General features: G+C 49.2%; 1 long non-coding RNA gene across 1 annotated transcript; it reads left to right on the top strand.

Annotated features, from left to right (window-relative positions):
• The first annotated feature begins 6,135 nt into the window (after positions 1 to 6,135).
• Positions 6,136 to 54,882, top strand: LOC139248513 (uncharacterized). Its single transcript, XR_011591058.1, has 3 exons — positions 6,136 to 6,202; positions 6,337 to 6,605; positions 51,736 to 54,882. It is a non-coding gene; the product is annotated as an uncharacterized lncRNA (long non-coding RNA).
• Positions 54,883 to 72,089: the final 17,207 nt, after the last annotated feature.

Here is a 72,089-nt window from a genome sequence, read left to right on the forward strand (position 1 = left end):
CAGAGGGTGAAGATCGGGAAGCCTTTATGGAGCGGCTTGACCAATATTTCATAGCAAACGACCTGGTAGGCGATGATCCGGCCACGCTGGCAGATAAGCGCAGAACTATCCTGTTCACCAGTTGTGGGCCCTCGGTCTACGGCCTCATCAGGGACTTTCTTGCACCAGAGAAAACAACGACCAAGTTATACGAGGAGCTGAAAGTGCTAATTCGGGACCAACTCAAACCGAAGGAGAGCATTCTCACAGTCAGGCATCGATTTTATACACACCGTCGTCCCGAGGGCCAGGAAATCGCGAAGTACACTGCCAATCTCAGGTGGCTGGCAGGACCGTGTGAATTTGGCGCATCCCTCGCCGATACATTGCGGGACGTCTTCGTAATTGGCACGGTCATAAGGCTCTTCTTCACAGGCTACTGTCTGCCAAAACCACTCTGCAGAAGGCCATCAGCATTAGCCAGGCGTTCATGACCTCAAGCTGCAGCTCCAAGCATATGATGACTCAAACCCGGCAAGTACCGTAAATAGAATGGCGCCTTTCACGGGCAGAACTGATGAACGTGAATCTGCCCAGGGCAGAATGTACAGGCCCCCGAGTCCTTTAACTCAGAGTCCACCGAGGGGTGCAAACGTAAGTCGAGTAGCACCATGCTGGCGTTGCGGAGGTAATCACAGGGCTCATCAGTGTTGGTTCAGAGACTATGTGTGCAAAGGCTGCAGCACAAAGGGTCACCTCCAGCGAATGTGCAAAAGAGCTGTGACTCACCACATGGAAGAGGAGTCAGCAGATGGCTGTGAATCCAGCGGGGATCACGAGGAGATGGCTAGAGAAGCAGCTCAGTCCCAGGACAATGTGTATGGAGTATATACCTGCACCACAGATTGTCCTCCAGTGATAATGGAAGTCGAGATAAATAGCGTTCCAGTCTTCATGGAAGTGGACACAGGGGCGAGTCATCAGTAATGAGCCAGGAAGCCTTTGAGAGGCTATGGAACGATCAAGCTGAATGACCCAAGCTGGTCCCAGTTCAGGCAAAGCTGCGCACCTACACCAAGGAACTGATATCAGTTGTTGGTAGTGCGGTGCACAATTTACCATTGTGGATTTTTTCAGGTGATGGACCAACACTACTTGGAAGAAGATGGATGGGAAAGAGTCATTGGAACTGGGAAGACTTCATCCCTCCAGCGATCGACGTCCCCCGTGCTCAGAGGCAGAGCAATCCTACCTTCGGTTGGGCCAGGCACCGGAGAGCAGATCTGCGCAGCCCCCGAGGCACAGACCGCTCATCACGACTGTGTGTCGATGATCCGGCCGAGACGACCCGAACAGACCTTCCTGGGTTCAGTGGCAGAACTCCTGGGGAGGAAGATTGGATCCGAGGGCGCCTTCCCAGCTTCAGTGGCAGAATCCCTGGGAAAGAAGATCGCGGCAGTCGACATCATGGACAAGGAAAAGATGGCGTCCAAACCATGAGGTGCAGCGCTAATGGAACAATGACATGTGGTTCCACGCAAGGAAGATGATTGGGGTAAAAGTAGTAAGGCCATTTTAATGAAGACCAGCAACCCGCCATTTTTGAATGAACTGCTTGAAATTGGTAACGAATGTAAAAGTCCAGCTGTAACGAGCAATATGTTGTTGAACGATATCGGGTGCAAATTGCAATCAGCCAATGTAGCGGGCGAACACCTATCGGTCATATACAGGTCCAGCGGGCTACCCAGTGCTGTAGCTTGCATCCCCGGGACTAGAACGATGCATCATAAAGTGTCCCCACAGCTGACAGAAGTAGACAAGCCGCAGAGTAAACGATCCCTGAAGAGCAGAGGCACCGGTAGCAATACCTTGCCTCAGATCGGTTTAACATCGCAGGCACCCGATGCCATGAACCGCAATGGGCCAGAAACGGTAAACTGCGCCTATGCTCGCAGTCGGCTACCGTCGCCTACTACCCGGGTGGAAAAGGCGCAGCCCACAAACCCACTCGCCACCACTGCAATGCCCAACGGCTTCTCCGAACGGGACCTGGACCAGCCAGGATCCCAAACTAGAGAGTGCTCACAACGGTGTCCTCAAGGAAAGCGAGTCAGCAGTCCCCTGAAAACTGCTAGACAAGACGAGGCAGCCCCCCCGTCGCTTAGACGAAATGCTCACTCGCTCAGACCGCTTCCCAGGGAGCAGTAGTGACACTGTGCAAACGAAAAGGACAGGGAAGTCACAGACACATCAGCTGTCTTTGGGCCTGCCCGACACCAGGAGTAACGGCAAGAGCCCTGAGCTCCGGCAACTCAAGCAAAATGAGCTCACCTCGCCCACAGACTCACTAGCATGGGACGCTGCGCTGCCACCAGACAACCCGGATCTCATCCGGCCTTGCTGGAACTAGACTGTCCTTGTGTACCTGTACTGATATACCTGTACTGATCATGTAAATGTACCACACAAAAAGAAACGCAACTGTAATCCACCGAACAAATGTACCAAGATGTAAATGTAAAACCCATGTGATGAACTTGAATGCAACTTACATGTAACGGGCCATTACCATGATCTCTGTATGCGGGGGGTGGGGGAGAATGGAGTAGTCATGGACTCACAACCAGAAACCATGGGGACCTCCACTGGCAACAAATCTCAATATCAACCCACCTAGGCAAGAAACGACCCTCCAATGGTCAACCAGCAAGAGCAAAGCCCAGGTCACCGTCAATGTACGAGTCAATTTGCATTAAAGACTTGGGGGAAAGTGATGTCATGTATGTAGGCCATGTATACTAATTGTATAGTCACATAAGGTGTGCCACCAGAGGGCATCTGCATACGTGTGCAGGGCCCAGTATAAAAGTCTGCCCACCATGCTTGTGCCTCACTCTGGAGTTACAATAAATGGGACTAAGGTCACAACAGTTCAAGTACAATACTAGACCTCGTGGAGTCATTCATAAGAGTATTGTGGCTAAGTGGGCAATATATGGGTGTTACACCTCATTTCAGCGTTAAAATGGATGTTACGTGGGTCGTATGCATGCAAAAATAACGGAAAGTCTAGCCCTTGGTGTTTCCTGTTTGAGTGACCGAGCGTCTCTTCACAGGTGCTGATTATGGAGGCTTTGCGGGCAGACCAGGCGCTGTGGGCACTCTGCGTCTCTAGGTGTTCGAGGGTTGCCAGGTTGGCAGTGATACACTGGCTGAATAGGGCTTTCTTAACAGGGTCTTTGAGTGCCTCTGCGTTGATTTTCCTGCGGCATTATTTTTGTTGCCATTATTTTTGGGGCTACATTGATGTTAATGACGGAGCGGTCACCAGCAGTCATCGAATCCTGTCATGGCGCGGGCAATGCACACGCCATTGTGGTCCCTCGCAGATGCCAGTGGTTAGAGCAAGGGTGCTGCCATGATGCCTTGCACTTGTCTCTCTGATGGAACAAGGTTTTGGTTATGACAAAGCCATGTTGTAGGCATTTCATCAGGAGTTTTTATACCACCTCTCTGCCGATCACACCTCCCCAGAGGTCTATTTACTTTCCAACTCTGGCATTGAAATTGCCAAGGTGGATCAACTTGTTGCCCTTTGGGACTCGGGACGGGGATTGTTCAAGGCTGGAGTAGAATTCCTCTTTGGTCTCATCTGTAGTATCCAATGTTGGGGCATATGCACCGATGACTGTAGCGCACTGGTTCCGGACTAGAGTGAGTCGAAGAGTCATGAGACGTTCGTTTATCCCACAAGGGGAGCCTCTGAGATGGCCCACCAGCTCATTCTTGATGGAGAAGCCCACTCCATGGAGGCGGCATTCTTCTGGTTTGCCTTTCCAGAAGAAGATGTAACCACCACCTTGCTCTTTGAGCTGACCTTCCCCTGCCCGCCGGGTCTCTCTTAGAGCAGTGATGTCAACGTCGAAGCATCTGAGTTCCTGGGCAATGATAACGGTGCGGCGTTCTGGTCTGTTGATGTTGGGGTTGTCCATGAGGGTCCTGACGTTCTAGGTCCCGAATTTCATTTTGAAGAGTGGAAGATGCCTGTGCATGAGTTCTTTTAACGTGGGGTGGCCGTTGCACACCGGCTACCACATGGGCTTAGCAGAGTCTTGGCCCAGTGCAAGGGGGTCCAAGATGACTGGAAGCCAAGCTCTACCGTATGAGCCTAATTGCCTACGGTGGGATGTGAGCTGACGCACGGCTCACATCCACCGTCGGCAATTCCGATGTGAAAGCTTGTGCAATCCCAGGTGCTTCATCAGCTCATTGTGGGCTACTGTTTTGTTAAAGTATTCGGTTTCAGATCGTGATTGTGAGACTCGAGAGTTAGACGTCCATTGTGGGTGCTGCCATTGCTGCAATGTTCTGGACTGAGGAAGAGGAGGACCAGCAGCAAGAGTGAGCTGAGGAGGGAGCTGCAGGTGATCACCATAGGGCCTGTGCTCACACAAGGCCACACCCACCCAACAGGATGTAAAAGGCAGAGGCTTAGTGTCCTTGATCGCTTGGAGGAGCAGTGCTTCCGGGGACTCTGAATGGCACGGCAGGTGGTAGCCAACCTCTAGCCTCCTAGAGGAAGACCTTCTGTCTGCTGGTGGACCTGGCGGCCATGCTATGTCAGTGGCAAATAAACTAACCATCACCCTCAATTTCTTTGTTGTCGGCTCCTGCCAGGCTGCGACACAAGACATAGCGAGGCTGTGGCAGTCTGAAGCTCACAAATGCATCAGGTTGATGATGAATGCATTATTTTCCAGGGTCAACAGATATGTAACATTTGCTTTTGATGAAGACAGTCAGACAGAACGAGCATTCGAGCATTGGGTTTCGCATCTCTGGCGGGCTGATCAGGTTACATCACAGGTGCAGGGTGCCATATATCGCGGGAATGGATGAGATGTGCTGAGAAACATCTGCACTTGCCTTGCCCGTTCCGCCATCCTCCCTCCCCTGGGGCAGTCCTACCTGTCTGCGGGAGAGCAGAGTGGAGGAGATCAGTGATGCCTTGGAAGCCCTGATCTAGTCTCTCTGCGATCTTGTCAAGACTTATGTGTGCAGCCGGCTACAATTTCCATAGCGCTTGCCACACGCTTCACGATGGATTGCAGAGTTGAAAAGTCCTGTGACATCACCCCACATCGGTTCGAGTTCAACTCCTCCATCCTCTAGGCCACTGTGGACAGTGTGCCTGGCAGGACTGCTATACCTCAGTGAGTTGCTGCTGTGCCTCCAGCACTCCCCTTTTCAGTGCCGGCCCCAGGGACTCAGTACACATGTCCTGATCAATAGTGCTTGGAGAGGACAGTGCCCTCCAGCAAGTAATCTCATCAGCTGTCCCTGCCACCATTCTCTGCTCTTGCTCACTTGTGCCATGAGAGTAAATAAGTGCTGTTCTATCTATCTGTCCAAACGAGGTGCTGGAATCTGCATTGGTGCCTGCAACATTTGTGTCATCTTCTTCAGCAGCTGTCAGCTCCTCTGAAGAGTCTTCTTCCTTTTCCATCATGGGCTCTTGATCTTCATGTGATGGCACTGGAGGAGAGAAGAAAGAGATATTGGCCCTGAAATTCCAGCCTCCCCGCGTCCGCAAGAAGTTCCTACGGACCTGGGAAGCATCGGAAATGCAAGTTCCCAGCGTACGCATTTGCGATCTGTCAAGTTTCTAGATTGACAGATCGTAGCTAGATCGGGAGCGAGGACACTTGTACTTGGAAATTTCATGTATTTACGAATACAAATGTCCTCAAAAATCTTGCGCCTGAAAAAGCAGGCGCATAGCCAACTTTTACAGGCACAAGTGTTTTAAAAAACACAAAAACATCTAAAAAATAAAGTTATTAAAACATATAGTATCATTAAAAACCCTCCCCACAACGGTAAGTTTATTTTTTTTAACTTATTAAAAAATCGGGTAATTATTTTTTTTAAGACATTAATAACTTTAATTTAAGTGAATGAAGTGTAATTATTTTCTATTTTTTATTGGTGTTTTGGATGTTTGGGGCTGTCTTTTGGGTGTTTGGGGCTCTATCACAATCAAGTAATAGGAGTTTAGGACCCTACGGAACTCCTATTACTATGATACCTTACCTGATTGGCTGCTCAAAGCCATGTGAGTCCAGCTCGAGGCCTGTGCACGCGTCGATGTGCACGCGCTGCGACAGGCAGTCGATGGAGGCCACAGCATCGGAAGGTCCAACGTGGGCACCAGCTTAAGGTAGGTGCGTATTTTTTCTCTAAAACGCCCGTGGGAAGGCCAAACCGGAATTTCAGGGCCAATATTAAGTGATGACATTTTGACAATGTTGATCTGAATGTGAAACACTTCATTGGAGTTGTCAATGTTCTCAGGTCCACTGAAGGTGAAGTTGTATTGTGGGCGATGCGGGTAGGAAACATTAATATCGCCCTGCTCTGCCAGCCAGCCTCACCATCAAGAATCCTGAGGGAGCTTGTTATCCTGCTGATCTCTGATGCCTCCTCCTCCACTGAGGAAACTTCTACAATGTCTTGCGGTCCTCGCTGGCCTTTGGCGCTCTCTTCTCCAAGGGTTGCACGCCATACCTATGAGTGGCCCTGAGGAATGTGTACCACCGATGGATGCAGTGCAAACAGTGAAGGTGAGAATTAGGCACGTGTATAAGGAGTGTGAGTGGCATGCCTCTGAGCATTGTGGTAATCCTGCCATTTCAGAATGTGTGATAAAATGGTTGGCGGTGACTGAGCTCGTACAAGATGAGATGAGGATTGCGGTCAGTGGCACTGGTGGAGTGAGGGAATGGGAGCTGAGCATATGAAGGGAGTGAGGGTGAGTGGAGGTGGAGTGATTCGATACGATTGGTCATGATAGTCATGTGGGGCTGAGGAGTGGTGGAAATGGAGTAGGACTGACAAGATAAAGTGAGAGGGGGTGCAGTGTAGGATCTGGATGAATATAACCTTATGCTCACTTTTCCTGTCCTGCTGAAGTCATTCAACTGCTTGGGGCATCGAATGCATGATCTCTGGGTCACACTCCTGCTACTGACTGTAGGGGGTGGTGTGTGGGGTCAGGTTCACCTCTGACCTTCTGAGCGGTTCGAATCGCTCCCACGCCCTGGGTTCCAGACTCTGGATTTATTTGGGAGATGCGATAAAGTGCAAGAGACAACTGGTTTGGTGCAAAAGAACTTCGATTTTATTAAAGGCAAGAAAATACAATGTCAAACTTATAATCACTCAAATAAAGAATAGTACATCACACATTCAAAGGGGTTACAGTGAATAATACACCTCCCACCTCCCAGTGCCTAACACTGACTAAGTTAAACTCCAGGGCAAACAGGGATTATGCTCATCGATCCTTTACTGGTAGTTGGCGGTGGTTCGCGATTTCGGGGTTCGCTGGATTCTGTAGGTTCTGCTTGCCGTACCCTGAACATCGGAGAAGACTTCTTACTGTGCAATCTTCAGATGGGTGGTGTCCGCTGATGCGGTAGGGCACGTTTTGGACTTATGGGGTAAGTACCCGTTTTCTTTCGTTAGAAATAGGTTCAAAGTCTCTTTAGATAATGTTTTCACCTGTTGGTAGTCAGGCCTAGGTTGTAGAGTGGAAACTTTCGATTCTTCGGTTTCTTCCTTGCAGAGTTTTGTTTCGAAGTTGGGCGATCGCGGTGGTTTTGGTGATACCACGTTGGCTGTGGTCGGTTGCTGCCGCGATGGTGATGTTCTTCCTTCCTTTTCTGATTGCAGGACGTCAAAGCTGGAGAAGTTAGTTAAAACTGATGCAGTGACCTTTCTCCCTTCTTGATCTGATGCATAGCATAGCATAGCATAGCATTGCCTAGCATAAGCATGTCCTTTGTTAAAGCAGGGTCCAGTTATACCTTTGGAGCTGTTCTAATCTTTGCCCAGATTCTTTGTTTAATTTTGGTGGTCTTGATATTTCTTTGTCATATTTTGGCGGGCCCATTAAATGTTAACCTGTCTCGGATGTGTCGATTTTTTAAATCTGTTTTCTTGATGGGAATATTTGCTTTGGTATTTGCAGTGTCTGTCTGTGCTTGGGTTTTTCATGCGGGCTGGATGTGCCATTGTTATTATGTATGTGCTGGAATGGTTTTCCAGGTCAGGATGATGGTTAGCTATCTCTGGGTTAATTGTTGCTATGTTAATGTCTCCTGGGGAGAAGGGTTTTCGAGTATCCACAATTCTCCAGACAATTTGCTTTAGCTTCAATACCCCAGACAGCTTCAATACTCAAACTGGCTTCTTTGAAGGATAGTTCCTTTAGTTCTTAGCCCTGCCAACACAGACTCAACCTTCTTTTTAAAATCCCAAATTCGATTAAAGTTTGTAGTTTCTTCCATGTGCACTTTAGGATCTCAAACTTTCTGGTCGATAGTTCCAAATTAAATTTCCTTTCCAATGAGTCCAAACACTGGGGTGGGGGGGCGTGGTTCTCCCATGAATTTTGCAACACTTCTGTCCCCCTGTGACACTCTACCCATTTGAATGTCATGCTAGGTGAGCAAAATTCCTGATCTCCCGAGAGTCAACCTTCCCTGTATTTACCTATCTAGAACTTGAACGTGCATCCCCCTTTGAAATTCAATGCAGTTTATAGGCAAATACAGTCACTCCAATTCTGTTACAGCATAGAGGAGTTGCATCACCCCTCCATCACTCCGTTTTTACAGTGAAGATAAAGGTATATAGTCAAACACATTTTTAAGTAACATTCTGACAACACTCGATTTCTGCGTTTTTACAGCAGGTAAAGGTAAAACATGGTAGTATGGTGTTACCCCTCCCTGCGTGATTCCCAAGTCACCCTTTGGTGACTGACCTGACGGCCTCTGCATTTCACTCGGCAAGTGAGACACCATAAGTAAGGAATAATTGCGAGTTGACAGACAACCAAAATGTGGGAAGCTATTCTGATCCTGGCTGGAACTTCTATATTTCTGAAAATGTCCCACCAGGGTGGAATTGTGATCTCTAGAATCTTTCTTCCTATCTCAATTGTTTTCTGTTCTAGAGTGTGGAAATGTTTTTGTGAGATTACTACAGCTGCTAGCAGAGCGGTAAGATGTTCGGGTAGAGGGGGAATTGCATAGCCAAAATGTACAACATAATCCTGCAGGTTTGTGATGTTTTCTCTCACAGTGAGGTAAACAGTGGAGGGTTCAGGAATGGGGACAATCCGTTCCTGGGCCATTTGAACTGATACCTCAGGTTTAAAGCAAAAACTGCTGTCACTCACCGGACACCAGAAGTGTTGTCCATATTGGTAGTGGGGCGCACTGGTGGTGACACAATGTGTCCCACCCCCTATGTATGGTACCTGTGGAGGGACATGGTCCTGTGCCATTACCTCCATGGTATAGTTGATAGTCTGTGCGCCAGCAGCTTTAAACCCGCACTGTGGTTTAGAATAGGCGTTCAAGTGCTGGGGACACAGTATTATGTGTGCACCCCAGCTCCGACACCCGAAGAGGTCAGTACCTGTCATAGTGTGCTCCCACTTTATGACATACAGTGGGACAGCTGTGAAATGAACGTGTGCACCTCCTTCAGTGACTCCAATGTTCTCCACCCTGTATACCGGTGCGGGTCGGGCTGTCCCATCCATGACCGGCATCCTTAGTACTATCCCCATGATGGTGTGATTAGAACGCTCGCAATCTACTGGGACAGGGTAGGCTTCAGAAGCTAGGCGGAGCTGGTGAATTACTGTACAGGTGGAGGGCTGGGAAGTGCTTGTTACTGATCCTGGAGGGGCATTAAACCTTGTTTTAAATCCTCCAGGTTGTTGCGGCCCTCGCCCAACAACCGTGCCCCATACAGCACGCACACCTTGTTCTGTGCAGCCTGGTCCGAAGCATTCCTATCCTCCCGTATGAGTGCATTCACTGTCTGTGCATGTTTTTCCAGCTCAGCCACTATTTCTTTTAAATGGACCGTCATAGCCTGGTCCTCGTGTAGCTCTGAGCGACAACTGTGTTTTCCTCTTTTAGGATCTTTCTCAGTTGGTTCTTTAGACCATTTATCTGCTTTTGCAGTTCTATATCATCCAGGCTATTTATCACAGAGGATCCTGTATTATATGCAGTAAAAATGTCATTCAAGGTTCCCCTCCTGGATCTCCCCATGCCCATGGTGTCCCGAGCGTATAGGGTGTATCGATCTGCTTTGTCTACATTCCAAAAGTCTAACTTGTAAAATTTCTTGAACATTTCTCTGAGTAGGGCCTGGTATAGCTGCCCCGTTTCCTTCGGTCACCATGCAGGTAAGTGCACCTCAGTAAGGTTTAAGATAACTGAAGCTACTGCATAGTGTAGCCCCTGGTATAACACCTTTTCGGTCGGTACCAATAGTAATCCATTCCCTGGTCCCTTGGTGGTGGTTGGATACCTTTCTATTATTGTTTGTATTGGCGGGGTCGTGGGCAGGGTTTCTTAACACGTGCTCTTAGTTCTGTGGCGTTAATTGGGAGTGGGGAGTGTGGGACCGCACACCCGTGTAGGCTGGATACCCACCCCATCCCCTCCCCCTCATCTTGCCGCTGCCTGGCGAAGGCGATCGATATGCCTGTGGCACAGATCTCCTCTGACCCCCACATGCAGACGTAAATTCCCTGTTCCGACTCCCACCACTTGTTCCAACACACCTTCACTCCTCCCTGTGTCCCCGTGATGGTACGGTACGGATCATTACCGAGTCTTTCCCAGTCAGATTCCTGGTCCCCCGCGTCCTTGCTCAGCTTCCTGAGTCACCACCATCTACCTAGGGGAATCTGTCCTTTACAAGCCAAACACACACGTTTTCCCTCCGTAACACTGACCCACGCAACAACGACCCGTATCCTGGGACATGGAATGGAAGCCTCCCCATAGGTAAAACCTTCCTGGTTGGAGTAGCGGGTGGAATTAGACCCCAGCCACCCTGGCCACCTCCCTTCGTGGGCATAAACGGCGAGCTCTTCCACGCCCGGTGTGCTATCCATTGCAGTGACGATCGGTGCTCTCTCTCTCCTGAGCACCCATAGATGAGGGATTCTTCCACATCTCCTCGGCTTATCAGGGCGAGCAGGAACAGAACCCTTCTCATGTTGTTCTCCTTCCTGTAGGGGCACATAAAACAGATTGACCAGCCCTGAGAAAAGCTCTCTGGCTTGACAAAAGGTGATTGAGTTCCAATTTGGGCTCATTTCTTCTCGGAGAACTCAATTAAGTCTTTAATTGACTGGCTGTCTTTTTCAGTTCCCGTAGGAACTGATGTCTGTTATCAACTTTTGTCTTATCCTACTCTTGCAGTGCTTCTTTTACTGCCTACACGGTGGGGTCTTTTCCTTTCCCCAATAACTAGTTCATATGTCACTATTTAGTCACCGGCTGTCGGCTGAAACTCTTACATTCTATATTCATCTAAACATTCTTATCCTATTCTACTCGTTTCACTCCTTCCATACTTGTGGTTTATTTTCAGTCGTAGTGACCTGAAATCATTACACACATAATCTACATGACACTAGATTCTTACTAAACATACTTTAACTCATGTCGTGCTATTTCTGTATATCTGCCACCCTTCTCCGGGTGGCCAGGTTAATTCCTGTCCTTCCCCTTTCTTCTATGGCCTCTGGGTTTCCAGCGGGGCTGATGGTGAGTCGGCCTGTACCGCAGGACCCGGAGTGTCCTGGCCGGAGGTGGGTCTGAGTTCCACACTATTGGGGGAATGTCCCCTCTGGTGCTACAGCACACCGCTCCTTTCAGGGTGGCTGCCCGGTTCATTTTGTCCCCTGGGGGTTCTGCCTGGTCGAGGGCTGCGGGCTGGGGACTCCCAATTGGTGACTGGTCCACCACTATCTCTTCCAGGGGACCCTCGTCGCCCAAGACTACCAGCTGGGGATCCCTGATCGCAGGCTGGTCCCTGATCTTAGGTACCCCTTTGCGTCTGGTCCAACCTCCCGGGGCTGAACCACTTGAATTGGGGCACTGGTGACCACGGTGTCGTTGGCCATGGCGTGCGGAGAGTCCTTCTCAAGGCTCTGACTACTGGGGGTGTGTCCGAGTCCCAAATGATTGGGGGGATAGCCCCTCCAGTGACACAGTCCACTGCCCCTCTAGGTGCAGTATGTGGGTCTGCCACGTTCCCTGTGGGATTTCCACAGTCGGGGGTTGCTGGCTGAGGATCCCTGTCTTTAGCCTGGTTCCCTGTTCCTGGCTGTCCCTTACGTTTATCTGCTATCCCGGGGTTGAAAAGTTTGCACTGATCTATGTGGAACCACTTTGTACAGCGGGGCATTTTCATGGAATAGACCATGGGGCTTGCCTTGTCGACAATGTGGTACGGTCCCAGGTACAGTGCTTCAAAAACCCCTACTCGAGCATAGTTCCTTACCATGGCCTGGTCCCTTATCTCCCATTCGTGGTGCTTGCGGGGTTCTAGCAGCAGTCGGTTGCTCCGATGCTGTTTTCCCATGTTGTTAGCAGCCTGCCAGTGAATCTGTTTAAGGTGTTCAAACAGATTCCTGACAAAGCTGTCCCGGTTCGCTTCCCTGAGCTGACCTTCCGTGAGTACCGGGGCTAATACATGGGTAGGGGTTCGCATGGCTCTGCCGGTCATGAGCTCGTACGGGGCGTACCCCGTGCTCTTTGACTGGCTGGCCCGGATCCCCATGAGGACCAGTGGTAGGACCTCTACCCACCTCTTGGGTGAGTCCCCTGTCTCTTTACGCAACCTTTCTTTTATAGTGCGGTTTAAACGCTCCACAGACCTGGATGACTGTGGGTTGTGGGCGACATGCCATTTCCCTTTGATGCCGAGCACCTTACGGGTCTCCTGCATCACCTGCCCGGTGAAGTGACTCCCCTGGTCAGACTCCATGTACTGAGGTAGTCTCCATCGGGAGAACACCTCCCTGACCAGGATCCTAGCTGTTCCCAGAGCAGTAGCTATTCGGCATGGGAAGGCTTCCACCCATTTGGTGAATATATCCACTAATACTAGGCAGTACTTGTAGTCTCCCTGGGCAGTGGGTAGGGGCCCGCTATAATCGACCTGGATTGACTGTCAGGATCCCTCTACCCTCCTGATATATCCCATAGATACCTTTCTTTTCTGGGGGTCAGGGTTATTGGCTGTGCACACCAGACAACTGGCGCCGAACTCGCGGACGTCTAATCTGAGTCCCAGCCACCACCCTGCCTGTTCCACCCGTTGCCAGGTGGTCTCAGGTCCGGGGTGTCCTGCTCCTGGACCCTCGAGGGCCAGCTGGAGGAACTCTCTCCGATGTTGTTGCGGCACTACCCATTGCTCCCCCCTGAACAGCATGCCTTCTTTCCTGGCAATTGCTGCGGTGCCGTACGGGCCGTCTACCTTCTCCCCTTTAGTTAGCGTGTTCAGGACAGTTTTGAGGATGGGGTCTTGGGTCTGGACCGTTTTCAGATTTGGGATCAATGCTACCCCTGCCCTCCTTGTTGTCCCAATCCTGCCCCTGACTGCTGCGATGGGGCCTGGGTTGTACGGGTCGCAGAGCTTGCCCGTGCGGGCACCTTGCTTGGCCAACATGTCAGCCTGCTGGTTTCCCTCGCTAAGGGGTTCAGTGGTGGAATGTGCCTTCAATTTATGTATATAGATCTTCTCTTCCTCCCCCATGGCTGTCATGATCTTTTCCAGTAAAGGCTTAATTGCCAGGAGTCTCCCGTCTGCAGATGTGTATCCGCGACGGGACCAGGTAGCCAGGTACTCAGTACACGAATTGCATGTGAACATACTGTCCGAGCAAATCGTGTATGGGGTGGGGAATTCTTCGGGGTGTGTGACCATGTACACCACCGCTGACAGTTCAGCATGCTGGGCACTCATAGTACTGGGGAGTTTAATCGTCAGGGCAATGCCTGCCTCTGGGTCATACACTCCGCAGCCTGTGAGTCATTCACCCGCAGATACCGTGCTTGAACCGTCCACATAGATCTCTCGGCCTGTGGGGTGTAACCCGGCCCGAAAGCCTATATTAATTTCCCATACCCCTTCTACGGAGCACCGGTGGGCTGTCCCTGGATAAATCATGTTGGCTGCGAGGCTTGGCTCGTAGAGACCCTTTACCCTTAGGTCCATCTGAGAAAGGAGTAGGGTCCAGCGAGCAATGCGGGCACTGCTCACCGTCCCGTCCTTGATTCTCCCATCCAGGAGCATTTGGGTGGAAGTATGATGGGTAGGAGATGCTGCTCACAGTTGGAGTATCCCTTCTCCACGTCCGTGAGTATCCTGGAGGAGTAGACCACTGGTCTCAGCCGGCTGTGCCGCTCTTGGAGCAGTACTGTGCTCAGGCTGTCCCCGCTGGCTGCTAACTCCAGGAAGAACTCCTTACCCCCATCAATAGCCCCTAGAGCTGGCGCAGTCTGCAGGTCTTTCTTGAGTTGGATAAATGCTGCCTCGCAACCTTCGTCTCAATCCCACACCACTCTCTTGTGTAGGAGTCGGAGCAGAGGGGCTGCTGTGGCTGCATAATCCTCAATGAAATCTCTGCAGTACCCGGTTAGCCCTAGAAAAGATCTTACTCCTGTCACTGTGTTGGGGGCGGGTAACTTCTGCACTGCTTCCCTTCTAGCTTTGTCAATGGCCCTTTCCCCAGAGCGCACAGCCTGTCCCAGGAATTTTACTTCCTTCAGGCCGATCTGTGCCTTCTTGGGATTCACTTTAAATCCTTCTTCTTTCAGCAGCTCCAGCAGCTCAGCCAGCAGTGGGCCAAGCTCCTCCCCCTCATCAGTGAACAGGAGCTGGTCATCGACATACTGTACTAATTGCTGGGGTCTGCTGAAACTCTTTAAACAGTTGGTCATACATTGGTGGAAAATGCTAGAGCTGTTGTGGAAGCCCTGAGGGAGACCGTTCCAAGTGTATTGCTGTCCTTAAAAGCAAACTTGTACTGGTCTTCCCTTCTTAAAGGTATGGACCAAAACCCGTTGGAAATATCCAGCACTGTGAAGGTGGTCGCGGAGGCTGGGATACTTCCAATGAGGTCGGCGACAGCAGCAACTGTGGGTGCACAGGTGGGGATGTTACGGTTGAGTACTCGATAGTCCACCGTAGCTCTCCAGGAGTTGTCCGGTTTCTTAACCGGCCACAATGGAGAGTTCACATGGGTAGCTATTGGTCTCAATACCTCCTGTTTAACCAGCGAACCCAAGGCTGTTTCCATGTCTGCCTCCGCCTCCCTGGGGAAGTTATACTGTTGCTGTGGTCGGGTCATGGGGTCCCCATCTATGTTAACCTCGACCCCGTTTATCCTCCCACAGTCGTGTTTGTGAGTAGCAAAAGCTGCAAGGTGTGCCCTCACATACTCTTGGTATTCCATCAGAGCGTTACTGACCAGTAATTCAAGGTCGTAACCCTCCTTTGGCTTCATGGTGCACACCGTCCCTTTTCCCCGTTCTTCTGGGATAACCACCACCTCATTCTCCTGTCCCGTACATACTGCCCTCCAAAGACAGTGGTTTCTTAAATCCACTAGGATCCCGTGGCCTAGAATGAAATCAGCCCCCAGGATCCCCCTCCCTTCCTGTTCCCACTTCATCAGGACACAAGTCCACTTGGTGTGGAGTGTTCCCAAACAAATAGAGAGCGGAATATAGAATGAGACAGCCTGCTCAGCGCCTGTGAAACCCACCAAGCTGTAGGGGACCCCACTGGACAGAGGTGAGGTGGCGGGGTTAGCTGCATAGATGCTGGTGCTTGATACACTGGTATCCCTTTCACATTTCCACTTCCATCTGAACGGTCGGTCTCCCCCACGCATCGTACTCGAGGGAACACAGGTGAACAGGCTGTGCCTGTCCTAGTCACTGTTTTGGCTGAGATTGGGCAGATGGGATTTCGGTACTGGTGGCAGTGGCTACCCTCCCAGGGCCATCTAGCATTGTTCGGAGCACAGTCATGAATGTATCAAACGTGTCGGGAGGGACTGGCTTCTCGGTCTCGGTCGTTTGGGCAGGGGCTGGAGAATTCTTCCCTGTGCTACACTTCCATGGGTTTCTACAATCCTTTCCCCAGTGCCCACTCTTTCTGCACCCGAAGCAGGTACGTTTTGTATCGGAGGGGTTGCCCCCCTCGTGGCGTCATTCCTTCTTATGCTGACTAGGTCTGATTTCATGGACCCTTCCCTTGGGTGGGTGCTCTTCCATCCCCCTGCCTTTCTCGGTAGGCTAGGGTCAGTTGCCTGACCACTCCCTGTTCGGTGGCCTGGAGATCTCTCGGGTCGAACCAGGCCTCAGCCTTTGTTCTTATTTGTGGCAAACTTTTTGCCACCAGGCTTCGGAGCCAGTGGGCTCTCTCGTCCAGCTTAGGTGATTCCGGTTGAGGTCCCCGCCACAGGCATTCTGGTACACTGGCCACAGTCTGTCTGTGAAAGCCTGTGGGGTTCCCCTCTGAGCTGCACTGTCTTCTCCATTCTTGAGAAGGGACTCCCATCGTTACAGCCCATGGCTTCTAGAATGTCTTCCTGGACAGCGGCACATGTCCTCTGTCCCCTTTTGCTCTCGGCAGGGAGGGACTGGTACAGCTTGCCGTCCAGTGAGAGGAGGAGCATCTTTGCTATCTCTGCATCATCACACCCGTTAATATTCCCTTCCTGTTCGACTTCCATAAAGTGAACCGAGGTGTCTCCCAGGTGACTTACCATAGCCCGAAGCTGTTGGGTAGTGTGGGGAACCACAAACTGACTTTCCAGGGGCCCCTGACCCCCCAGCACCGGTGAGCGGGCCGAACTTCTGTTGCCGGACCGGGCACATTGGCCCTGGTTCTGGCTCTTGCTCCTCTGGCTTGCCTACCCCTCCTTGCTGCCAAACTGAGCTGAACCTCAGCACCACAGGTGGTGGTCCGTTATCCCTGTCCGCCCTGCAACTCATTTGCCCCTCCTGCTGCCGAACTGGTATAGTCACTGGTGCCACAGCTGGTGATCGAATAGTTTCCTCCTCTTCCAGGTTTACCTGGGCCGTACCCGGGCTTATTAGGCATACCATGCCTTTTGCCTTGGAAAGAGCAAGGGTTAAACTTTTGATTTGTTGCTGGCAGGGACCGTGGTCTCCTGATTCAAACCCATTAGTGCTAGCTACTTTACAAGCTGCCTGTATGTCTCTTAAATTCTTCTCCAGCTCTTTTACTTTAAGGATGAGGCGAGTGTTTTCCTCCCGCAGTATTTTGTCATTATTCCTAACCTCGGTAACCTGACACTGAAAATGGTCCTGACTGTTCTTAAACCTTTCCATTAGCTGTGCCTCTCCATGTTTTAGCTTGTGGAGTTCTCCCCATAACCTTTCTCTTGCCTGTAAGGTTCAAAAATCCACGGCCACATTTTATTGAAAACCCTAAGGTCAAGAAAACTAACATGGGATCATTCTATTCATTTTAAATGAACATTTTTTGGCCACCAAACCCTCAGACCAGACAGACTGGGAAACGTGTGGGTGGATACAGACATTGTGGAGTCTGGCTCACAAGCGAGACAGAGGCACTGGCCAATGGGGGAAAAGTGCATTCTGGCAGGCCAATCAGGGGTCGAGTCAGGCCTGAAGCGGGGAAATCCTCAACTGGGACTACCCGGCCCAGTTTGAAAATATGACTCACCCCTAATGAATGTGGACTATCATCTACCTAATTAATATGGACAGTGGTGGCCTATCAAAGGGGAGGCCCAAACCAATTGACTCCCAGGACTGTAACAAAGGACCAGTAGACTTTTAGGCACCAATGTGCACTGAAACAATACTCCTGTCCTCACACCTATCTGTACCTGTGACATCTTCTGATTAAATATTCAAAAGCTATCTCCCCGCCCAAACTTACACAATGGACCACCAACTGAGTTTGGGCGCGAAAAGGCCAGAACAAAATTGGTTATAGGACCTACAGAACCACCAGGGGGTAGAAGCAGCAGGGTGTGGAAGCAGTTGGAGAGCTTGGAGCTTGGAGCTGGCAGCTTGCAGCTTGTATCCAGAGAAAGCTCTCTCCCTCTCGTTCTCGCTCCACCAGAGGAAGAAGCGGCAGTTCCGCAGACTAAGCCACCGAGACTGAAAACCAGCAGGCAGTGGCAGTGACTTCCCACAGCTGAGCTGAGCAAGGAAACCAACCAGAGATTGGAGGTTGGAGTCAGCTTTTGGGAGTTGAGTCAGCTTTTCACAGGGCCCTCGCTCTGGGGAAGGTGTGCTTAACTCCAGCAGCTTTTTGCTTAGGAGCCAACCGAAAGGCAAAGAGAAGAAACTGGCGCAACATCGAGGAGGAAAACCAAACCGACCAACAACGTAAAACCCACCCCAGAGGGACCCTGAGCTGAAATAAGTGCCCCCAGAACCCCGGAGTTGATGGGATTGTGAGTGTAGCCCAAACCCCCTCACAGACTCAATTTAGGACAGGAATTGGTAAGAAGGGTGGAAGTGGGAGGTGTGGTTGTGTGTGAGTGGAATGTTTTAACCTCTTATTTTTCCCCTTCCCTGTTGCGGGATATTTCGTGTTGTTGAGTGAGATTGTGCCATTACTGCTATTTACAACCTCTTCCTATGCCCTCTATCTTGGTGTTTACTATTCTAAATAAACAACATTAGCCATTTTGTAATCTTACCCACTGTGTCTGGTGCCTCGTTACTCACCCATCCTCATAAATCGCACGTACAGAACCCAAGGGGAGTGTGGATTAGAACCCACACCCCAAGCTCCCCTTACAATGGCGACCACGAAGGGACGTGCGATGAGTGAGGGTGAAGAGACAGTCAGTCTTGGTGGAGAGGAGACATAAAATGGAGGGTAGGATTGCTAGGTATGTAACAGCAAGGATAAACTGCTCAAGGAAGTGGGTGCAGGTGCTGCTGAGGGCTGAACGGCCTGAGGACGCAGCCGCCAGGTGGACCCAGCGTAAAGATCATAAAAGATCAGTGGAAAAGGCAGTGTGGCTGATGTGCTTTCAGAAGCAAATACAGGTCTTGGACAGGCAGGTCGATGTCCTGCAGACAGAGTTAGCTGAGCAGAGAGAGGAGCGAGTAAAGACCAGCAAAGAAAGGGAAAAGCTGGATCAGGATTTAAAGTGGGAGAGGCAGGAACGAGAGAGAGATAGAGAAAGCTATCGCAACCACAGGGAGTACCTTCAGTTCCAGGTAACGGAGAGAAAAGGTTACGTCAGGGGAATGCAGGAGGAACTTGGCCAGGCTCAGAACCAGGGAAGGTTGGGGGAGGGTAAGAGTCTCCAGCTACAGGCTGCGCTTCAGGCGTGCCACAGCAGGGCAGAGGCGGATCATCGTTCCTTTCACGAACAAATTGATCGGCTCACCCTGGCTCTGGCTGAAGCCAAAGCAGCCCTTGTTGTAGCCGGAGCAAAAGCTCTGGAAGTGCCCGAGACTCGAATCCCCACCCGGCCCGACACCAAAGCTCTGACCCTGGCTGAGGCAATAGCCCTTGGCGGGCCGGAAAGCAAGGCACCCAGTAAAGGAGTGGTGTGCCTTATCAGCCCAGCTGAGGTACGGAAGGGGGAGCATAGTGAAACAGGTTGTGGGGAGGAGGATAGGGAGGAAGAATCCTACAGGCCTTCTCCCACAGCCCCATTGGGGATCCCGGAGGAGAGGCAGGGTGAAATGCTGGAATCTAAACCTCCGGGACCAGCCCCAATGTGCCCCATCAGGCAGAGTAGATTCGGACCACCCGCAGTAGGTCAGGCTGAGGGTCCCCTACAGAACCAGTACGTGGATCCCCACAGTGCGACCCAGCTGCGGCAGATGGTGGCCCATGTGAATAAACTTACCCGAAAAGGAGACCCCTCTGTCCACTTTATGGAAGAAGAGCAGGTAGGAGACATAAATGACTGCGATGAGGCCGAACGGAGCAAACTGCTCCTATTCTCACTGGACCCAGCCCTCTGTCAGATTCTCTCTGCTGAGAGCAAGAGGGGTCAGCGAACAGTGGCCGCTCTCCAGGAGGATATCCTGGATGCCATGGGGTTGAACGACGACTGTCCGTCGACCGGGTACATGCCACTGTCCAGAGACCCGGGGAGACCCCCCCAGGCGTTCGCTGATCGACTGTGGCCAGTGTATGAGGAAGCCAGTGGGGGGAATTTGGACCGAACCCAGCTGGATGCACACTGATGTGGTCGCTGGCTGCGTGCATTGGTGGCAAACAGCCGACCTGAGTTGTGTGCCCAGGCCAACCTGTGGTTCGATTTCAGAGACCCCAAGCCACAGAGGAGACGGTGCTGAGACAGCTGACCCTCTCTTTTCACAATGGCAGAATTGGGGGGGAGAAACCCACCAAAGGGAAGGTGTGTGAGATCCGCCCCGGCTCTGATAAGAGAGAGTGGAGGCAAGAAGGGAATTGGTAGGCAGGCAGAGAGGTGGTTTGCTACGGGTGCGGGAAGACAGGGCACATGAGGAGGGAATGCCGGGATCCGAGGCAGGAAAAGAGAGGTCCACAGGTCTCAACCTCAGCCCCAGTCCCCGCGGCCGCAAGCTCTCCCAAACCAGCTGTGCCCAGCCATGACTGGGGGAGAAGTCCCTCAGGCCCAGACCAACATCTCCGCAATGACTAGGCCCCGAGGAACCCGTGTACCTCTGCCCGGTCACCTATGATGCGTGGAACAGACCACGTGTCATGATGGGGGTTGAGGGGGTCCGGGGGGAGTATCTGATGGACACAGGGGTCTCGTGCACCCTGGTTCATGTCGACGACCCGACCACCTCACCCCTATCCAGTGGGATCCCCTCCTGCCTAACCAGCTTCACTGGAGAAGAACGCGAGGGCTTCTTCTCCAAACCACTGCAGATACACATAGGCACCCTCCACACCATGTGAAAGTGTGTCCTTCTGCCGTGGGAGGGAGTGGGTAAAGGCATCCTAGGGGCAGATTTCCTCAGTGGCCAGAAAATTCTGGTCAACCTGAGGAACCACTGTCTGTGGGACACAGCTGACACCGGGGAGGGGGAAGGTACAGCAGTCATCTAGGGGAAGCAGGGGAAGGGTTCCCTCTGCACTGTAAAGCCAAAGGAGGGATATGACCTTGACACTCTGGTAGACGGCACCCCGATGATCTATCAGGCTTTTGTGCGGGCCAGCCTGGTGGCATTTGCCAGGCATAAGCATGACTGTGGACGGGTAAATGAGTCGAGGTCAGAGAGAGATTGGGACCCCATGTCTGAGCCCCAGAAGCAGTATAATTTTCCCAGGGAGGCTGAGGCAGACCTAGAGGTCGCATTGGGATCTCTAGTCAGACAGGGAGTGTTGAGACCAACAGCCACACATGTGAACTCTCCACTTTGGCCGATTAGGAAAACAGACAATTCTTGGAGGGCCACGGTGGACTACCGAGTCCTCAATAAAAATATCCCTGCCTGTGTGCCCACAGTGGCAGCCATAGCCGACTTAGTCACAGCCATCCCTGCGTCTGCAGCCGTCTTCACGGTGCTGGACATCTCGAACGGGTTCTGGTCCATCCCGCTGCGGCATTTTTCATCAGTGTATGGCCAACTGCCTGAAAGAGTTCAGCAGACCCAGACAGCTAGTCCAGTATGTGGACGACCTCCTGCTATTCTCCGATTTGGAGGGAGAGCACGGTCCCCTGCTGGCAGAACTGTTGGGACTGCTGCACGAGGAGAGTTTTAAAGTAAACCCTAAGAAGGCACAGATTGGCCAGACAGAGGTAAAATTCCTGGGGCTGACTGAGGGGAGAGAGCCAATGATGAGGCTAAGAGGAGGGCAGTTCAGGAGTTACTGGCTCCGACTACAGTTACAGGGGTGAGGTCGTTCCTGGGTCTGACTGGTTACTGCAGGGACTTCATTGAGGATTACGCAGCCATTGCAGCCCCCCTACTCCGGCTCCTGCGCAAAGGCGTGGAGTGGGAGTGGGATGAGGACTGTGATGCAGCGTTTACCCACCTCAAGGGAGACCTGCAGAAAGCCCCGGCCCTGGGAGCGGTAGATGAGGGCGAGGAATTTTTCCTGGAGGTAGCAGCCAGCGGGGATAGCTTAAGTGCTGTGCTGATGCAACAGCGGCACGGCCAGCTGAGGCCGGTGGTCTATTCCTCCAGGGTCCTCACTGAGGTTGAGAGGGGTTACTCAAACTGTGAAAGGCATCTGCTGGCCACCCACTGGCTGTGAAGCGGTCGCAGGTGTTTGCAGGAGTGTCCCCAATGACCCTCCTCACTCATCACACCCCCACTCAGATGCTGCTGGATGGGAGAATTAAGGATGGGACAGTGAGCAGTGCACGTATTGCTCGCTGGACCCTCATGCTCTCACAGATGGATTTGAGAGTAAAAGGGATGTGTGAGCCCCGACTGGCAGCCAACATGCTGTACCCCGGCAAAGCCCACCGTTGCTCCGTTGAGGGGGTCTGGGACGTGGACATAGGGCTCCGGGCGGGGATCCATCCCCACGGCCAGGAGATCTATGTTGACGGGTCCAGCAAGGTGATGGCGGGGGAAAGGCTCACAGGGTGCGGGATTTATGATCCCCGGGCAGGCATTGCCAGGGCCATAAAGCTCCCAACCACCATGAGCGCCCAGCATGCTGAACTGTCGGCAGTCATGTATGTAGTCACCCACCCCGACGAATTCCCACGGCCCTATACCATCTGTTCAGATAGTATGTTCACCTGCAATGCCTGCACAGAGTACCTAGCCATCTGGTCCCGTCGCGGGTATACATCTGCAGACGGTAAGCCCCTGGCCATAAAACCCCTACTGCAGCACATCATGCAGGCAGTAGGGACCGGGGCAGACATTTGCATTCACAAAGTAAAGGCCCATAACAAACATGAGCCCAGGGCTGCAGGGAACCAAAAGTCAGATCAACTGGCCAAAGAGGGAGCCTGAATGGGAACCAAGTGGAACCCGCTCGAGGCAGGCTTCATAGCAGCTATCCGGGGCGGACAGGGGACACAAGGGAGCGCAGGGGTGGCTTTGGCCCCGGACCTCCAGCAGGTACAGGCGCGAGATCCCGTCCTCAAGTCCGTCATGGACAAGCTGACTGCGGGAGAAAAGGTCGAAGGACCGTACGGAGGCACAGGCCTCCATGTTAGGGAGAAGATGTTGTTTAAAGGAGAGCAGTGGATAGTGCCCCAGCAGCACCAGAGGGAGTTCCTTCAGACTGGCCCACGCAGGCCCTGGAGCTGGACACCCCGGACCGGAGATCACCTGGCAACGGGTAGAACAGATCGGGTGGTGGCCCCAGTTCGTGAATTTTGCGCGAACTGTCTTGTCTGTGCAACCAATAATCCAGATCCCCAGAAAAGAAAGGTGTCTCTAGGACACGCAATGAGGGTAGAGGGACCATGGCAATCGATACAAATTGATTACATAGGGCCCCTACCTGTGGCTAAGGGAGGGTACCGGTACTGCCTGGTTTTGTTGGACATTTTCACAAAGTGGGTTAAAGCCTTCCCTTGCCGAACAGCCACAGCAGCGGGGACCGCCAGGATATTGGTTAGGGAGGTGTTCTCCAGGTGGAGACTTCCACAGTACGTGGAGTCCCCACCTGCCACCAGTGTGCATTTGGAAAATTACCTCCATTATAGCAGAGGTTGGCACCTACAATTCTGCAGGTGATGGATTCCCAAACTCAGTTGTGCTATGATGGGAGGCATTGTAGTAATGCCTCAGAGACAGATTCCCTGGGCTCTCCCAGGAGATCACATGGCTCCGGTTGGGGTGGGGTGTAGAATGTTTCAGTGCAAGGGGTGTCACAGTTGTGTGGGGCGAACTGGTTGGGCTGGGTGTTCTTTACCTTTCCGCCATTGTTCATTGTTCACAGGCTTATATGTAACCTTCAGGCCTGCTGACCGAGGGCCATGCGGCTCTTCCTTGGCATGGATACGATGGGCCGAAATGGCCTCCTTCTGTGCTGTAAATTTCTATGTTGCTATGTTTCGATGTTACACTCATACATCTACTAATACTAGGGGCTGGCTACTAACCAGTACATGGAGAGACATTCAAGCAGATCAGGGATGGTGCATAATGCGACACGATCTATTGTAGGAAGGAGAGAAAATCAAGTAGCCAACCCACTGTGAAAGACAATTCCATCACAAGTTGTCAGGATGAATTATGGCTTTGTGGAGGTTTGTGTTGTCGGTACATGTCAGTTGCCTTTGATGATGTACACCGAGACTCTGCCTTTGACCTGAGTGTTCTCAACTCCAACCCGCAGCATGCAACTCGCCACCACCTCGGTAAAACCGCAACACTGCACGAGGTAGAAAAAGCAATAAGACAGCTTAAGAACAACAAGGCTTCGGGAGCGGATAGAATCCCTGCTGAGGCACTGAAGTATGGCGGAGAGGCACTACTGGCGCGAATAAATGACCTCATCTCTCTCATCTGGAGGGAGGAGAGCATGCCAAGCGATCTCAGAGATGCAGTGATCGTGACCATCTTTAAAAAAGGGGACAAGTCCGACTGTGGCAACTACAGAGGAATCTCCCTGTTATCAGTCACTGGGAAAGTCATCGCTAGAGTCCTCCTCAACCGTCTTCTCCCTGTGGCTGAGGAGCTCCTCCCAGAGTCGCAGTGCGGATTTCATCCACTACGGGGCACAATGGACATGATTTTTGCAGTGCCACAGCTGCAGGAAAAATGCAGGGAACAGCGCCAGCCCTTATACATGGCCTTCTTCGACCTTACAAAGGCCTTTGACACTGTCAACCGCGAGGGTCTATGGAGCGTCCTCCTCCATTTCGGATGCCCCCAAAAGTTCGTCTACATCCTCCGTCTGCTCCACAACGACATGCAGGCAGTGATCCTTGCCAACGGATCCATTACAGACCCAATCCACGTCCGGACCAGGGTCAAACCGGGCCCCAACTCTCTTCTCAATCTTCCTCGCTGCCATGCTCCACCTCACATTCGACAAACTGCCTGCTGGAGTGGAACTAAACTGCAGACCAGTGGGAACCTGTTCAACCTTCGCCGTCTCCAGGCCAGGTCCAAGGCCACCCCAACCTCTGTCGTTGAGCTACAGTACGCGGACGATGCCTATGTCTGCGCACATACAGAGGCTGAACTCCAGGACATAGTCGATGTATTTACTGAGTGCACGAAAGCATGGGCCTTATGCTAAACATCAGCAGACAAAGGTCCTCCACCAGCCTGTCCTTACCACACAGCACTGTCCCCCAGTCATCAAGATCCACGGCGCGGCCCTGAACAACGTGGACCACTTCCCATACCTCGGGAGCCTCCTATCAACAAGAGCAGGCCTTGACGACGAGATCCAACACCGCCTCCTGTGCGTCAGTGCACCAAGCTCATTCTCTACAGGGCTGTAGTAATACCCGCCCTTCTGTATGGCTCAGAAACATGGACCATGTACAGTAGACACCTCAAGTCGTTGGAGAAATATCACCAACGATGTCTCCGCAAGATCCTACAAATCCCCTGGGAGGACAGATGCACCAACATTAGCGTCCTCGACCAGGCCAACAACCCCAGCATTGAAGCACTGACCACATTTGATCAGCTCCGCTGGGCAGGCCACATTGTTCGCATGCCAGACACGAGACTCCCAAAGCAAGCGCTCTACTCGGAACTTCTTCAAGGCAAACGCGCCAAAGGTGGGCAGCAGAAACTTTACAAGGAGACCCTCAAAGCCTCCCTGACAAAGTGCAACATCCCCACTGACACTTGGGAGACCCTGGCCAAAGACCACCCTAAGTGGAGGAAGTGCATCCAGGAGGGTGCTGATCACCTTGAATCTCGTCGCCGAGAGCATGCAGAAATCAATCGCAGGCAGCGGAAAGAGTGTGCGTCAAACCAGTCCCACCCATCCCTTCCCTCAACGACTATCTGTCCCACCTGTGACAGAGACTGTGGTTCTCGTATTGGACTGTACAGCCACCTAAGAACTCATGTTAAGGGTGGAAGCAAGTCTTCCTCGATTCTGAGGGACTGCCTATGATGATGATATGCAAAATCCAAATTCAAGCTCTCACATTTTTATCGTAGTTGCCATCAATCTTTGTTCCCCCTCTGCAACTCTTATTTTTCTGCCAATTATGCAACCTTCTTTTCTTAACTGCTTGTTACTGCTTCTGGTATTTTTACAATTTAGAATCATAGAATCATTTACAGCACGGAAGGAAACCATTTCGGCCCACCGTGTCCGTGCCAGCTAATCAAGAGCTCTCCAGCCTAATCCCACCTTCCAGCTCTTGGTCCATAGCCCTGTAGGTTACTGCACTTCAAGCGCACATCCAAGTACTTATTAAATGTGGTGAGGGTTTCTGTGTCCACCACCCTTTCAGGCAGTGAGTTCCAGACCCCCAGAACTTTCTGGGCAAAGACATTTACCCTCATATCTCCTATATACTTCTTCCTGATTACTTTAAATCTATGCCTCTTGGTTGATGACCCTTCTGCCAATGGAAACAGGTCTTTCCTATCCACTCTATCCAGGCCCCACACAATTTTATACATCTCAATCAGGTCTTCCCTCAGCCTCCGCTGTTCCAAAGAAAACATCTCCAATCTTTCCTCATAGCCAAAATTCTCCAGTTCAGGCAACATGCTTGTAAATCTCCTCTGCACCCTTTCCAGTGCAATCACATCTTTCCTGTAATGTGGTGACTCAAACTGCATACAGTACTCCAGCTGCAGCCTAACCAGTTTATACAGTTCAAGAATAACGTTCTTGCTCTAGTATTCTATGGCTCGACCCCGCCACAAGTCAAGCCTCCTTGATGTCGGCTCCCTGTTCTGAAGGTGGAGGCGCCTCCAGCACTCACAAATAATCGCACACTGTTGTCTCGCACTCGTTCTCAAAGATGGGGAAAAAGTCGTTGACACAAATGCACCAAAAACCAGCACGCTTTTAAGGAATGCAGGCGGTGTGCACCGACCAAAAAAACCTACTCTTGACACCATCGAGCGGGTTGGAAGATTTGTCGAGCAAAATGTGGCGTCTGGCCTGGGACCTCGGCGGTGACGCACTTAGGAGTGCTGGCCAGCACCGCCGCCGAAGTGGGGGGAAGCACTGCGGCGATGCTCACCACCGGGAAACCGCGCAGGGCAATTGGGCGAGCGGCGGCTGTTTCACGAAAAGTCGACGGGCACTCCACTCCGCAGCATGGCCGCCGACTTACGGTGGTAACAGGCCTTAAGGGAAGGGGCAATTTTGGCCCTTGGTGTCTTCAGGAAAGGAGAGGAGGGAACAAATTTAGGGGAAAATGCCATACGTTGTGAAAGTAAAAGCTTCATCATAACATTTTTTGAAAGAAAACAGTCCTGCTGCAAAACATTGTTTTTTTCTGCAAAAATACTCAAAATGGCAGTAAACATTCAACTGAGAATATCGGAACTTTTGATATCCGCGGTCTCTAATTTCTTCAGTTTGAAACTCGCTTTGTCCCACACTCACTGACACTATTTCTTTCACATACTCATTTGATATCTGCTTCACAGGCACATTCACCTGTTCTCTGTTCATCACACACGTTTATTCACAGTAGTAACGCACACCAGGACTACAATCGTTCAATTGTAACTGGGTCAACACAGAAGCACCACTGTTCTGGGATCTGACAACAACCTGACTCCATTTCAGAAACAGCAACTGGAATGAGACCAAAGTTCTGAATAATAAAACAATCCCAAGAGAGTTTGCATCTTATCAAATGCTTCTATTCTAGCCCCAGTATTAAATTAGCTTTTCTTATTTGCTTTTTTAACAATGCCTACTACAAACACAGAGCTCTTTTTAATACTTTTCATGTCAGGTAAGCTCCCATTCATCTCTCACCAGGGGTGTTTGGCTCACATCTGCAAAGTCCCCTGAAATCCAAAGGCTGGGCATGCTGAGGTACTATTCAGTTCACCAGTGAGGCTCAGAGCTGGCATGAATATTTCATATATCAGTAACATTAGCACAGAAAATTAAAATTATATTTTCAAATTCATCCTCCAGCAATAGTGCTACAGTTCTGTGCATCAGGATGGGAAATGGCAGATTACATAGGAAAGGTACATCTCTTCATAGAATCATAAAATCATAGACAGTTACAGCACGGGAGGAGGCCATTTCAGCCCATCGTGTCCGTGCCAGCCGACAGAGAGCTATCCAGTCTAATCCTACTTTCCAGCTCTTAGTCCGGAGCCCTGTAGGTTATGGCACTTCAAATGTACATCCAAGTAATTTTTAAATGTGGTGAGGGTTTCTGCCTCAGGCAGTGAGTTCCAGACTCCCACCACTCTCTGGGTGAAGAAACTTCCCCTCAAATACCCTCTAAACCTCCTACCAATTACTTTAAATCTATGCCTCTTGCTTCTTGACCCCTCTGCTAAGGGAAATAGGTCCTTCCTATCCACTCTATCTCGTCCCCTCAATTTTATACACCTCAATAAGGTCTCCCCTCAGCCTCTGTTCCAAAGAAAACAAACCCAGCTGATCCAATCTTTCTTCATAGGTAAAATTCTCCAGTCCAGGCAACATCCTCGTAAATCTCCTCTGTACTCTTTCCAGTGCAATCACATCTTTCCTGTAATGTGATGACCAGAACTGCACACAGTACTCCAGCTGTGGCCTAACCAGTGTTTTATACAGTTGAAGCATAACTTCCCTGCTCTTGTATTCTATGCATCGTCTAATAAAGGCAAGTATTCCATATGCCTTCTTAAACACCTTATCCACCTGGTCTGCTACCTTCAGGGATCTGTGGACATGCACTCCAAGGTCCCTTTGAGGTCCCTTTATTCCTCTACACCTCTGTGTCCTACCATTTAATGTGTATGCCCATGCCTTGTTAGCCCTCCCCGACCTGCGAGAAACCACCAGCCGCAGGTCGGGCCATAAAAGGAGCGGAGGTGCGGTGGCCCTGGAGCAGCATGGAGGTATTGCCACTTCAGGGAGCAGTGCGAGCTGGTGTAGGGGGGGCGACGACTTGGAGAAGGGCAACTGGATTGGATGTCACCAAAATCCAGGTCGCTGATTCGAACGTGGGCAGGTACAGCAGGAGAGGCAGCAAGCAGCAGAGGAGCGGCGAGGTCAGGGCAAAGGAGCGGCGAGAGATCGTGGAGCAATGTGATCGGGGCCCAAGAGAGGTATGAGTTTGGGGCCCAGAAGAGGCGAGGGCGCAGGGGCAGCACGGGCCAGCCCACACTGTGATATGTGTGCGCACTAGGTCCATGCAGCAGAGCTGATCTCCAGTCGTCTTGGTTAATTCTTGCCACTGGAACAAGACCTAGCTCTGTCAAGCCTGTGTAGTGGCTGGTGTGCAACGGCCACCACACGTTAAAAAAATCCATGCAAAGGCTTCTTCCACCCTTCAATATGTAGTTCGGTGCCTACAATGTTCGGTCTTTCATTGAATTTTCTCCGATAATTTTCCCACCACCAAGGTTAGGCTGACTGGCCTGTAATTACTCGGTCTACCCCTTTCTCCCTTTTAAAACAAAGGTACCACATTAGCAGTCCTCCAGTCTTCTGGCACCACACCTGTAGCAAGAGAGGATTGGAAAATGATGCTCAGTGTCTCTGCTATTTCCTCTTTAGCTTCTCTTAACAGCCTGGGATACATTTCATCCGGACCTGGGGTTTTAACCACTTTCAAAGCTGCTAATCCCCTTAATACCTCCTCTCTCACTACGTTAATTTCATCGAATATTTCACACTCCCTCTCCCTGATTGCAATGTCTACATCACTCCTCTCTTTTGTGAAAACAGATGCGAGGTGTTCATTAAGAACCATACCCATGTCTTCCACCTCCACACACAGATTTCTTTTATAGTCTCTAGAAGCCCTACTCTTTGTTTAGTTATCCTCTTGCTCTTAATATATTTATAAAACATCTTTGGGTTTTCCTTGATTTTACTTGCCAAAATGTTTTCATGCTCTCTCTTTGTTTTCCTAATCTCCTTTTTAATTTCACCCCTGCACTTTCTATACTCCTCTAGAATTTCTGCTGTATTGAGCCCTCGGTATCTGTCATAAGCTTCCCTTTTTTTCTTTATCCTACTCTGTATTTCCCTAGACATCCAGGAGGCTCGAGATTTGTTCGTCCTACTCTTTTTCTTTAAGGAAATATACTTGCTCTGAACCTTCTGGATCTCCTGTGAATGCCTTCTACTGCTCTGACACTGATTTACTTTCCAGTCCACTATGGCTACATCACCTCTCAGAGTATCCAAATTGGCTTTTTCCGAATTGAGAACTTTTATTCCTGGTCTATCTTTGTCTTTACCTACCTACTCTAAATCTAACTGAATTATGATCCCTAGCACCAAAATGCTCTCCCACTGATACCACTTCCACCTGTCTAGCTTCATTCCCTAAAACTAAGTCTAGAACTGCCCCCTTCCGTGTTGGGCTTGCTACATACTGGCTAACAATGTTCTCCTGAATGCATTTTAGGAATTCCGCACCCTCTATACTTTCACACTAATTTTATCCCAGTTAATATTAGGGAAGTTGAAATCTGTTATTATTACTGCCCTATAGTTTTTGCACTGAGAAATTTGCCTACATATTTGCTCTTCTCTTCCCCTGTGACTGTTTGAGGGTCTATAGTACACTCCTAGCAGTGTGATTGTCCCTTTTTTGTTCTTCAATTCGACCCATATGGCCTCTTTTGATTTATCCATCCCTCCTCACAGCTGTAATTGTTTGTCTGATGAGCTGTCTTTCAGCTCATCTGCCTTATTCCCTAGACTCCTTGCATTGAAGTATATACCAATACCCACTGCCAACCTTCCTTGTTGTCTATTTTCTAGCCCTTGTTTCATCTGTCTGTCAAATTCGCAATCTACTTCTCTGTTTTCCAATTTCAGCTTTGCTTCTCTCCCTTCTGAATCTACTCTCAGGTTCCCTTCCCCCTGCCAAGCTAGTTAACCCTTCCCAACTGTACTAGCAACCCCCAACCCCCCAACCCCCCACCCCACCATGAGGATATTGGTCCCGGACGTGTTGAGGTGCACCTTGTCCGGCTTGTACAGGTCCCACCTCCCCCAGAAACAGTCCCAATACCTCAGGAATATAAAGACCTTCCTCCTGCACCATCCTTCTAGCCACGCATTCATAAGAACATAAGAATATAAGAAATAGGAGTAGAAGTAGGCCATATGGCCCCTCGAGCCTGCTCCGCCATTCAATAAGATCATGGACTCAGCTCCATTTCCCCACCCGTTTCCCATAACCCCTTATCTCCTTATTGTTTAAGAAACTGTCTATTTCTGTCTTAAATTTATTCAATATCTCAGCTTCCATAGCTCTCTGAGGCAACAAATTCCACAGATTTGCAACCCTCTGAGAGAAGAAATTTCTCCTCATCTCTGTTTTAAATGGGCGACCCCTTATTCTAAGATCATGCCCTCCAGTTCTAGTCTCCCCCAGCAGTGGAAACATCCTCTCTGCATCCACCTTGTCAAGCCCCCTCATAATCTTATACATTTTGATAAGATCACCTCTCATTCTTCTGAATTCCAATGAGTAGAGGCCCAACCTACTCAACCTTTCCTCATACGTCAATCCCGTCATCCCTAGAATCAACCTAATGAACCTTCTCTGAACTGCCTCCAAAGCAAGTATATCCTTTCGTAAATATGGAAACCAAAACTGCACGCAGTATTCCAGGTGTGGCCTCACCAATACCCTGTATAGCTATAGCAAGACTTTCCTGCTTTTATACTCTATTCCAGATTCTATTAGCCTCCCTGATCACTTGCTTTACCTGCATATTATCCTTTTGTGTTTCATGCACAAGTACGCCCAAATCCCGTTGTACTTCAGCACTTTGCAATCTTTCTCCATTTAAATAATAACTTGCTCTTTGATTTTTTTTCTGCCAAAATGCATGACCTCACACTTTCCAACATTACACTCCATCTGCCAAATTTTTGCCCACTCACTTAGCCTGTCTATGTCCTTTTGCACCTATCCTCCTATTTCTGTACTCACTAACACGTGGCACCGGGAGTAATCCGGAGGTTACTACCTTTGAGGTCCTGCTTTTTAATCTCTTTTCTATCTCCCTAAATCTGCCTGCAGGACCTCATCCCTCCTTCTATCTATGTCACTGGTGCTGATATGGACCATGACCTCTGGCTGTTCATCCTCACCCCGCTCAGTGACATCCTTGACCCTGGCACCAGGGAGGCAACAAACCAACCTGGAGTCACGTCTGCAGCTGCAGAAATGCCTGTCTGCTCTCCTAACTATCGAATCCTCTACCACTACTGCTTTTTCACTCTTCTTCCTCCACCCCCCCCCCCCCCCCCCCCACCACTGTGCAGGCGAGCCACCCGCAGTGCCGTGGATTTGGTTCTATCTGCACTCCCTAAAGTAGCCATCGCTCCACCAGTACTCAGAACAGAATACTTGGAGAGCGAGATGCACTCTGGGGATTCCTGCAGTACCTGCCTGGTCCTCCTCTGTTTGGCATTCACCTATTTCCTCTGTGCCTGCACACTCTTAAGCTGCAAGGTGGCCATCTTCTAGAAACATGATATTCACAAAATTCTCAGCCTCGCGGATGAACCGCAGTGACTCCAGCTGCCGCTCAAGCTCCGAAACCCAGAGCTCGAGTTGCTGTAGCTGGTAACACTTCCTGCACATGTGGTCATCCAGGCTACGCGAAGCGTCCAGGACATCCCACGTGGCACAGCATGTGCATGCCACGGGACACTAGTTAGACAACAGCTAGAGTACTGCGTGTAGTTCTGGTCACCACATTACAGGAAAGATGTGATTGCACTAGAGAGGGTACAGAGAAGATTTATGAGGATGTTGCCTAGACTGGAGAATTTTAGCTATGAGAAAGGATTGGATAGGCTGGGTTTGTTTTCTTTGGAACAAAGGATGCTGAGGGGAGACCTTTTTGAGGTATTTAAAATTATGAGAGGCCTAGATAGAATGGATAGGAAGGACCTATTCCCCTTAGCAAAGGGGTCAACAACCAGGAGGCATAGATTTAAAGTAATTGTTAGGTGGTTTAGAGGGGATTTGAGGGGAATTTCTTCACCCAGAGGGTTGTGCGGGTCTGGAACTCACTGCCTGAAAAGGTGGTAGAGGCAGAAACCCTCACCACATTTAAAAAGTACTTGGATGTACACTTGAAGTGCCGTAACCTACAGGGCTACGGACCAAGAGCTGGAAAGTGGGATTAGGCTTGATAGCTCTTTGTCGGCCGGCACAGACACGATGGGCTGAAATGGCCTCCTTCTGTGCTGTAAATTTCTATGATTCTATGATAAATACAAATTAGTTTATACTTTCTATCATGCTGGTGCTGCTGCTAGGTATTCAACTGTAGCTATCAACTCCAGTCCCTTTTCCTGTCCTATATAGCTGGTGAGATGCTGCAGGGTTACTGGTGCCCAGCAAGAGTGAGCAGCTTCAGGACAGGACAGGTGATAACAGGGGGAGTGGGGGCAAAATCACATCAAATATATGTTTTGTACCAATGTCTGAGTTTGTAGGTCTGTTGGATAATGTGTGTGATACCATTTTTACTTACATTTCTTTGATGCTGCATAGTCGTGTTATCGTCAAACTAATAGTTCCTAGCCATCCCAGTCAGGTACAGAGTGAAGCTGGAAGCTTCCTTCCTTCCTTCATTTCCTTGCCTTTGCCCATCAACATGAATACATTTTATTAAATGTCACTGCCAGACTGATGATATTTCTCTCCAGTAAGCCTGTCTCAACCTTATCATTGGATCTTTATTCAGCACGAATTTGCTATTATGAGGCATCTAACAGTGACTGCTGTTAAGTAAACTTGCCCCTACACCCTTCAGCTCAATAGCATTTTGCCCACAAATTTGCAGGAAGTGCAAGCTCGTAACAGCACAATGAAGGAAATGGGGCATCCGGGAGCTTAGTGAACAGGGCAAGCCACTGTGTATCTCCTTAACCAATGAGATTTAAGGATGGGAAATAAACACAGGAAGAACAACAATGGGGATGAATTAAAGTGGGTGACTTCAATGTCAAATCAGGTGCAGAAACAGAATTACAGAGAGGGAAAGAAAGCTTGGATTGAGAGATTAAAGAGACAGAAAGGAGAAGTAAGAAAAAAATATATTTAAAATGTAACATTTTTAATATCTTCTCCAAAATTCAAAACCTGAAGGAATGGGACGCCACACTTGTAATCGTTAATGTTCGGTGGCAGGGAAGCTTATTGGCAGTTATCGTGGTGTTAAAAGGGTACTTATTGATTATAATGCCATGACTTAATTGTCTGTGGTGAGTTTATAGGGTAATTAATGCGCAAATATCCTGAAACAAAGGGGAGGCTAAGGGTGAGACGACGTTTTGGCAAAGCTAATAGTGGAGCGGTGCAACCTCTGGATATTCCCATTGAACCCTGCATTGCTGCTCGACTGAAGTTGCTGCAACATTTACTATTAGCCTTGTGGTTATTCTGACAGCAAATTCTGGACCAATATTTCTCTACATTAATTCTTCATTATTTGCTTTTAAAAATGAAGTAAGTTAGGCACTGTAGTATAAAAAAACAGGAAATGCAATGGGTTCCACTGAATATATTATTTAGCCACTAACCAATTCTGATGTCACAGCAAATTTACTTTCACATCTTTGTATATGTTTTTTTATTTCTTTGATTTCATTCATTACAAAGAGTCAGCACTGGTACGATGGGCCGAATGGCCTCTCACTGTGCTATAAGTTTCTATGATTATGCCTCCTATTGTCTCATGCTAATATCACTTCTGCCATTTAACCTCCTGCTGTTCTGCACTTTACAGGTCATTCTATTTATTTTTCTGCGTATGGTAGTGTTTCTTCCTCCCAGTTCCCCTTGTTATGTTCCTTTTTAAAACTGTGTCTGTAACATCTTCTGGTTCTGATGAAAGCCCCATACTCGAAATGTCAACTTGTCTGTTCTCCCCACAGATGCTGTCCGAGTGTTTTCAGCACTTTCAGTTGTTGTTACAGTTATCCAGCAGCTGCAGTATTTTGTTCAAATTTACCTTTGTGTTATTCAGTCTGATGACTGAACACATATTGCAGTGAATGAAGCACCATAATGCAAATGCATACTAAATAGCAGGAACGTAATTGAGTGGAAGTTGATAAACAGGCACGATTTGCACATGGTTACGATGTTATCTGAATCCTGTAAGTGGTTTCCCTTAGGTGTTTTCAACGCACCCTCACTCTACAATAGTTCTAGAACTGGGAGTGATTACTGTACTGAACAGATGAATGAGTCAGGGACGAATACCTTGATCTCAACCGGCAATGCTTTTATTAAAGTTAAAGCACACACCTGCACCCAGTTAAAACCACACACACCCTGGTGTGTAAAACAAACAAATACAGGACAACATATAGTCTGGCCCATCTAAACAGGCCCCTATCGCGAAGTAGCCACGTCTAAAACCTCCCCTGAAAAACCCTAAAATTTGGTTGGGAAAACACACGATACTCCCTCAAGCTGTGGCTGTGATCTTAAAAGATGCGTGTGCAGCGATGATGCCCACCGATTCGTTGGCTTACTCGCTACTTCTCCTGATGAGAACGTGTCTCTTCTGGTTTCTTCTCTCCGTCCCACATGGAGGGTTCGGTCCTTGTAGAGATGAAGCAGTGAGAGCAAGAGAGAGCGAGCTGTGGCCACACGGCCTCTTTTATATCCCCAGTTCGTTTGCCTTTTCAGGCCGAATAAAGTTTGTTCTTGTTCCGAAGCTTCCTGTTTGTGTGTCTTCTTCTGGCCCAATAAAGTTTTTTCCTTTGTTTCGAGGCTTCCTGTTTTGCCAGTGATGGGTTTTCGCTTCCGACCGGTCTGGGCTTAATGGCTTTCTATTGTTCTGGTAATTTCCGCCTCTCGGGGTTATCTCATTCAGGTAAAAGCTTGATCACTGATCAGTTCATCTGATCTACCTTAGACGAGTTCACATTGCTTAACAATGGAACCTCCATTTGCCCATCACGCGCGATGAATTGGCTTTTCTTGGCCATTGTCTTCCCAGACCCCATGCCCATCATTCTAGGTCCAACATGGAGAAGTATCTGAGCCCCTCCCACAAACAGCTTCCAGCTTTTTTCTGCAGTGAGAAAAATATGTCCAACAAATCCTTGGGGATTAAACCGCAATGTCCAGATAATGTCCAACAAATCCTTGGGGAGCCGATGCTTACTGCCATGTATGTAACCTTTATGTAACAACACTGCAATACTGTATATACGTAAGAAATGCACACCTTGACCACAGGGGGAGAACTTGTGGGTGACACTCCTCGCCTGGTCATCCAGGTATATAAAGGGAGGTCCCACGCAGGGTCATCACTTCTTGGTCCTGTGAATAAAGGTTCAGGTCATGGAGTGACCTTGTCCATAGAATGTGCCTCGTGTGGATTTGTGGTATTATGTAAAGACTTTACATTGGCGACGAGAAACCGGAATCAACGTCCCACAGGAATGGCCACCGGCAGCACAGATGAACGGTACTGTGTTGGTGAGGACTGGGATGATTTCATTGAGAGGCTCCAGCAGAGTTTTCTCACGAAGGACTGACTGGGAGACGCAGCGGCCGACAAGCGAAGGGCTCATCGGCTGACCAGCTGTGGACCTAAGACTTACGTGCTCATGAAAGACCTGCTAGCAGCCGAGAAGCCGGTGGACAAAACCTTTGAAGAGCTCAGCAAACTAATCGGTGAGCACCTCAAACCAGCAAGCAGCGTACACATGGCCCGACACAGATTCTATACCCACCAACGTCGGGAAGGACAGAGCATACAGGATTTCGTTGTGGACTTCCGGCGCTTGGCCAGCCTCTGTAAGTTCACAGATGCCTGCAAGGGGGAGATGCTAAGGGATTTCTTTGTTGAGAGCATTGGTCATGCTGGGATTTTAAGAAAGCTAATTGAGACCAAGGACTTGACCTTGGAAGCGGCGGTGTTGATGGCTCAGACTTTTATGGCAGGGGGGAGGAAACCAAAATAATATGTGCATTTCTGCCTCCAACATGGCGATGGATCAGGGAGTCAATATCATAAACGCTACACAGAGCACCGCAGGCAAGCAAGGGCAGTTCGACACACCCCAGGCAGCAATAGACCCAAGAGTAAGTCTCCAACAGAGACAATGGCAGGCTGAACGGACATTTACGCCCCCCAGTGGACAATGCGGCCCGGGATGGAGCCATTGACACCCACTAACAGGGTGCTCAAGAGCAGTCAAAGGGACAATCAGCGAGGAATGCCTTGTAACAGCTCTTTTGTTCACAACAATGGGAATCTCAGTTCATGCTGGAGGTGTGGGGGCAGACATGCTGCCAGGACTTGCAGGTTTCAACAGTTCATCTGCAGAAATTGTAACCTCAGTGGCCATTTAGCCAGAATGTGCAGAAAGCCTGTAACCAGGCTAATATACGAGGCGGATGAACCAGATGAGGGGTCTGCGAGGCAGGATGATGCTTGGGGCAATTCAATGGACGCTGAAGTTCAGCGGGTTCATGTGGCAAACATTCACAGCTCATATACAAAAACGCCACCCATGATGATGAAAGTCCGATTAAATGGCATCCCTGTACGCATGGAGCTGGACACGGGGGCCAGCCAGTCACTCATGAGTGTTCAACAATTCAAAAAGTTGTGGCCACTCAAAGCCAGCAGACCCAAACTAGAAGGCATTGAGACGCAATTACAGACGTACACCAAAGAAATCATTACAGTGCTAGGCAGTGCAATGTTGGCGGTCACACACAATGGATCGGTGAACCGGCTGCTGCTCTGGATTGTCCCAGGCAATGGTCCCGCACTGTTGGGTCAGCTGAGATGAACGGGAAATGGGGGGATGTGCATGCCATGTCATCTGTGGAGCGAAGTTCATGCTCACAGGTCCTACAGCAATTTGGATCACTATTTCAACCTAGCGTCGGGACGTTCAAAGTTAACAAAGTAGTGATACGCATCACCCCGGACGCCAGACCAGTGCACCACAAAGCCAGAGCGGTGCCATATGTGATGCGGGAGAAAATTGAAAGCGAGTTGGACCGGTTGCTGAGAGAGGGCATCATCTTGCCCGTTGAATTCAGTGACTGGGCGAGCCCCATCGTTCCCATCCTAAAAGCGGATGGCTCGGTCAGGATCTGTGGCGACAAGGCCACTATCAACCGGGTGTCCCTACAAGACCAATACCCGCTCCCGAGAGCGGAAGATCTTTTTGCCACGCTGGCAGACGGCAAGCTGTTCACCAAGTTGGACCTCACTTCAGCCTACATGACCCAAGAACTGGCAGATGAATCTAAATTACTGACCACCATCACCACACACAAGGGACTGTTTGTTTACAACAGGTGTCCGTTTGGCATTCGATCAGTGGCCGCGATTTTTCAAAGAAACATGGAAAGCCTGCTCAAATACATTCCCGGAACAATCGTATTTCAGGACGACATCCGCATCACCGGTCGTGACACCGAGGAACACCTCCACAACCTGGAGGAGGTGCTACGCCGACTGGACCGGGTAGGCCTGCGAATCAAGAAGTCTAAATGTGTGTTTTTGGCTCCAGAGGTTGCGTTCCTAGGCAGGAGGGTTGCTGCAGATGGGAATCGGCCAACCAAATCCAAAATGGAGGCGATTCGACGAGCATGCAGGCCCTGCAACCCATCGGAGTTGCGTTCATTTCTGGGACTCTTGAACTATTTCGGGAACTTTCTGCTGAACTTAAGCACATTGTTGGAGCCGCTACACATGCTCCTACGGAAGGGTTGCAATTGGTTTTGGGGGGACTCAGTTACGGGCTTTCAATCGGGTACATAGAAACATAGAAACATAGAAACATAGAAAATAGGTGCAGGAGCAGGCCATTCAGCCCTTCTAGCCTGCACCGCCATTCAATGAGTTCATGGCTGAACATGAAACTTCAGTACCCCCTTCCTGCTTTCTCGCCATACCCCTTGATCCCCCGAGTAGTAAGGACTTCATCTAAATCCCTTTTGAATATATTTAGTGAATTGGCTCCAACCACTTTCTGTGGCAGAGAATTCCACAGGTTCACCACTCTCTGGGTGAAGAAGTCTCTCCTCATCTCGGTCCTAAATGGCCTACCCCTTATCCTTAGACTGTGACCCGTGGTTCTGGACTTCCCCAACATTGGGAACATTCTTCCTGCATCTAACCTGTCTAAACCCGTCAGAATTTTAAACGTTTCTATGAGGTCCCCTCTCATTCTTCTGAACTCCAGTGAATACAAGCCCAGTTGATCCAGTCTTTCTTGATAGGTCAGTCCCACCATCCCGGGAATCAGTCTGGTGAATCTTCGCTGCACTCCCTCAATAGCAAGAATGTCCTTCCTCAAGTTAGGAGACCAAAATTGTACACAATACTCCAGGTGTGGCCTCACCAAGGCCCTGTACAATTGTAGCAACACCTCCCTGCCCCTGTACTCAAATCCCCTCGCTATGAAGGCTAACATGCCATTTGCTTTCTTAACCGCCTGCTGTACCTGCATGCCAACCTTCAATGACTGATGTACCATGACACCCAGGTCTCGTTGCACCTTCCCTTTTCCTAATCTGTCACCATTCAGATAATAGTCTGTCTCTCTGTTTTTACCACCAAAGTGGATAACCTCACATTTATCCACATTATACTTCATCTGCCATGCATTTGCCCACTCACCTAACCTATCCAAGTCACTCTGCAGCCTCATAGCATCCTCCTCGCAGCTCACACTGCCACCCAACTTAGTGTCATCCGCAAATTTGGAGATACTACACTTAATCCCCTCGTCTAAATCATTAATGTACAATGTAAACAGCTGGGGCCCCATCACAGAACCTTGCGGTACCCCACTAGTCACTGCCTGCCATTCTGAAAAGTACCCATTTACTCCTACTCTTTGCTTCCTGTCTGCCAACCAGTTCTCAATCCACATCAGCACACTACCCCCAATCCCATGTGCTTTAACTTTTCACATTAATCTCTTGTGTGGGACCTTGTCGAAAGCCTTCTGAAAGTCCAAATATACCACATCAACTGGTTCTCCTTTGTCCACTTTACTGGAAACATCCTCAAAAAATTCCAGAAGATTTGTCAAGCATGATTTCCCCTTCACAAATCCATGCTGACTTGGACCTATCATGTCACCATTTTCCAAATGCACTGCTATGACATCCTTAATAATTGATTCCATCATTTTACCCACTACTGAGGTCAGGCTGACCGGTCTATAATTCCCTGTTTTCTCTCTCCCTCCTTTTTTTTAAAAGTGGGGTTACATTGGCTACCCTCCACTCGATAGGAACTGATCCAGAGTCAATGGAATGTTGGAAAATGACTGTCAATGCATCCACTATTTCCAAGGCCACCTTTTTAAGTACTCTGGGATGCAGTCCATCAGGCCCTGGGGATTTATCGGCCTTCATTCCCATCAATTTCCCCAACACAATTTCCCGACTAATAAAGATTTCCCCCATTTCCTCCTCACTACTAGACCATCTGACCCCTTTTATATCCGGATGATGTTTGTATCATCCTTAGTGAATACAGAACCAAAGTACTTGTTCAATTGGTCTGCCATTTCTTTGTTCCCCGTTATGACTTCCCCTGATTCTGACTGCAGGGGACCTACGTTTGTCTTTACTAACCTTTTTCTCTTTACATACCTATAGAAACTTTTGCAATCCGCCTTAATGTTCCCTGCAAGCTTCTTCTCGTATTCCATTTTCCCTGCCCTAATCAAACCCTTTGTCCTCCTCTGCTGAGTTCTAAATTTCTCCCAGTCCCCAGGTTCACTGCTATTTCTGGCCAATTTGTATGTAATTTCCTTGGCTTTAATACTATCCCTGATTTCCCTAGATAGCCACGGTTGAGCCACCTTCCCTTTTTTATTTTTACGCCAGACAGGAATGTACAATTGTTGTAATTCATCCATGCGGTCTCTAAATGTCTGCCATTGCCCATCCACAGTCAACCCTTTAAGTATCATTCGCCAATCTATCCTAGCCAATTCACGCCTCATACCTTCAAAGTTAACCTTCTTTAAGTTCTGGACCATGGTCTCTGAATTAACTGTATCATTCTCCATCCTAATGCAGAATTCCACCATATTATGGTCACTCTTCCCCAAGGGGCCTCGCACAATGAGATTGCTAATTAGTCCTCTCTCATTACACAACACCCAGTCTAAGATGGCCTCCCCCCTAGTTGGTTCCTCGACATATTGATCTAGAAAACCATCCCTTATGCACTCCAGGAAATCCTCCTCCACCGTATTGCTTCCAGTTTGGCTAGCCCAATCTATGTGCATATTAAAGTCACCCATTATAACTGCTGCACCTTTATTGCATGCACCCCTAATTTCCTGTTTGATGCCCTCCCCAACATCACTACTACTGTTTGGAGGTCTGTACACAACTCCCACTAACGTTTTTTGCCCTTTGGTGTTTTGCAGCTCTACATATAAATTCCACATCATCCAAGCTAATGTCCTTCCTAACTATTGCATTAATCTCCTCTTTAACCAGCAATGCTACCCCACCTCCTTTTCCTTTTATTCTATCCTTCCTGAATGTTGAATACCCCTGGATGTTGAGTTCCCAGCCCTGATCATCCTGGAGCCACGTCTCCGTAATCCCAATCACATCATATTTGTTAACATCTATTTGCACAGTTAATTCATCCACCTTATTGCGGATACTCCTTGCATTAAGACACAAAGCCTTCAGGCTTGTTTTTTTAACACCCTTTGTCCTTTTAGAGTTCTGCCGCACAGTGGCCCTTCCTGTTCCCCGCCCCAGGCCTCTCCGTCTCCTGACTTTGCCTCCCTTTTGTCTTCCTCTGTCTCCCTGCATTGGTTCCCATCCCCCTGCCATATTAGTTTAACTCCTCCCCAACAACACTAGCAAACACTCCCCCTAGGACATTGGTTCCGGTCCTGCCCAGGTGCAGACCGTCCGGTTTGTACTGGTCCCACCTCCCCCAGAACCGGTTCCAATGCCCCAGGAATTTGAATCCCTCCCTGCTGCACCACTGCTCAAGCCACGTATTCATCTGCGCTATCCTGCGATTCCTACTCTGACTAGCACGTGGCACTGGTAGCAATCCCGAGATTACTACTTTTGAGATCCTACTTTTTAATTTAGCTCCTAGCTCCTTAAATTAGTTTCGTAGGACCTCATCCTTTTTTTTAACCTATGTCGTTGGTACCAATGTGCACCACGACAACTGGCTGTTCTCCCTCCCATTTCAGAATGTCCTGCACCAGCTCCGAGACATCCTTGACCCTTGCACCAGGGAGGCAACATACCATCCTGGAGTCTCGGTTGCGGCCGCAGAAACGCCTATCTATTCCCATCACAATTGAATCCCCTATGACTATCGCGCTCTCACTCTTTTTCTTGCCCTCCTGTGCAGCAGTGCCAGCCACGGTGCCATGAACTTGGCTGCTGCTGCCCTCCCCTGATGAGTCATCCCCCCCCCAACAGTACTCAAAACGGTGTATCTGTTTTGCAGGGGGATGACCACAGGGGACCCCTGCACTACCTTCCTTGCACTGCTCTTCCTGCTGGTCTTCCATTCCCTATCTGGCTGTGGACCCTTCTCCTGCGGTAAGACCAACTCGCTACACGTGCTACTCACGTCATTCTCAGCATCGTGGATGCTCCAGAGTGAATCCACCCTCAGCTCCAATTCCGTAACGCGGACCGTCAGGAGCTCGAGGCGGATACACTTCTCACACACGTAGTCGTCAGGGACACCGGAAGTGTCCCTGAGTTCCCACATGGCACAGGAGGAGCATATCACGTGACCGATCTCTCCTGCCATGCCTTAACCCTTAGATACCCTTAAATTGGTAATAACAATGTTACAGTTCACTTACTGATATAAAAAAGAAAAAGTAAAGCTACTCACCAATCACCAGCCAATCACTTACCCCATTGGCTGTGACGTCACCTTTTGATTCCTTTCTACTTCTATTTTGCTTTCTCTCCCGCTGTAGCTGCACCGGTACGCCTTTTATAGGCCGCTCCGACGCTGCTCCCACCTCTCGCCAACTGCCGCTGACTCTCGAGCTCCCGCTGGGCCTTTTATAGGCCGCTCCGATGCTGCTCCCACCTCTCGCCAACTGCCGCTGACTCTCGAGCTCCCGCTGGGCCTTTTATAGGCCGCTCCGATGCTGCTCCCACCTCTCGCCAACTGCCGCTGACCCTCGAGCTCCCGCTGGGCCTTTTATAGGCCGCTCCGACGCTGCTCCCACCTCTTGCCAACTGCCGCTGACTCTCGAGCTCCCGCTGGGCCTTTTATAGGCCGCTCCGATGCTGCTCCCACCTCTCGCCAACTGCCGCTGACCCTCGAGCTCCCGCTGGGCCTTTTATAGGCCGCTCCGACGCTGCTCCCACCTCTCGCCAACTGCCGCTCAAACCTACTTTGTTCAAATAAGTTGTTGACCCTGTACGACCCCCATAAGAATTTGGTTCTGACATGTGATGCATCGTCCTATGGGGTTGGGTGCGTGTTGCAGCAGGGTAACGCTGAGGGCCAACTCCAACCTGTGGCTTATGCCTCCAGGTCGTGCTCTCAAGCTGAACGGGGATATGGAATGGTTGAGAAGGAAGCACTTGCATGTGTCTATGGGGTGAAAAAGATGCATCAGTATCTTTTTGGCAGGAATTTCGAATTAGAAACGGATCACAAGCCATTAACATCCCTGCTGTCAGACAGCAAGGCTGTCAATGCCAATGTGTCAGCTAGCATACAGCGATGGGCTCTCACGCTCGCTGCGTATGACTACACCATCCGGCACTGGCCCGGCACCGAAAACTGCGCTGACGCACTCAGCAGGCTTCCACTGGCCACCACTGAGGGGGCAGCGGAGCAAAGCGCTGAGATGGTCATGGCTGTTGATGTCTTTGACAGCACAGGCTCCCCCATCACAGCCCGCCAGATCAAAATCTGGACAAACAGAGATCCCCTCCTATTCTTGATTAAGAAATGTGTCCTGACTGGGGAATGGGCGTCCGCACATGGAGCATGCCCTGAGGAAGTCAGACAGTTTCACAGACGGATGGATGAGCTCTCCATCCAAGCCGACTGCCTACTATGGGGCAGCCGGGTAGTCATGCCCCAGAGGGGCAGGGAGGCATTCGTCAGGGAACTCCACAGCGAACACCCAGGCATCATGCTGATGAAGACCATTGCCCGGTCACATGTTTGGTGGCCGGGAATTGATTCAGACCTGGAACACTGTGTTCGCAGGTGCACGACGTGTGCCCAGCTAGCTAATGCCCCCAGGGAGGCCCCGCTCAGCCCGTGGCCCTGGCCCACCAGGCCATAGTCACGTATTCACGTAGACTACGCGGGCCCGTTCATGGGAAAAATGTTTCTCATTGTGGTTGATGCGTACTCGAAATGGATCAAGTGCATCATTTTGAATTCGTGCAGAACATCCACCACTGTGGAGAGTCTGCGCATGGTCTTTGCGACCCACGGCTTGCCGGACATCCTTGTTAGCGATATTGACCCATGTTTCACAAGCTTCGAATTCCGGGAGTTCATGTCAGGTAATGGTATTAACCGTCAGGACGGCACCGTTCAAGCCTGCTTCCAATGGCCAGGTGGAACGTGTGGTCCAAATCATAAAACAAGGCATGCTCCGGATTCAAGGTCCCTCCCTTCAATGCCGCCTATCGCACCTCCTGCTGGCCTATAGGTCCCGACCGCATTTGCTCATGGGGGTCCCGCCCGCGGAGCTACTCATGAAACGAACACTCAAAACTCGGCTGTCCCTCATTCATTCAGTCCTGTCCGACATTGTTGAGGGCAAACGCCAGTCCCAAAATGAGTACCATGACCGAAATTCAAGGGGGAAATGTATAGAAATTGATGACCCCGTATTTGTTCTCAATCACGCTTTGGGGCCCAAATGGCTTGAGGGTACTGTAATAGACAAAGAGGGGAATAGGGTCATAGTGGTTAAACTTAACAATGGGTAGATACGCCGCAAGCATCTGGACCAAGTTTAAAAAAAGGTTCAGCATGGACACTGAGGAACTTGAGGAAGATCATGAGATGGTATTCACACCACCGCCAGTGAACGAGCAACAAGAACATTCAGCAGCATGCACAGTCCCTGCGGTCAGCCCGGGCAGGTCGGAATCACCACAGGTGACAGACACGCATACCAAGGCTCAACAACCAGAGCCCAACTGCGGTGCTCCACGTGAGAGCATCGACCACCCAAAAGACTTAACCTATGATCCCAATAAGGTGTTAAGGGGGAGGTGATATCATGTCTGTAACCTTTATGTAACAACACTGCAATTCTGTATATACGTAAGAAATGCACACCTTGACCACAGGGGGTCAACTTGTGGGAGACACTCTTCACCTGGTCATCCAGGTATATAAAGGGAGGTCCCACGCAGGATCATCACTTCTTGGTCCTGTGAATAAAAGTTCAGGTCATGGAGTGACCTTATCCATAGAATGTGCCTCGTGTGGATTTGTGGTATTGTGTAAGGACTTTACACTTACAATCCTTAATTAAATATGTGCCTTTTAATACATTCCTTAGTGCATATAATGACACTTGGAGGTATTAGAAAGGCATTTCTCAAGATTTCCTGTGAGTGGTAAAACTACAAGTGCATAGGCTGTGACAATTCATTATTTTGAATCTTCAGGCAATGGCATTACATTTGCCTCTCGCAATTTCTAGTATGTAACTTCAACCTGACTTTTAACTATCCTTTGACTATATTCTGTAAAATGCTTAACTTCTCATTGTCATTCAAAGTCGGCACAGGATATCTCAGGGTGACTGAAGATACCGTCATAGAAAATAACTCCACAGCTCACTATGAAAGATAACATATAAATGAGCCACATCTCTTACTTGTAAGCTATGGCTCAGTGGGTAGCACAATTGCCTGAGTCAGAAGGTTGTGGGTTCAGGTCCCACTCCAGGGACTTGGGCAAATAAAGCTAGGCTGACACTTGAGTGCAGTGCTGAGGGAGGGTTGCACTGTTGGAGATACTGTTTTTCAGATGAGATGTTAAACCGAGGCTCTGTCTGCTCTCTCAGGTGGACGTAAAAGATCCCATGGCACTATTTTGAAGAAGAGCAGGGGAGTTATTTTTGGTCTCCTGGCCAATATTTATCCCTCAATTAATATTGCAAAAAAACAGATTATCTGGTCATTATCACATTGTTGTTTGTGGGAGCTTGCTGTGACCAAGTTTGCTGCCGCGTTTCCTACATTACAACAGTGACTACACTCCAAAAGTACTTCATTGGCTGTAAAGTGCTTTGAGACATCCGGTGGTCGTGAAAGGCGCTATGTAAATGCAAGTGTTTTTTCCTTTTATTTGTCGCAACAAGCTCAGCCAGATTTATGCAGCCTTTTAATGGCCACACTGGAATTGCCTTTGTACATGACTTTACTGATCTATACAGAAGGCCGATGCCAATTTAGCAACAGGCGCATAAAGGAGACAATATATGCTGTGAAGTGAAAACCTGCAGCTACTCAGCTGTCAGAGCCGATACTTTACATGAAAGGAATACTGGCACTTTTGCAAGAAATCACAGTAAGAGAAAAGAGCTATTTTATAAAAGTAGTCTGACCGATTATTGTACTGGCAAATTGAGTTTAGCAGGCTGGTTGAAAAACTCACTTTGCATTCTCATGCACCAAACACACTGATAATCACACACTGTAAAGATGTACTTCTATTGTTAATTCATATTGTCTGATTCTAGAGACCAGGATGCTGAAGGATGGAAGTCATTTAAGGGAACTTTAGGTAAAAGAAAAGAAGAGCCTGATAATCAACCTCAGCATTCTTAGCATTTTTCCTGTTTCAGATGCTCCCGGTAGGACTGTTCCAACTGAGCTGGTGAGGAGGATGTAGGACATCTGTTTATCAGAACACAGATATGATACTCCTGATTTGAAAGGTGAAGCTTAAATAACTTGGGGTAAGCTATCACAATGCAGGAACACTGCACAAAATGATATGGAGCACAGGCGAGTAAAGGGAGTTGAGGTATAGATCAGCTGTGATCTAATTGAATGGTGAAACAAGATTGAGGGACTGAATGGCCTACTCTTGTACTATGTTCTAGCCTAGAAATTACAGTTGTACATATGAGTAGAGAAATACAATGCATTTCTCCAAGGCCCCATCTGCTCTCTCAGGTGAATGTAAAAGATCCCATGACACTATTTTGAAGAAGTGCATATAATATTCCTCCATCTACTATTCAAATTCGGGCATTAACCTGCTTATTTTAAATGGATTAATGTCTGTGCCACAGTAGCAGAATATTATACAAGCATATTTAACTATAATTTCAAGGCTATTATTGGTAATCTTAGTCTTGGCCTGTAATTTTACATTTTGACAGTTTAGCGTTCACTGGTCATGTATGTCTTAGTACACATTACGGGGTGACCCCTGACATGCTGCTCCCAGTGAATTGTGGCTCCAACAGGGAGCACATCTTGGAGTAATTCCAGGCACATAGTCCATTCGTCCAGAGGAGAGAACAGCTGTGCCTGCCAGCGATTTCCCAAGATGCGCTCCCTGTGAATGCAGCTTTCAGCGGGCGTGTTGGATTGTGGATTAGAATCATAGAACGGTACAGCACAGAAGGAGGCCATTCAGCTCTTTGCTGGAATCACGTAAATTCTAAATTATATTACCTAAGTTCTGTAACTTGTACAAATGTCAATGATTGGTATTTTCGACACTGTCTTAAATAAATAATTTTAAATATTGAAAACAGAAATTGTACTTTATTGTATTAGAACCATAATATATTTCACTTAATCAATATATCATGAGTAAAAAGGCATTGCTCTATATCAGGGGCTTAATGATGTTTAAGCATTAAGCAAAAAAAAGAATTGCTGGTATGGTCAGACACTGACATTATTATAGAATGATTAAAAAATACAAGCAGACCATTCGGTCCATCTTTAGCTATCTAATTATCCCAATTCCTCTGCCCTTCTGCCATATCTCTGCAAATCTTTCGCCTTTTAAGTATTTATCCAATTCCCTCTTGAACGCTATTATTGAATCTTCTTCCAACACCCTTTCAGGCAGTGCATTGCAGATCCTAACTAATTGCATTTCCCACATTACAACAGTGACTACACTTCAAAAAGTACTTCATCTGGTGGTTATGAAAGGTGCTATATAAATGCAAGTTTTGAAAAATTTCTTTGCATAAAGAAAATTCTCCTCATCTCACCTCTTGTTCTTTTACCAATTACTTTAAATCTGTATCCTCTGGTTATCAACTCTTAGAACATAAGAGCATAAGAAGTAGGAACAGGAGTAGGCTACACGGCCCCTCGAGCCTGCTCCGCCATTCAATAAGATCATGGCTGATCTGATCATGGACTCAGCTCCACTTCCCTGCCCGCTCCCCATAACCCCTTATCCCCTTATCGGTTAAGACAATGTCTATTTCTGACTTAAATTTATTCAATGTCCCAGCTTCCACAGGTCTCAGGCAGTGAATTCCACAGATTTACAACCCTCTAAGAGACAAAATTTCTCCTCATCTCAGTTTTAAATGGGCGGCCCCTTATTCTAAGATCATGCCCTCTAGTTCTAGTCTCCCCCATCAGTGGAAACATCCCCTCTGTATCCACCTTGTCAAGCCCCCTCATAATCTTAAATGTTTCGATAAGATCACCTCTCATTCTTCTGAATTCCAATGAGTAGAGGCCCAACCTACTCAACTTTTCCTCATAAGTCAATCCCCTCATCCCCGGAATCAACCTAGTGAATCTTCTCTGAACTGCCTCAAAGCAAGTATATCCTTTCGTAAATATGGAAACCAAAACTGCATGCAGTAGTCCAGGTGTGGCCTCACTAATACCTTATATAGCAGTAGCAAGACTTCCCTGCTTTTATACTCCATTCTCTTTGCAATAAAGGCCAAGATACCATTGGCCTTCCTGATTACTTGCTGTACCTGCATACTATCCTTTTGTGTTTCATGCACAAGTACCCCCAGGTCCCGCTGTACTGTGGCACTTTGCAATCTTTCTCCATTTAAATAATAACTTGCTCTTTGATTTTTTTCTGCCAAAGTGCATGATCTCACACTTTCCAACATTATACTCCATCTGCCAAATTTTTGCCCACTCACTTAGCCTGTCTATGTCCTTTTGTAGATTTTTTGTGTCCTCCTCACACATTTCTTTTCCTCCCATCTTTGTATTGTCAGCAAACTTCGCTGCATTAAACTCAGTCCCTTCTTCCAAGTCGTTAATATAGATTGTAAATAGTTGGGGTCCCAGCAGTGATCACTGCGGCACCCCACTAGTTACTGGTTGCCAACCAGAGAATGAACCATTTATCCCGACTCTCTGTTCTCGTTAGTTAGCTAATCCTCTATCCATGCTAATATATCACCTCCAACCCCGTGAACTTTTATCTTGTGCAGTAACCTTTTATGTGGCACCTTGTCAAATGCCTTCTGGAAGTCCAAATGCACCACATCCACTGGTTCCCCTTTATCCACCCTGTTCGTTACATCCTCAAAGAACTCCAGAAAATTTGTCAAAATGACTTCCCCTTCATAAATCCATACTGACTCTGCTTGACCGAATTTTGCTTTTCCAAATGTCCTGCTACTGCTTCTTTAACAATGGACTCCAACCTTTTCCCAACCACAGATGTTAGGCTAACTGGTCTATAGTTTCCTGCTTTTTGTCTGCCTCCTTTTTTAAATAGGGGCGTTATATTTGCAGTTTTCCAATCTGCTGGGACCTCCCCAGAATCCAAGGAATTTTGGTAAATTACAACCAATGCACTCACAATCCTTGCCGCTACTTCTTTTAAGATCCTAGGATACAAGCAATCAGGTCCAGGAGATTTATCTGCCTTTAGTCCCATTATTTTACTGAGTACCACCTCCTTAGTGATTGTGTTAAATTCCTTCCCCCCTATCCCTTGACTATCCACTGTTGGGATATTGTTAGTTTCCTCTACCATAAAGACTGATACAAAATATTTGTTCAGAGTTTCTGCCATCTCCATTTTCCCATTACTAATTCCCCAATCTCTTCTGGTACTGGAAACAGTTTCTCCTTATTTATTCTGTCAAAACCCTTCATGATTTTGAACACCTCTATTAAATTTCCCCTTAACCTGCTCTGCTCTAAGGAGAACAACCCCAGCTTCTCTAGACTCTTCAAGTAATTGCAGTCCTGCATCCCTGGTACCATTCTAGTACATCTCATTTGCAACCTCCCGAAGGCCTTGATAGCCTTACTTAAAGTGTGGTGCCCAAAATTGAACAATACTCCAGGTGAGGCCTAACCTAAAGGTTTAGCATAACTTCCTTGCTTTTGTACTCTATACCTCTGTTTATAAAGCCAAGGATCCTTTTAATAGCCTTCTCAACTTGTCCTGCCACCTTCAAAGATTTGTGTATGTACACCCCCAGGTCTCTCTCTTTTCTGCACCCTCTTTAAAATTGTACCATTTATTTTATATTGCCTCTCCTCATTCTTCCTAGCAAAATACATCATTTCACACTTCTCTGTGTTAAACTGCATCTGCCTGCCCATATGTCTGCCCATTTCACCAGTCTGCCTGTGTCCTCCTGAAGTCTGTTACTATCTTCCTCATTGGATACTACTCACTGTTTATCAAGTTAATTGTTACTCTCATAACTTGTCAACCTTGTCAAATAATGTTTGGGGGAAAAATATGTTTCTAATTTTTTTTAAACCTAATCCATATCCATAGTTTTTAATCTAAAATGATTGCTGGTCTCACCAGCTCCCAGCAAATTGTTTACACAAAGACACTTGTAGGACAAACTGAAACAATCTAAATGTGACATTCTCAACGAGTACACCAGGGGGGTTATAGCACTGTCATTGCCAGTCACAGAGTTGAATTAGGTCTTGCCATGATCCAATCAGGGAATAATGAATAACAAAGTGTGCCTATATCAGGGGTTTTACCATAGGACCAAAGTTCAGTGCTAAATCAGTATCAGTGTTGTGATGTATATTGTATATTGCTTGAAATTCAATATTGTCATCAGACTAATAGATTAGAAATAATATCACAGAAAATAATATAACTTTTAGTGTTTCTTTGTAAATGTTACACTTATGAAGTTAAAGGACACTGAGGAATGGGAAACTTGTTATTTCATCAACCATTGTGAACAGCAAAGAAAGAAATACTTGGATTTATATCGCACCTTTCACAACCACTGGACATCTCAAAGCACTTTACAACCAATGAAGTACTTTTGGAGTGTACTCACTGTTGTAATGTAGGAAACGCAGCATCCAATTTGCATACAGCAAGCTCCCACAAACAGCATTGTGATAATGACCAGATAATTTGTTTTTGAGATTTTGATTGAGAGACAAATATTGGCCAGGACACCGGGGATAACTCCCTTGCTCTTCTTCGAAATACTGCCATGGGATTTTTTACATCCACCTGAGAGAGCATACGGGGCCTCGGTTTAACGTCTCATCCGAAAGTCAGCACTTCCGACAGTGCAGCACTCCCTCAGTACTGCAGTGGAGTGTCAGCCTAGATTTATGTGCTCAAATCCCTTGAGTGGGACTTGAACGCACAATCGTCTGACTCAGAGGTGAGAGTGCTACCCACTGCACTGAGCCACAGCTGACAATAGCAAGTATATTCAGGTTAAGTGTAGCAAGGTGAGATGCAGAGTAAACCTCTCTTTACTACCTTCGAACAATGTTCCTCAGATCCAACTTCAGTTGAACACTCTTACTGCACTAACGCGATATTTTTTCATTTCCCACAGCAGCCTTCCTGTGGCTTCGCCAAGTGATTTAGTGCCAACAGGTGTCAAATTGGGGGCAGTTTTGTGTTGTCAGACATTGCCCACAAGGAACTGTACTGAGGCTGCCCAAGCTCTTCATTCTGGCCTGGATATGGACCCTGCTACCAATTACTTTGATGTGGTACAGGAACAAGTAGGAATAATTAAAACTAAAAATAGCTACTGATATTGATCCTATGGTAATTCAATAGGAAATAATGGATGTTAGCAAATGAGTAATAGAGCTGTTATTTAATCTAATCTGCTCTTGTTTATGACATCATGCAATCATGAAGATTAAATTGCAGCCTTATTGTCAACTCCCTAAAATAGTGTTATATGTGATATATACTGTTGTCTCAAATAGCCCTATCGTTTTGTATCCCACTTATATTATATTATAACCTTTTGGAAATCAAGTTTCAGTATTATTTTGGTGATGATGACTGTAGCTTTTACACATAGTATTCAGCAATATCTCCTCTCGGTCTCCCATCATACACAATATTACTCTAATCTGACCTCATCACCTGCTGCTATCCAGGGACAAGTCCATCCTAAACAAAACCACAAGTTTCCGCTCTATCAGTTTAAGCATCACTGAGTCTCCTAGAGCAGCAATCCAAACTGCCTTATTCGCCACTCCCATCACAATTTTCCTGAGGTTCATTTCTCTAATCTCCTCTCTGACCCATTTTCCTCTTCCACTGCCCCCTTTCTGATGCCTATGCAGGTTTTCAACCACTGTCCTACTCCATATCACCCTCCAGGAAGTTTGCTCCCTTGCAAGTAAGTACACCATCTTGGATGAGTCTATTGATATCCTGCATCTGACAGGAACCTGGCTCACAAGTGGTGACTCTGATCTCACTGAAACTGCCTCACCCGCCTGCACCTCCCCTACCAGAACTGTAGTGGTGGCATGGTTCTCATTGCCAGGTCATCTAGGACTCTTCACTTACCCTTCCCATAATGCAAAGTGTGAGGAGTTTATGGATATTTGCATCTCTAAAATTGAGACTATCCATGTTGCTGCCTCAGGTACCAATCCTCCTACCCATCCTTCACCCCATTGAGATTTCTCGTGACCTGGCCAATATTTATCCCTCAATGAATGTAACATAAACAGATTATCTGGTCATTATCACATTGCTGTTTGTGGGAGCTTGCTGTTTGCAAATTTGCTGCTGCATTTCCTACATTACAACAGTGACTACACTCCAAAAGTACTTCATTGGCTGTAAAGCGCTTTGAGACGTCCGGTGGCCATGAAAGGCGTTATATAAATACAAGTCTTTCTTTCTTTCTTTAGAAACTGCACATCATCCCTGATTCCATCCCTCATCCTGCCTGATCACTCCAACTGATCCACAATCTCAGTCTCCTACTGTATCCATCATAGAATCATAGAAATTTACGAGACAGAAGGAGGTCATTTGACCGACTGTGTCTGTGTGGACCGAAAAGGAGCTATCCAGCCTAATCCCACTTTCCAGCTCTTGGTCCGTATCCTTGAAGGTTACGGCACTTCAAGTTCACATTCAAGTACTTTTTAAATGTAATGAGGGTTTCTGCCTCTACCATCCTTTCAGGCTGTGAGTTCCAGACCCCCACCACCCTCTGGGTGAATAAAGTTATCCTCAACTCCCCTCTAATCCTTCTACATATTACTTTAAATCTATGGCTCTGGTTGTTGACCCCTCTGCTAAGGGAAATAGGTCCGTCCGATCCACTCTATCCAGGCCCCTCATAATCTTATACACCTCAATAAGGTCTCCCCTCAGCCTCCTCTGTTCCAAAGAAAACAAACCCAGCCTATCCAATCTTTTCTCATAGCTAACTGCTTATTACCACTTCAGCAACATTAACTAACTATCTTTGCTGTCAAAATATTTATCCTCGCTTTTGTTACATTCAGACTTAACTTTTCGAGTGTCCTCTTTGCCATTTTCCTGATCTCAACTCTACACAACTCTCACTCATCCAAAACTCTATTGACGATATCCTGTCCTGCCCTATATTGTACTTATCTTTGCTGATCTCTATTGGATTCCCATCTCCAAAGCAAAGAGTTAAAAATCCTCAACCTATTTACAAATCTCTCCATGGCCTTGCCCCACATTACCATTGCAAACTCCTCCAGCCTTTCATGCCAATGCTCCAATTCTGGTCTCCTATGTCTCGTCCTGTCCCTCTGCACAGCTCCACTTTAGATGGAACAGCCCTCAATGTTTCAATCCTACTCTCTAGAACCGCCTCCTCCCCCACTCTCTCTACTTTGCTACCTCTCTCTCACCTTTAAAAACTTCTTCAAACTCAGTCATTTCAATCATGCTTTCAGTCATCTTTTCTTACTCTTCTATCACTTGATATCTGTTGTGTAGGGCTGTCCTATATTAAATGCACCGTACAAATGCACGATTTATGCTGTTCAATCAATGTCATTTTAGCACTAATTAAATGGCTGTTAACATTACTTTTGCTTTAGTGGTACTTTATAGGATACATGATCCAACAACAACTTACATTGTAAGTGTTAGCAGACAAATTTGGACACCAAGCCACATAACAAGATATTAAGACAGGTGACCAGGAGGTAGGTTTTAAGGAGTGTCTTAAAGGAGGAAAGAGAGGTAGAGAGGCGGAGAGGTTTAGGGAGGGAATTTAAGAGCTTGGGACCCAAGCAGCTGAAGGCACAGCCCAAATTCTGGGGCAAAAAAAATTCAGGTTGCACAAGAGGCCTGAATTGGAGGAATGCAGAGTTCTTGGGTGGTTGTGGGGCTGGAGGAAATTACAGAGATAAGGAGGAGTGAGGCCATGAAGGGATTTGAACACAAGGATGAGAATTGTAAATGTGAGGTGTTGTTGGACTAAGAGCCAATGTTGGTCAGCCCCTGAGAGGGACTTGGTACAAGTTAAAACATGGGCAGCAGAGTTTTACGTAGGGTGGAGGATGGGAGGCCGGCCAGGACAGTATTGGAATTGTCAAGTCTGGAGCTAACAAAGGCATGGATTAAGGTTACAGCAGCAGAAGGTCTGAGGCAGGGATAGTTACTGGTGTAACTATGTAGGTAGAAGTAGGCAGTCTTGATGTTGGATTGACCTATCTAACATCCTTATCCGTTGCCGTGGGGAGAGAGAGAGAGTGCGGGGAGAGGGGGAGAGGGTGAGAGTGCGGGGAGAGGGTGAGAGTGCGGGGAGAGGGTAAGAGTGCGGGGAGAGTGCGGGGAGAGTGCGGGGAGAGTGCGGGGAGAGTGCGGGGAGAGGGCGGGGAGAGTGCGGGGAGAAGGGGAGAGGGAGAGAGGGAGAGCGCGGCGAGGGAGAGAGGGAGAGCGCGGCGAGGGAGAGAGGGAGGGCGCGGCGAGGGAGGGAGGGAGGGAGAGCGCGGCGAGGGAGAGAGGGAGAGCGCGGCGAGGGAGAGAGGGAGAGCGCGGCGAGGGAGAGAGGGAGAGCGCGGCGAGGGAGAGTGCGGCGAGGCAGAGAGGGAGAGTGCGGCGAGGGAGAGAGGGAGAGTGCGGAGAGGGAGAGTGCGGCGAGGGAGGGAGGGAGAGTGCGGGGAGAGGGGGAGAGTGCGGCGAGGGAGAGAGGGAGAGTGCGGCGAGGGAGAGAGGGAGAGTGCGGTGAGGGAGGGAGGGAGAGTGCGGGGAGAGGGGGAGAGTGCGGCGAGGGAGAGGGGGAGAGTGCGGGGAGAGGGGGAGAGTGCGGGGAGGGGGCGAGAGTGCGGGGAGGGGGCGAGAGTGCGGGGAGAGGGGGAGAGTGCGGGGAGAGGGGGAGAGGGGGAGAGTGCGGGGAGAGGGGGAGAGTGCCTGGAGAGGGGGAGAGTGCCTGGAGAGGGGGAGAGGGGTGCAGAGAGTATGGGGCAGGATGAGATAATGCGGGGAGTGGGGGACAGTGCAGTGAGAGAAGGAGAGATTACCGAAAGAGGGGGAGTGGGGGAGAGAATGCAGGGAGAGCGGGAGAGTGCAGTGAGAGGGGGAAAGGGTGAGCGAGGGAGAAAGTGCGGGGTGAAGGGAAGAGAGTACGGGGAGAAGGGGAGAGTGCGAGGAGAGGGAGAGAGGAAGAGCGCGGCGAGGGAGGGAGGGAGAGCGCGGCGAGGGAGGGAGGGAGAGCGCGGCGAGGGAGAGAGGGAGAGTGCGGCGAGGGAGAGAGGGAGAGCGTGGCGAGGGAGAGAGGGAGAGCGTGGCGAGGGAGAGTGCGGCGAGGCAGAGAGGGAGAGTGCGGCGAGGCAGAGAGGGAGAGTGCGGCGAGGGAGAGAGGGAGAGTGCGGCGAGGGAGGGAGGGAGAGTGCGGCAAGGGAGAGGGGGAGAGTGCGGCGAGGGAGAGGGGGAGAGTGCGGCGAGGGAGAGGGGGAGAGTGCGGCGAGGGGGCGAGAGTGCGGGGAGGGGGCGAGAGTGCGGGGAGAGGGCGAGAGTGCGGGGAGAGGGCGAGAGTGCGGGGAGAGGGGGAGAGTGCCTGGAGAGGGGGAGAGGGGGGCAGAGAGTATGGGGCAGGATGAGATAATGCGGGGAGTGGGGGACAGTGCAGTGAGAGAAGGAGAGATTACCGAAAGAGGGGGAGTGGTGGAGAGAATGCAGGGAGAGCGGGAGAGTGCAATGAGAGGGGGAAAGGGTGAGCGAGGGAGAAAGTGCGGGGTGAAGGGAAGAGAGTATGGGGAGAAGATGGGAGTGCGAGGAGAGAGAGAGAGGGAGAGCGCGGCGAGGGAGAGAGGGAGAGCGCGGCGAGGGAGAGAGGGAGAGTGCGGCGAGGGAGGAAGGGAGAGCGCGGCGAGGGAGGGAGGGAGAGCGCGGCGAGGGAGAGAGGGAGAGCGCGGCGAGGGAGAGAGGGAGAGCGCGGCGAGGGAGAGAGGGAGAGCGCGGCGAGGGAGAGTGCGGCGAGGCAGAGAGGGAGAGTGCGGCGAGGGAGAGAGGGAGAGTGCGGCGAGGGAGAGAGGGAGAGTGCGGCGAGGGAGGGAGGGAGAGTGCGGGGAGAGGGGGAGAGTGTGGCGAGGGAGAGGGGGAGAGTGCGGCGAGGGAGAGGGGGAGAGTGCGGGGAGAGGGGGAGAGTGGGGCAGAGAGTATGGGGCAGGATGAGATAATGCGGGGAGTGGGGGACAGTGCAGTGAGAGAAGGAGAGATTACCGAAAGAGGGGGAGTGGTGGAGAGAATGCAGGGAGAGCGGGAGAGTGCAGTGAGAGGGGGAAAGGGTGAGCGAGGGAGAAAGTACGGGGAGAAGGGGAGAGTGCGAGGAGAGGAGGAGAGCGCGGGGAGAGAGGGAGAGCGCGGGGAGAGAGGGAGAGCGTGGGGAGAGAGGGAGAGCGCGGGGAGAGAGGGAGAGCGCGGGGAGAGAGGGAGAGCGCGACGAGGGAGAGAGGGAGAGCGCGGCGAGGGAGAGAGGGAGAGCGCGGCGAGGGAGAGAGGGAGAGCGCGGCGAGGGAGAGAGGGAGAGCGCGGCGAGGGAGAGCGCGGCGAGGGAGAGAGGGAGAGCGCGGCGAGGGAGAGAGGGAGAGCGCGGCGAGGGAGAGAGGGAGAGAGCGGCGAGGGAGAGAGGGAGAGCGCGGCGAGGGAGAGAGGGAGAGCGCGGCGAGGGAGAGAGGGAGAGGGCGGCGAGGGAGAGAGGGAGAGCGCGGCGAGGGAGAGAGGGAGAGCGCGGCGAGGGAGGGAGGGAGAGCGCGGCGAGGGAGGGAGGGAGAGCGCGGCGAGGGAGGGAGGGAAAGCGCGGCGAGGGAGGGAGGGAGAGCGCGGCGAGGGAGGGAGGGAGAGCGTGGCGAGGGAGGGAGGGAGAGCGTGGCGAGGGAGGGAGGGAGAGCGCGGCGAGGGAGGGAGAGCGCGGCGAGGGAGGGAGGGAGAGCGCGGCGAGGGAGGGAGGGAAAGCGCGGCGAGGGAGGGAGGGAGAGCACGGCGAGGGAGGGAGGGAGAGCGCGGCGAGGGAGGGAGGGAGAGCGCGGCGAGGGAGGGAGGGAGAGCGCGGCGAGGGAGGGAGGGAGAGCGCGGCGAGGGAGGGAGGGAGAGAGCGGTGAGGGAGAGTGCGGCGAGGGAGAGAGGGAGAGTGCGGGGAGGGAGGGAGAGTGCGGGGAGAGAGGGAGTGTGCGGGGAGGGGGGGAGAGTGCGGGGAGGGGGGGAGAGTGCGGGGAGAGGGGGAGAGTGCGGGGAGAGGGGGAGAGTGCGGGGAGGGGGGGGAGAGTGCCTGGAGAGGGGGAGAGTGCCTGGAGAGGGGGAGAGTGCCTGGAGAGGGGGAGAGTGCGGGGAGAGGGGGAGAGGGGTGCAGAGAGTATGGGGCAGGATGAGATAATGCGGGGAGTGGGGGACAGTGCAGTGAGAGAAGGAGAGATTACCGAAAGAGGGGGAGTGGTGGAGAGAATGCAGGGAGAGCGGGAGAGTGCAGTGAGAGGGGGAAAGGGTGAGCGAGGGAGAAAGTGTGAGGAGAAGGGGAGAGAGTGCGGGGTGAAGGGAAGAGAGAACGGGGAGAAGGGGAGAGCGCGGGGAGAGGGCGAGAGCGCGGGGAGAGGGCGAGAGCGCGGGGTGAGGGCGAGAGCGCGGGGAGAGGGGGAGAGCGCGGGGAGAGGGCGAGAGCGCGGGGAGAGGGCGAGAGCGCGGTGAGAGGGCGAGAGAGGGGGAGAGCGCGGGGAGAGGGGGAGGGGGAGAGGGGGACAGAGAATTATATCATATTCATTAATTGCTGTCTTTGCAGTTAATTCATCCACCTTATTACGAATACTCCTCACATTGAGGCACACAGCCTTCAGGCTTGTCTTTTTAACACACTTTGCTCTTTTTGCTGCAATGTGGCCCTAAATCACACGAAATCAAAACTCAAGTTAGACGTTGTCAATAACTTTCTTCTGATCGCATCATTTTTCATCCCACAAACAAAGTGGTCATGCAATGCTCGGTCCTAAAAGTTTCCGAAATGACAATGAATAGATAGCTTTTTTAATGCTACAATGTAATCACTGATATTTTCTTCAGTTAACTGATCTCGTAATCCGAAACGATAACTTTCAGCAATTTCCAGGGGCTCAGGACTGTAGTGCTGTTCTAACTTATCTGCTTAAGAGTTGTGTCCTTTGGCTTGACAGACACAAGCACATTTTTCAGGGCTTCATACACTTCGGGCCCTGCTTCAGTTAAGAAAATCACCTGTTGTCGTTCCAACACCACCCAGTTATGGTTTTCATCATCGGGGACTACGATGATATTATTTGCGTTGAAAAACATTTCTAGCCACTCCACATACGCTCTGAAACTTTCACGGTCGTGTTGAAACTCCCCCAAATGCCTCAATATTCCCATAGGCGCAGCCATCTGGACTCTGACAGTTCAGACTAGTGTGCTTGTAACTTACCTTGGATTTGTGGCTGTTATTCGAAACAGAGAAGCTCTCAAAGTCTCTCTGTCAGTTGGCTGAATCCTCCACCAAAAAAATTGCAGCTTTTTTATCCGCTTTATCCCATTCTCATCGCCATTGTTGTAGCTGCAGTACACTCACAAACACACACAAGCCTTAAGATGGCAGAACACTCCGGAACTCCAGTCAGGTGACCTGTTCCCTCTTTATTTGTACACAGTACTGGCTGCAGTGCCACAGTCGTCCACAGGTGGAGCTATATATATTACAGTTGTATTTGCATTTGTGTTATTTGTGTTATTAGTGTTATTGGAAATGTTAAAAATGTTATAAATGTTATATATGTTATAAATTTGTTGTGGGTGGGGTGTTTTTTAGAGTAATAATAATGAATGAATACAAATGGTTTCATAAAAAAAAAATTATTTAACATAACATTATTGCGCATTTTCTCAGATAGATGAAACGTTAAACATTGGTGATTCCTTAACATGAAAGGGGATAATTAAACGCAACTTGAATCAACTTTAACTTTAACTGTCACCAAGGTAATGCACACCGTTCATGTATGAACTGCAGAAACAGCAGTCTTACAACTTTGTAAATACCATCAACATTATTTCAAGTAAAGCGCTCATTTATGAGCTGCTGACATAAGAGTCTTGCAGCTATGTAGCCACCACGGGCCCTTTCCTGCAGCCTAGAGGGGGGCGGGGGCATGGTTTCATCATCAGCCTGATTGTCTGCCCTGAGGTCAGCGTCCACCTCCTCATCCTCCTCTTCCTCTCTCTCTTGAGGTGGTCCATCAGTCCCTTCTGGCAATTCTTGTCCCCTCCTGATAGCCCAGCTGTGCAGTATGCAGCACACCACCATGAATTGAGCTACCTGTTCAGGGTGGTATTGTAACTCACCTCCTGAGTGATCCAGGCATCTAAAGGCTGCTTAAGCTCTCCAATTATCTTTATAACGATATTGCGTGTGGCTATGTGGCTTTTGTTGTATCGCTTCTCGGCTTCTGTCTGAGTCTTACGCAAGGGGGGTCATCAGCTAGGTGGCGAGGCCATATCGTTTGTCACCAAGCATCCAGCATTGACCTTGTGGCTGACTGGTAAACATGTCAGATAGAGCGCTCTCACGCAGGATGTGAGCATCATGGAAGCTGCCCGGAAATTTGGCATTTACTGCCATTATAATTTGCTTGTGGTTGACAACGAGTGGCACATTCAGGGAGTGGAATCCCTTTCGATTCCGAAAAGTCACTGCATCCTGAAAAGGTGCCCACATGGCAATGTGCATACAATCTATTGCTCCCTGCACCTTGGGGAAGTTTGCTATTCTGGAGAATCCTAGAGACCTCTCAGTCTGTGCCTCCCTGGTCATAGGGAAGCTGATGAAGTCTATCCTGCTTGTGTAAAGGGCTTCAGTCACCGGTCGAAAGCTGCAATGTATGGCATGCTGCAATATAGCGCAAATGTCACCAGCTAAGGCCTGAAAGGAACCTGATGCATAGAAGGAAAGTGCCGCAGTTACTTTGACCTCAACGGACAGTGGGGTCCTGATGTTGCTGGTCGGCTGCAGATCTCCCCGAATGAGCTGGCATATCTCACTGATGACCTCTTTCTGGAAGCGCAGTCTCCAAAGGCACATGTTATCGGATAAGTTCAGATAAGACTGCTTCTCCCTGTAAGTTCTCATCCTCTTCCTCAGTCTGCCGCCTCTTTGATTTGGCACAAAATGCTCCTCAATAAACCTTCTCCCATATCTAGTCTGCAGAATGTGCATAGTCATCAAGACAGACTGAGAAATTACAGGCGCCATTACAATAACAATCAGTATTATACCTATTGTTCACAAACAATAAAGTTGTCAGGTGCTGCAGCGGGAAGTGCATCCAGCTGCAGCACCTGACAGACCGCATTGCGGCACTGGAGCTGCAGCTGGATTCATTCTGGAGCATCCACGATGCTGAGAATGATGTGAATACCACATTTAGTGAGTTGGCCACACCGCAGGTAAAGGGTACACAGCCAGATAGGGGATGGGTGACCAACAGGAAGAGCAGTGCAAGGAAGGTAGTGCAGGGGTCCACTGCGAAACAGATACACCGCTTTGGGTACTGTTGAGGGGGATGACTCATCAGGGGAGAGCAGCAGCTGTCAAGTTCATAGCACCATGGCTGGCTCTGCTACACAGGAGGGCAGGAAAAAGAGTGGAAGAGCTATAGTGATAGGGGATTCTATTGTAAGGGGAATAGATAGGCATTTCTGCGGCTGCAACTGAGACTCCAGGATGGTATGCTGTCTCCCTGGTGCAAGGGTCAAGGATGTCTCGGAGCAGCTGCAGGACATTTTGAAGAGGGAGGGTGAACAGCCAGTTGTCGTGGTGCATATAGGTACCAACGATGTAGGTAAAAAACGGGATGAGGTCCTACAAGACGAATTGAGGGAGCTAGGAGCTAAATTAAAAAGTAGGACCTCAAAAGTAGCAATCTCAGGATTGCTACCAGTGCCACATGCTAGTCAGAGTAGGAATCACAGGATAGCTCAGTTGAATACGTGGCTTAAGGAGTGGTACAGAAGGGAGGGATTCAAATTCCTGGGACATTGGAACCGGTTCTGGGGGAAGTGGGACCAGTACAAACCGGACGGTCTGCACCTGGGCAGGACCGGAACCAATGTCCTAGGGGAAGTGTTTGTGAGTGCTGTTGGAGAGGAGTTAAACTAATATGGCAGGGGGATGGGAACATATGCAGGGAGACAGAGGGAAGTAGAATGGGGACAGAAGCAAAAGATAGAAAGAAGAAAAGTAAAAGTGGAGGGCAGAGAAACCCAAGGCAAAAAGCAAAAAGGACAAATTACAGCAAAATTCTAAAGGGGCAAATTGTGTTAAAAAGACAAGCCTGAAGTCTCTGTGCCTCAATGTGAGGAGTATTCGGAATAAGGTGGATGAATTAACTGCACAGATAGCAGTTAACGGATATGATTTAATTGGCAACACGGAGACATGGCTCCAGGGTGACCAAGGCTGGGAACTCAACATCCACGGGTATTCAACATTTCGGAAGGATAGACAGAAAGGAAAAGGAGGTGGGGTGGCATTGCTGGTTTAAGAGAAAATTAATGCAATAGTAAGGAAGGACATTAGCTTGGATGATGTGGAATCAGTATGGGTGGAGCTACGGAATACCAAACGGCAGAAAACGCTAGTGGGAGTTGTGTACAGGCCACCAAACAGTAGTAGTGAGGTTGGGGACAGCATCAAACAAGAAATTAGGGACGCGTGCAATAAAGGTACAGCAGTTATCATGGGCGACTTTAATCTACATATTGATTGGGCTAACCAAACTGGTAGCAATGCAGTGGAGGAGGATTTCCTGGAGTGTATTAGGGATGGTTTTCGAGACCAATATGTTGAGGGACCAACTAGAGGGCTGGCCATCCTAGACTGGGTGATGTGTAATGAGAAAGGACTAATTAGCAATCTTGTTGTGCGAGGCCCCTTGGGGAAGAGTGACCATAATATGGTAGAATTCTTTATTAAGGTGGAGAGTGACACAGTTAATTCAGAGACTAGGATCCTGAACTTAAGGAAAGTTAACTTCGACGGTATGAGACATGAATTGGCTAGAATAGACTGGCGAGTGATACTTAAAGGGTTGACGGTATTTTGGCAATGACAAACATTTAAAGATCACATGGATGAACTTCAACAATTGTACATCCCTGTCTGGACTAAAAATAAAACGGGGAAAGTGGCTCAACTGTGGCTAACAAGGAAAATTAAGGATAGTGTTAAATCCAAGGAAGAGACTTATAAATTGGCCAGAAAAAGCAGCAAACCTGAGGACTGGGACAATTTTGTATTACAGCAAGGAGGACAAAGGGTTTAATTAGGAGGGGGAAACTAGAGTAAGAGAGGAAGCTTGCTGGGAACATAAAAAACTGACTGCAAAAGCTTCTATAGATATGTGAAGAGAAAACAAACATAGGTCCCTTGCAGTCAGATTCAGGTGAATTTATAATGGGGAACATAGAAAAGGCGGACCAGTTAAACAAATACTTTGGTTCTGTCTTCATGAAGGAATACAAAAATAACCTTCCGGAAATACTAGGGGACCGAGGGTCTAGTGAGAAGGAGGAACTGAAGGAAATCCTTATTAGGCGGGAAATTGTCTTAGGGAAATTGATGGGATTGAAGGCCGATAAACCCCGCAGCCTGATAATCTGCATCCCAGACTACTTAAGGAAGTAGCCCTAGAAATAGTGGATGCATTGGTGATCATTTTCCAACAGTCTACCGACTCTGGATCAGTTCCTATGGACTGGAGGGTAGCTAATGTAACACCACTTTTTAAGAAAGGAGGGAGAGAGAAAATGGGTAATTATAGACCAGTTAGCCTGACATCAGTAGTGGGGAAAATGTTGGAATCAATTATTAAAGATGAAATAGCAGCACATTTGGAAAGCAGTGACAGGATCGGTCCAATTAGCATGGATTTATGAAAGGGAAATCATGCTTGACAAATCTTCTCGAATTTTTTGAGGATGTAACTGGTAAAGTGGACAAGGGAGAACCAGTGGATATGGTGTATTTGACAAGGTCCCACACAAGAGATTGGTGTGCAAAATTAAAGCACATGGTAATGCAGGTAATGTACTGACGTGGATATAGAACTGGTTGGCAGACAGGAAGCAGAGAGTCGGGATAAATGGGTCCTTTTCAGAATGGCAGGAAGTGACTAGTGGAGTGCTGCAGGGCTCAGTGCTGGGACCCCAGCTATTTACAATATACATTAATGATTTGGATGAGGGAATTGAGTGTAATATCTCCAAGTTTGCAGATGACACTAAGCTGGGTGGCAGTGTGAGCTGTGAAGAGGATGCTAAAAGGCTGCAGGGTGACTTGGACAGGTTAGGTGAGTGGGCAAACGTGTGGCAGATGCAGTATAATGTGGATAAATGTGAGGTTATCCACTTTCGTGGCAAAAATACAAAGGCAGAATATTATCTGAATGGCAGCAGATTAGGAAAAGGAGAGGTGCAGCGAGACCTGGGTGTCATTTGACATCAGTCATTCAAAGTTGGCATGCATGTTCTTCACACGGTGAAAAAGGCAAATGGTATGTTGGCCTTCATAGATAGGGCATTCGAGTATAGGAGCAGGGAGGTCTTACTGCAGTTGTACAGGGCCTTAGTGAGGCCACACCTGGAATATTGTGTTCAGTTTTGGTCTCCTAATCTAAGGAAGGACGTTCTTGCTATTGAGGGAGTGCAGCGAAGGTTCACCAGACTGATTCCCGGGATGGCAGGACTGACATATGAGGAGAGACTGGATCGACTGGGCCTGTATTCACTGGAGTTTAGAAGGATGAGAGGGGATTTCAAAGAAACATATAAAATTCTGATGGGTCTGGACAGGTTAGATGCAGGAAGAATGTTCCCGATGTTCAGGAAGTCCAGAACCAGGGGGCATAGTCTAAGGATAAGGGGTAAGCCATTTAGGACTGAGACGAGGAGAAACTTCTTCACTCAGAGAGTTGTTAACCTGTGGAATTCCCTATCGCAGAAAGTTGTTGATGCCAGTTCATTGGATATATTCAAGAGGGAATTAGGTATCGCCCTTACGGCTAAAGGGATCAAGGGGTTATGGAGAGAAACAGGAAAGGGGTACTGAGGTGACTGATCAGCCATGATCTTATTGAATAGTGGTGCAGGCTCGAAGGGCCGAATGGCCTACTCCTGCACCTATTTTCTATGTTTCTATGTTAACGACTACAACACCTAAAATAAATTCCAATCTATCCACACTATGATAAGATGTTTGTTCAGATTTTCAAATCACCTTAAAATAACTCCAGATTACATCAAAACTCCCCAGAAGTTGGTGCAGCCTTTTATATGAAAAGTCCTTCGATTTACAAAATGGCATCCATACCACTGGGTCAGGTGAGTGCAGCTTTTTTTCAGCGTTTTTTTCGGCGAGCGATATTTTTGGTGATATGTGGGCGAGATGCCGAAAGTAACGCTCGGCGATATTATGGGCATTAGTTTAGTCTATTATGGGCAAAAAAAAAATGGGCGGGCAGTATTATTAATTCTCGGCGTTAACTAAATGCCAAAAGTAACGCTAGGCGATAAGTGAGCAATAAATGGGCGTTAGTTTCCATTTTTTGCGAAATGGGCGATATCTGGGCGTTATACCTCATCTCAGCGTTAAAATGGAAGTTAAACGGGCAGTAGCGATGCAAAACTTATGGAAACTCTAGTCCTATGATTCTATGTTGCTGATTCTATGTTTCTATGAATCTAAGATTATGATTCTATTATTCTATGATTATGTTTCTATGATTCCATGATTATGATACGATGATCATAATTCTATGATTCTATGATTATGATTCTCTGATTATCATTCTATCATTCTATGATTAAGGTTCTGGGCTGGACTTTCCATTATTGTGCAGATAGCCCACAAAATGGGTGTTATTTCCAGCGTTGGCATTTATTATGGGTTTTGAGATCGCCGGATTATCGCCCATTTTCAAAACCTCTAGATTCCATTTTATAAAATGGGCGTTAGCAGGAGCGATGTGAAATGGGCATTAGCGGTAATTTTTTTTCTTCTGCTCTACTATTTCGGCATCCATAGCAATGCCATAGCAACAGTCTTTTTCCACGTTTCAGGAGGTCAGGGGTCATCAATACATGCGCAGAAGAGGAGAGAGAGCAGAGAGGAACAGAAAGTGTGTGTTGGTTTGTTGTCTGGTTCTTTGTCATTTGTTTGGCTGTTGTGTTAGGTAGTAAAGATTTTTGTGAGGAGTAAGAAGAAATTAGAGCGCTATTTAGTTTGGTGACGCAGAAACATTGGCAAAAAAATAATAACATGCAAGGCATGGAGGAGGGGAGACAGCATGATCTGGAGGGGATGGAGGCTGGTGAGAGCAGTGAAGTTGGAGAGGAAGTGGAGTTGGGAGGATGAAGACGAGCTAGGAGATTCTCCAACGAGGCAAATGCTGCCCTCCTGCAGGAGGAGGGGTCACGTTGGGGTCAATTGACCCGGGGTGGGCGTGGGAAGCCCAGCCCGATGGTTTACCAGAAAATTTGGATCGAGATAGCTGAGGTGGTCTTGTCTTTGACGCACGAAGTGCGTGAGGGCAACCAATGCCACAAGCGCTGGAATGAGCTTGTCGGCTCCGGCAGAGTAAGTATTACATTCATTTACATTTACTTATGTATTTATATAATTGGAATTGTAAGTGTATTGAGTGAATAAATTCAGATCTGATGTATTGCAGTTAGACCGGGAATGTTTTACTCAAAGCCTACATTAACAGTGTACGTCTTCAGGTTATTAATAATAATAATCATTATAATAATTATAACATCTGTCGTTTATGTGTTGTATCAGTATCTGAGACAGTACCTAGCAATGATCTTACGCAATGATCTTATGCCATGTCGTGCTGTTGTTATCTTTTGCAGAAGAAGCGACAGGCTGAGAAAGTGCAGGCCCCATTATAATAACTATCAACTGGGCAATAAGTGAGCGATAAATGGGCATTAATTTCCATTTTTTTTGCGAAATGGGCGATATCTGGGCGGTATACCTCATCTCAGCACTAAAATAGACATTAAGTAGGCGCTAGAGATGCAAAACTAATGGAAAGTCTAGTCCTCTATGATTTTGATTCTGTGACTCTAAGTTTATGATTCTATGATTATAATTCTATGATTCTATGATTAGGATTCTATCGGCCCAAGTTTCCACACGCGCCTAGAACGGCGCAGTCCCGACCTGGACGCCCGTTTTTCGCGCCACAAAGTGCGCCTAAAAAAATCCTCGGTATTCTCCACCTACTTACAGGTCCTCTGGCCCTCGGCGCAGCCAGCACGAGCTGTGGGGGGGCGGAGCCAGGCCCCTGCACTGAAAACAGTGCCGGGACCTCTGCACATGCACGCTACAGTGGGCACGCAAGTGCAGTAGCTCCAGGCGCCGAACTGTGTGAGAGGGTCCCAAAGCACGCAGTCCCTAGCCCTGGCTGAATGGCCTCACTGGGGCTGCGTGAATAAGGCTCCTCCCACGGCCAGCTCCTGCTTCCTCCCCCCCCCCCGACCAGACCCGACACTCGCTCCCCGCCCCCCCCGCTGCCTCCGGACCAGACCCAACACCCGCACCCCCCCCCCGACTGACCCGACCCGACCCGCGCTCCTGTTCCCGCTCACCGCTCCCCCGACTGGACCCGATCCTACCCACGCTCCTGTTCCCGCTCCCCGACTGGACCCGACCCGACCCACGCTCCTGTTCCCGCTCCCTGCCTCCCCGACTGGACCCGACCCGACCCGCGATCCTGTTCCCGCTCCGCCCCCTCTGACTGGACCCAACCCGACCCGCGCTCCTGTTCCCGCTCCCCGCCTCCCCAACTGGACCCGACCCGACCCGCGCTCCTGTTCCCGCTCCCCGACTGGACCCGACCCGACCCGCACTCCTGTTCCCGCTCCCCAACTCGACCCGACCCGACCCGCGATCCTGTTCCCGCTCCGCCCCCTCTGACTGGACCCGACCCGACCCGCGCTCCTGTTCCCGCTCCCCAACTGGACCCGACCCGACCCGCGCTCCTGTTCCCGCTCCCCGACTGGACCCGACCCGACCCGCACTCCTGTTCCCGCTCCCCAACTCGACCCGACCCGACCCGCGCTCCTGTTCCCGCTCCCCGCCTCCCCAACTGGACCTGACCCGACCCGCGCTCCTGTTCCCGCTCCCCGACTGGACCCGACCCGACCCGCGCTCCTGTTCCCGCTCCCCAACTCGACCCGACCCGACCCGCGATCCTGTTCCCGCTCCCCAACTCGACCCGACCCGACCCGCGCTCCTGTTCCCGCTCCCCGCCTCCCCAACTGGACCCGACCCGACCCGCGCTCCTGTTCCCGCTCCCCGACTGGACCCGACCCGACCCGCACTCCTATTCCCGCTCCCCGACTCGACCCGACCCGACCCGCGCTCCTGTTCCCGCTCCCCGAGTCGACCCGACCCGACCCGCGCTCCTGTTCCTGCTCCCCGCCCCCCCGACTGGACCCAACCCGACCCGCGCTCCCACCCCCCGACCCGACTCCCGCTCCCGGACTGGATCCGACCTGACCTCCCCCCCTCCCTCCCTCCCTCCCTCTCTCTCTCTCCCGGACTGGATCCGACCTGACCTCCCCTGCCTCCCTCCCTCCCTCTCTCTCTCTCTCTCTCTCCCCCCCCTCTCTCCTCCCCCCCTCTCTCTCCCCCTTCTCTCTCCCCTCCCTCTCTCTCCCTCCCCCTGACCCGAACCAAACCTCCCCGACCCAACCCAACCCAACGCCACCGACCTGTAAATCTGGTGCTGGGGACAGGCCCTGCCCGAAGTCTCGGGCCGGCCCGTTCAGCCTTCGGTCCCGAAAGGCCTGCCTGAAGCACTTTCACACAGGTAGGAAGATGGTTTATTTAATCTGTTCTTTGCTTATAAATGTTTATTCAGGTTGGATTTATTTGTATAATATTTGTACAAGTATAAATAAGGATTTATTATAGAATTTAATGACTTCCCTTCCCCCCCCCCACCTCGTTCTGGACGCCTAATTTGTAACCTGCGCCTGATTTTTTAATGTGCAGAACAGGTTTTTTCAGTTCCACAAAAATCTTCACTTGCTCCATTCTACTTTAGTTTGGAGTACGTTTTCACTGTGGAAACTTTCAAATCAGGCGTCAGTGGCCGGACACGCCACCTTTTGAAGAAATAAATTCTGTTCCAAAGTAGAACTGTTCTACCTGACTAGAACTGCAGAAAATAAAATGTGGAGAATTGCGATTTCTAAGATAGTCCGTTCTCCACCAGTTGCTCCTAAAAATCAGGCGCAAATCATGTGAAAACTTGGGCCCTATGAGCTTATAATTATGATTCTAAGAATATGATACTATGATTTTGTTTCGATGATTCAATGATTTTATGATTTTGATTCTATGATTATGATTCTATGATCCGATGATTCTGATTCTATAATTTCATGTTAATGGTTCTATGATTATGATTAAGAACATAGGTGTTACGTCTCAAATAAAGCAATGTGACTGACTACTGTAGACGTGAGTAAGTGTGACCTTCGTCTCTTTATTCTGACTCCAGAGTGCCGGCACAGCATGGGAGGCCTGCTTATATGCAGTGTTCCCAAGGGATTCTGGGATCCCTTGGGACTCCAACAGATGCGCCCTCTGGTGGCAGTATAAAGCTGGTTACAAGGTGTTGCATATATAACATCACTCCCTCCAAAGTCAATAGTACACTTATTTACAAGGTGAGACGATCTGGGGCTTTCCGCTCCCTGGTCGATCGTCTCAGTACGAACACAGGTGCACATGAGTTGGTTGGGCTTTCGCTGGGCTGCTGCGCAGTTGACCTTGCTGGGCTGCTGGGGAGAACATAAGAACATAAGAACATAAGAATTAGGAACAGGAGCTGGCCATCTAGCCCCTCGAGCCTGCTCCGCTATTCAACAAGATCATGGCTGATCTGGCCGTGGACTCAGCTCCACTTGCCCGCCCGCTCCCCGTAATCCTTAATTCCCTTATTGGTTAAAAATCTATCTATCTGTGACTTGAATACATTCAATGAGCTAGCCTCAACTGCTTCCTTGAGCAGAGAATTCCACAGATTAACAACCCTCTGGGAGAAGAAATTCCTTCTCAACTCGGTTTTAAATTGGCTCCCCCGCATTTTGAGGCTGTGCCCCTTAGTTCTAGTCTCCCCGACCAGTGGAAACAACCTCTCTGCCTCTATCTTGTCTATCCCTTTCATTATTTTAAATGTTTCTATAAGATCACCCCTCATCCTTCTGAACTCCAATGAGTAAAGACCCAGTTTACTCAATCTATCATCATAAGGTAACCCCCTCATCTCCGGAATCAGCCTGGTGAATCGTCTCTGTACCCCCTCCAAAGCCAGTATATCCTTCCTTAAGTAAGGTGACCAAAACTGCACGCAGTACTCCAGGTGCGGCCTCACCAATACCCTGTACAGTTGCAGCAGGACCTCCCTGCTTTTGTACTCCATCACTCTCGCAAAGGAGGCCAACATTCCATTTGCGTTCCCGAATACCTGCTGCACCTGCAAACTAACTTTTTGGGATTCATGCACAAGGACCCCCAGGTCCCTCTGCACCGCAGCATGTTGTAATTTCTCCCCATTCAAATAATATTCCCTTTTACTGTTTTTTTTCCCAAGGTGGATGACCTCACACTTTCCGACATTGTATTCCATCTGCCAAACCTTAGCCCATTCGCTTAACCTATCCAACTCTCTTTGCAGCCTCTCTGTCCTCTACACAACCCGCTTTCCCACTAATCTTTGTGTCATCTGCAAATGTTGTTACACTACACTCTGTCCCCTCTTCCACGTCATCTATTTATATTGTAAACAGTTGTGGTCCCAGCACCGATCTCTGTGGCACACCACTAACCACCGATTTCCAACCCGAAAAGGACCCATTTATCCCGACTCTCTGCTTTCTGTTCGCCAGCCAATTCTCGATCCATGCTAATACATTTCCTCTGACTCCGCGTACCTTTATCTTCTGCAGTAACCTTTTGTGTGGCACCTTATCGAATGCCTTTTGGAAATCTAAATACACCACATCCATCGGTACACCTCTATCCACCATGCTCATTATATCCTCAAAGAATTCCAGTAAATTAGTTAAACATGCTTTCCCTTCATGAATCCATGTTGCGTCTGTTTGATTGCAATATTCCTATCTAGATGTCCCGCTACTTCTTTCTTAATGATAGTTTCAAGCATTTTCCCCACGACAGATGTTAAACTAACCGGCCTATAGTTACCGGGAGGATGAGTTCAGCTTCGTGGTCAACCATGATGTTGGTTGCCACTTGTGTGTGTGTCGGAGGGCCGAAGTTGGTGATGTCCTCTTCGGGTTGCTGGTGGCTGGCTGTGAATCGCAGTTTGGTTTGGTCCAAATGCTTTCTGCAAGTTAGTCCATTTGCAAGTTTGAACTCAAACACCCTACTCCCTTCTTTGTCTATGACAGTGCCAGCCTGCCATTTGGGACCATGTACATAGTTCAGTACAAATACAAGGTCATTGACTTCAATATCGCATGACAAATTTGCGCGATCATGGTACATACTTTGTTGATGCCGCCTGCCTTCAACATGATCCTGGAGATCAGGGTTGACTACAAGGAGCCTTGTTTTGAGCCACCTTTTCATGAGCAGCTCAGCTGGGGGAACCCCGGTGAACGAGTGGGGTCTAGTGCAGTAGCTGAGAAGGACTCGGGACAGGCGGGTCTGCAGGGAGCCTTCTGACATGCGTTTCAAGCTTTGCTTGATGGTTTGGACTGCCCGTTCTGCCTAGCCATTAGATGCGGGCTTGAATGGGGCAGATGTGACGTGCTTGATCCCATTGCGGGTCATGAATTCCTTGAATTCAGCGCTGGTGAAACATGGCCCATTGTCGCTGATAAGGACATCAGGCAGGCCGCGCGTGGCAAATATGGCTCGTAGGCTTTCGATGGTGACAGTGGACGTGCTTACAGACATTATAACACACTCAATCGATTTTGAATAAGCATCCACAACATCTAAAAATATTTTGCATAGAAACAGGCCTGCGAAGTCAATGTGGATCTTAGACCACGGTTTGGAGGGTCATGACCACAAACTTAGCAGTGCCTCCCTGGGTGCATTGCTCAGTTGAGAGCAAGAGTTGCATTGGCGCACGCAAGACTCCAAATCTGAGTCGATGCTGGGCCACCACACATGGCATCTGGCTATAGCTTTCATCATTACTATGCCTGGGTGGGTACTGTCTAGGACGCGTGTGAACATTTCCCTACAATTCTTAGGCAAAACCACGCGATTACCACATAAAAGACAGTCCACCTGTATGGACATTTTGTCTTTGTGCCGCTGGAATGGCTTGATCTCTTCATGCATCTCCGCTGGACGTTGGACCAACTCCCATGGAGGTCACTTTTTTTACA

This window comes from Pristiophorus japonicus, chromosome 1 (genome assembly GCF_044704955.1).
Source record: "Pristiophorus japonicus isolate sPriJap1 chromosome 1, sPriJap1.hap1, whole genome shotgun sequence".
Taxonomy (NCBI): Eukaryota; Metazoa; Chordata; class Chondrichthyes; family Pristiophoridae; genus Pristiophorus; species Pristiophorus japonicus.